Source organism: Terrapene carolina, unplaced genomic scaffold, assembly GCF_002925995.2.
Source record: "Terrapene carolina triunguis isolate 2854851 unplaced genomic scaffold, T_m_triunguis-2.0 Scaffold88, whole genome shotgun sequence".
Lineage (NCBI taxonomy): Eukaryota > Metazoa > Chordata > Testudines > Emydidae > Terrapene > Terrapene triunguis.
Window position 1 is genome coordinate 12,330,584 of NW_020664439.1, and position 72,089 is coordinate 12,402,672.

Here is a 72,089-nt window from a genome sequence, read left to right on the forward strand (position 1 = left end):
ACAATGTTGAACTGAAAGTCAAGTTTCTCAGCTCTGACACTGATTCTTTACATGACCTTGGACAAGTCAGTTAAACTGAGACACAGAGTCTATCTGTAAAATGATTTGGATAATAAACGTATTCATATGAGTGTTGTCAGAGGCAAACCCACACTCAGAATCCACAGGCAGAGGGAATCCCCGGGATGTGGGGTGAGAGGCAGGAAGGGCAGAATCAGGATGGTTCTACTGTGCAAGGGAGACCATGGATTTGGGAGGCCACACAAGGGAGGTGCACCCACTGGACAATGTAAAATCCAGCATTCCGGGTCTCCGTATGCAATAGTGCTTGGGGATTTGGTGGGACCATAGTAAGGGAATGCCAGGACTACAGGGTCCATAACTGAATGGATTCCACCCCCAACCCCCAGATGAGATATGCTGGGGCTGTTAGACTGATGTAGTCTCTGTGGAAGGAATCCACAGCCACAGCATGATTTGGAGGTAAGAGGACTGTTACCTTATGGCTTCATGCTGAGATACACATCATACAATTTGCTACTTGGGCTGGCTGCTGTGTCCTTGGACGAAGGGCATAATGTAAGAGCAAAGTTTTATTATCATCATCAATCAAAAAATCACTTACAGGGAATATTAAATAACTGGGTGTAATTAAATATTAAATATTCAAATTACTCCATTTCATTAGTGCACAGGAAGACTACATTACAGTAATTTGTTAATACAGTGTGTAAGTATAAAAAGAAAGAATACCTACACAAAGACATGGGGGTGAAGGGTGAATAGAAACCAGATACACAGATCTCTGAAGGTCTGAGTAGGGAGTTGATTTTTTGTCACCATACAGTTAGCCTGTGCAGTCTCAATTCTTTCTTACCTCACTTTGTGGCTCTACTACCATCGCACAGGCCCTCTCAGAGGTCCAGAGAGGCCCGGGCCACTTCCAGCTTTTGAGGCCCCTAGCCATAATAAAAATAAAAAATGATGACACATGGTCTAATCTTGTGCCATCAGAACCAATATATTTTTATTAACATTTATGAACATTTTTAACTCTTTTTTAATATGACAAAATCTATATCAGTTAACAAAAAAAATTACGTCTTTTACCAAATCACATCTCTTATTTGCTTAAATTTGAAGCTCTAAGCTGAGACAGTGTGTCACATTTTGGTCCAATAGGGATGCGCATAAAAACAAGTTGTGAAACTTATCAAATGCCAAAAAATTAACAAGTGTCTAAATTTGAGGCCCCCTTTGAGCTTGAGGCCCGGCCAAATGGCCCTCCTGGCCTCCCCTCTGATTGGCCCTACCATCACATGCTATTAAAAAGGAACACTCACGGTGTTCTTGATTTTAACAAAGCACATATGGGTAATGGCTCTTTGCAATTGAAATAGCCGTAACCATTGCTTACCAGAAGAAATAGACTCCTCCCACACATATTGTCATTCCCTGCCACATTATAATTTAAAATAGTTATGCAGGGGCAGGGGATTGCATTTTTTAATTGTTTGTTGGGCATATCTGACACTGTATAACTAATAACATCTTAAGGGACCACATTAACCTTTGCACAGCTGGGTCAGAGACAAAACAGGGTTCAAAGAATCTTCCACGCCCTTCTCCCTATTCCTATGCATCCCACAAGAGGGCTAGATATACATGCAGTCTCTGCACATTGCCCCAGTGTAGACTAGTGGCAGCATGCCACACTCCAGCCCAGTGACAGCAAGGTTTTGGTTTGGAAACACAATTTCTACATACACTTTTAGAAGTATTGCTCATATTCATTTAATGTTACGTTAACAAAAATGTCTCCAATTATTCTCATGCATTCAAACCGTCAATGACACTTCCGTTGTCACACACACACACAAACACACACAGAGCAACACAAGACTATAAGGGGGTGGTGGGCGGCAGCACATTGTCACCTGCTTTTAGCATTGGGTGGAAGAAGGAAAGCCTGAGACCTCTGTGAAATTATTTTTGGCAATTTTAGCAGAACTCTTCACACAAGATCAGTGACTGAAGGAGTCTTGAGGAGATATCCATTAATCATTGCTGCATGAAGCCCTCTACAAAGGGCAGGACCACCAAAGCATTACCCAGTGAGGGAAATGAGCCAGGGAGTTGGTCTGGTGTCTCAGACTCAGCAAACAATTAACCAGCAGGTTGAGAAAGGTGACATCTCTGTTCAAATGAGTACTATTTCTATCTGCCCTGCCAGTTACACCTTCCAGAAGGTAGGCACAGATCTTTTCCAGCCACTTACAGCCTACCTGCTAGCAACTGACTTCTCAAGACTAATTGTAGCAGCTAGTGTGGTATTGGAGAGGAAATAGCACTACATTTAGTTTGGTATTGGAGAATATGCAATCCACATTCTCTCTCTGATGAGTCCCAGGGCAAGTCTTTGATTATCATGGCCCTCTCTTTTCATAAGAAACTATTAAGAAGTGTGGCACATCCTGATATCATTTGACCTCCGAGGGTAACAGTAATATAGAAAACAAGCCACTAAAATGGTGAAACTTTTCATGAATCCCCAAATCATCAACTGGTGGTCTTAGCATACTAGTTAACTATTGAGTCTAGCTGAACTGTTAATGTTATCCAGCATCCCAGCAATGGTAGAACCCTGATGGTCTGAATTCCCCATCATCTACAGGAATTAAGGTAAATCCAAACTTTGATATGAGAGACTAGAACAGGTAATGCAGGCTCGAACCTATTAGGAAGTGTGCACCCCAGTGAAAGACACTCAGAAAATGGATACAGTAGGCATTTTAAGGCTTTCAGGATAAAGTCCATTGCGTCTAGGGACATATAGAGAATTGCATGGCCCCTGTAAGCTTCAACAACCTTTGAAATATTTATGCATATTGCATCTGCCAACAGCAAGTTATGGAACACCATTATCCTCTCCATCCACTGTTTGTTGTACCTTAATTTATTTCTGCAGGACAGCATAAGTATTTAGGATTGGTCTTGATGCCTTCTATTCCACATTCACTCATTTTCGTGTGGAAGGTTGGTATAACAGCATAGAAAATTTTACAAAGGAATTGCCAGACTGGATCAGACTCATGGTCTATCTAGTGCAGTCTCCTGAGAGTGGCCAGCCCAAACATTTCAGAGAAAGGTACAAGAAGCCCCACAGTAGGCAGATCTAGTATAATCCATTCCCAAGGAAAATCTCCTTCTAGCCCCTAATAGTTAGGCTTTGGCTTAGATCTTGATACATATGCTTTTATATCCATTCAAGTTATTATATTTCAGATATTCCATATTCTTATGTAGATGAATGTAAAATCCCTCTTTGAATCTTACTAAATTCTTGGCCTCATTGACATGCTGTGGCTACAAGTTAGCTAGTCTAATTACATGTGTGAAATTATTATTATTTTGAATTCATCACCTTTCAGTTACAGTGACTGTTCTCTTGTTCTCTTGCATTATGAGACAGGGAAAATAGAAGTTCCCAATCTATCATCCCAGCCTACACCATTAAATTATTTTCCATACTTTAATCATGTACTGTCTTATTTCTCTACTCAGGAAAGTAAACAATTCCAATATTTTCTCTCTCTTCCTGAGTTTCTGCAGGCTGAGTGTCAATCCCTGAACCTATCTTGATAGGTCCCTCTATAATTCTTGACATTCTTGTCTGGATTTGACTAATTTACGTAATATAATATAATCTGCAAATTTTGCCAGCTCTTTGCTTACCTCCTTTGCCACATCTTGCAAAATATATTAAACTCCAGTCCTAGCACAGAACCTTCTGGCACCCTGCTGTTAACATTATGCCATGATGAAAATTAAGCATTCATTCCTTCTCTTTCCTCCCTGCCCCCAACTCTTTGTGACGTTTTGATTCAGGACAATACATTGCCTCTCATTTTATGACTACTTACTTTCTTCAGTAGCCTCTTTTGAGGCCCCTTGTCAAAATCCTTTTGAAAGTCTATATAAATTATATCAGCCAATTCTCCTTTATCCACTACTTTATAAACTCATTCAAAATATACTAATGTATATTCATAGAATCATAGAATACTAGGGTTGGAAGAGACCTCAGGAGGTCATCTAGTCCAATCCCCTGCTCAAAGCAGGACCAATACCAACTAAATCATCCCAGCCAAGGCTTTGTCAAGCCAGGCCTTAAAAACCTCTAAGGATGGAGATTCCACCACCTCCCTAGGTAACCCATTCCAGTGCTTCACCACCCTCCTAGTGAAATAGTGTTTCCTAATATCCAACCTTGTCTCTTAATATCCCACTGCACCTTGAGACCATTGCTTCTTGTTCTGTCATCTGCCACCACTGAGAACAGCCTAGCTCCATCCTCTTTGGAACCCCCCTTCGGGTCGTTGGAGGCTGCTATCAAATCCCCCCTCACTCTTCTCTTCTGCAGAATAAATAACCCCAGTTCCCTCAGCCTCTCCTTGTAAGTCATGTGCCCCAGCCCCCTATTCATTTTCATTGCCCTCCGCTGGACTCTCTCCAATTTGTCCACATCCCTTCTGTAGTGGGGGGACCAAAACTGGATGCAATACTCCAGGTGTGGCCTCACCAGTACCCAATAGAGGGGATTAATGACTTCCCTCGATCTTCTGGCAATGCTCCTACTAATACAGCCCAATACACCATTGGCCTTCTTGGCAACAAGGGCACACTGCTGACTCATATCCAGCTTCTCATCCACTGTAATCCCCAGGTCCTTTTCTGCAGAACTGCTGCTTAGCCAGTCGGTCCCCAGTCTGTAGCGGTGCATGGGATTTTTCCTTCCTAAGTGCAGAACTCTGTACTTGTCCTTGTTGAACCACGTCAGATTTCTTTTGACCCAATCCTCCAATTTGTCTAGGTCACTCTGGACCCTATCCCTACCCTCCATCTTATCTACCTCTCCCCCCAGCTTAGTGTCATCTGCGAACTTGCTGTGGGTGCAATTAATCCCATCACCCAGATCATTAATAAAGATGTTGAACAAAACCGGCCCCAGGACCAACCCCTGGGGCACTCCGCTTGATACCGGCTGCCAACTAGACATTAAGCTGTTGATCACTACCCGCTGAACCCAACGATCTAGCCAGCTTTCTATCCACCTTATAGTCCATTCATCCAATCCATACTTTTTAACTTGCTGGCAAGAATACTGTGGGAGACTGTATCGAAAGCTTTGCTAAAGTCAAGATATATCACATCCACTGCTTTCCCCATATCCACAGAGCCAGTTATCTCTTCAAAGAAGGCAATCAGGTTGTCAGGCATGACTTGCCCTTGCTGAATCCATGTTGACTGTTCCTGATCACTTTCCTCTCCTCCAAGTGCTTCAAAATGGATTCCTTGAGGACCTGCTCCATGATTTTGCTGGGGACTGAAGTGAGGCTGACCAGTCTGTAGTTCCCCGGGTTCTCTTTTTCCCCTTTTTATAATATGGGCATTATATTTACCTTTTTCCAATTGTCCGGGACCTCCCCTGATCGCCACAAATTTTCAAAGATAATGGCCAATGGGTCTGCAATCACATCAGCCAACTCGCTCAGCACCCTTGGATGCATTAGATCTGGACCCAGGGACTTATGCATGTCCAGCTTTTCTAAATAGTCATTAACCTGTTCTTTAACCACTGAGGCCTGCTCATCTCCTCCCCATACTATGCTGTCCAGTGCAGCAGTCTGGGAGCTGACCTTGTCTGTGAAGGCCGAGGCTAAAAAAGCATTGAGTACTTCAGCTTTTTCCGCATCATCTGTCACTATGTTGCCTCCCCCATTCATTAAGGGTCCCACACTTTCCCCAACCTTCTTCTTGTTGCTAACATACCTGTAGAAACCCTTTTTGTTACCCTTCACATCCCTTGCTAGCTGCAACTCCAATTGTGCCTTGTCCTTCCTGATTACACCCCTGCATGCTCTAGCAATATTTTTATACTCCTCCCTAGTCATCTGTCCAAATTTCCACTTCTTGTAAGCTTCTTTTTTGAGTTTAAGCTCACCGAAGATTTCACTGTTAAGCCAGGCTGGTCGCCTGCCATATTTGCTCTTCTTTCTGCACTTCGGGATGGTTTGTTCCTGCACCCTCAATAAGGCTTCTTTAAAATGCAGCCAGCTCTCCTGGACTCCTTTCCCCCTCATATTAGCCTCCCAGGGGATCCTGCCCATCAGTTCCCTTAGGGAGTCTAAGTCTGCTTTTCTGAAGTCCAGGATCCGTATTTTGCTGCTCTCCTTTCTTCCTTTTTTCAGGATCCTGAATTCAACCATCTCATGGTCACTGCTTCCTAGGTTGCCCCCCACTTCTATTTCCCATACCAATTCTTCCCTGTTTCTAAGCAGCAGGTCGAGAGGAGCATGGCCCCTAGTCGGTTCCTCCAGCACTTGTACCAGGAAGTTGTCCCCAACACTCTCCAAAAACTTCCTAGTTTGTTTGTGCACTGCTGTATTGCTCTCCCAGAAGATGTCATGGTGATTGAAGTCCCCCATTAGAACCAGGGCCTGTGATCTGGAGATTTCAGTTAGTTGTCCAAAGAAAGTCTCGTCTACCTCCTCCTTTTGATCCGGTGGTCTATAGCACACGCCCACCACGACATCACCCTTGTTGCTCTCGCCTCTAAACTTAACCCAAAGACTCTCGACAGGCTTTTCTCCAGTTTCAAACTGGAGCTTTGAGCAATACCGCTCTCTTACATACAATGCAACTCCTCCACCTTCCCTCCTATACCTGTCCTTCCTGAACAGTTTATACCCATCCATGACAGTGTTCCAGTCATGTGAACTGCCCCACCAAGTTTCTGTTATTCCAATCACATCATAGTTCCTTGATTGTGCCAGGACTTCCAATTCTTCTTGCTTGTTTCCCAGGCTTCTTGTGTTTGTGTACGTGCACCTAAGATAACTAGCCCATTGCCCTACTTTCTCAGTATGAATCAGGAGGCTTCCTGTCTTGTACCCTCCTCCTTGTGTTTCTTCCCAGTATCCCATTCCCCCACTTACCTCTGGGCTTAGGTCACTATCCCCCGGTGAACCTAGTTTAAAGCCCTCCTCACTAGGTTAGCAAGCCTGCCTGCGAAGATGCTCTTCCTTCTCTTCCTTAGGTGGATCCCATTTCTTCCTAGCAATCCTTCTTCCTGGAATAACATCCCATGGTCGAAAAATCCAAAGCCCTCTCTCTGACACCACCTGCGTAACCACACATTCACCTCCACAATTCGATGGTCCCTACCTGGGCCTTTTCCTTCAATAGGGAGGATGGACGAGAACATGACCTGTGCCTCAAACTCCTTTATCCTTCTTCCCAGAGCCATGTAGTCTGCAGTGATCCGCTCAAGGTCATTCTTGGCAGTATCATTGGTGCCCACATGCAGAAGTAGGAAGCAGTAGCAGTCTGAGGTCTTGATCAATCTTGGCAAACACTCCGTTACATCCTGGATTCTAGCTCCAGGCAAGCAGCACACTTCTCGAGTCTCCCGGTCTGGTCAGCAGATGGATGACTCCATTTCCCTTAGGAGGGAGTCCCTGACCACCACCACCCGTCTCCTCCTCTTAGGAGTGGTGGTTATGGAACCCCCATCCCTAGGACAATGCATCCCATGCCTTCCGGCCGATGGGTCTCCTTCTAATCTCTTCACTCAGAGGGCTCTTCCAAATCCTTCTCCGCAGTAGTACCTGTGGAGACAGCCTCAAAACGGTTTCTCACCTCTATCTGCATTGGGGGTACATAGGTTCTCCTCTTTCTTCTTCTGGAGGTCACCTGCTGATAATACTCTTCCCCATTCTGCACCACACTCTCTGATTCCGCAGCATGTTTTGCTTCCAGAACCAAACACTGACTTCTGTCCAGAAAATCTTCATTTTCTCTGATGCAATGCAGGGTTGATACCTGGGGTTCTCCAGTCCTCTAACCTTCTCTTCCAATATGCAGACCAGCATGCACTTCATACAGACGAAGTTGCTTCTGTCCTCTGGGAGAAAGACAAACATGGCACATTGCGAGCAGGTCACAACAGCTGATTGCTCACTATCTATGTCTTCCTTCTAAGAGGCATGATTTTCCTTTGTAGAAACTGTGCTGATTAGACTCCTATGGTGATCTTTTATGGTGTTTGAGTATCTATTTTTAATTATTGTTTTGACCACACACAGTGCTACAAGTTGATATGTTTTCACATTCACAAGCATGGAAGTGCCTGGCTATATGTTAGTAGACAGGCTCCCTGGATGATTGCTATTTTGGATTGTTCTTAATTATAAATTTTTCACTAAAAATGTAATGCTGGGTGAAGTGATTATGAATATCCTTAAAACAATTTATAACGTTCCTTTATGTATATATGTTCTGCCAGGATTCCTCTTGGAATATAAGATATGATTAAAGGCAAAGATGTACTGGCAGACTGGGCATGAATTGGTCAAATTTTTTAAACTAATATCATAAACTACTGTTTATTTTCTGCCAGAAGAAAGGCAAGCTAGAGTTGGCAGTTGTTCCTAATGCTTATTACATGGAGGCCCAATGTCCTAGGATGCAAAGACTTTCCCCCGTCCTTTGTTGTACAACAAACTATGCTACTTTCAAATTTGCATACTTTTCCCTGTGTTACGTATTAGAATTGAAGTATGTACCCCGTGACAGAGAGCTGGACTCCATAGTAAAAAAAAAAAAAAAAGTGCATTATTAATCAAATTATTATTTGTGGAAGAATAAGCATTTTGCTGTTTGACATCTGGTAGTCATTTATAATATCAAGGACTCCTCCTTTACAGGAATACACGTCTGATTTGATTTCACTATTTTTTGGTTTAAATGTTACCCCATTGCTTTTGTTGGCAAAAAAAAAAAAAAAAATGTCATCGGGGTGGGGTTAGATCTCAATTGGTAGATTTACACTGCACCGTGTGCTAAATGAGCTCCATAAGAACGATCTAATGTGTAAAATCTGTTGTTTATATAGATCTGTGGCTGGCTGGGCCCCAGTTGCTAGAGAGTGATAGCTAAACATAAAATAATCTCTGCATAAACTGTGGGTTTGTAAAAACGTAAGCGCTGCACGTTTGTGCAGTCTGAAGGAAAGTAGTCCCTCCAAATTGGTTGTTGAAATTGGAGACAGGCCTGGGCTACAGAGATCCGATGTCTGTCCAAATCTGTATCCAAAGTTTAGGGGTATTCAAATGAAGGGCACCAATGTGCACAAATCTGTGTATAACATAATAGGCCTTTCCCCATTTACTCCAACTTGACTTTGTTTTCACAGAACACGACTTTTAAATTACCATAATCATTATAAGATTCAAAACCACAAGATTGCACCCATAGTCATTAGAGCTGCAATCAATAACAATGCTTCTGGACTTGTTGCCTTATAAACAACACTGATGCGGAAATGATTAACCTCAGTTGAAGGGTAAGACAACAGAAGGTTACAAGACTGTTTCCAAAAGCACAAGCAATAACCATTAGTGACTGTCTGAGCATCATAACTTATCATAGCAAGGGCCTTGTTTTCACTGCAAAAGAGACGTGTGCTTTTGTTTGCCCCCTCCCCATTTTTTTAACACTTTGGAGTAACTAATGCACATGAGCTAACCTGAAGTAAAACAAAAACACATCTAGACTTTGGGGCTCAGGATACAGGCCCGCTGAAGCCTTTGGGCTTCGACTTTGGTCCCCGCATCCAGAGCGGTGGCGCTCAGACTTCAGTCCCTCTCTTTTGGGGTCATGTAGTAATTTTTGGTTGTCAGAAGGGAGTCGCAGTTCAATGAAGTTTGAGAACCCCTGCTACACAGCAACTATCTAAGCCATATAGGGCTCTCGTCTCATGGATTGCTCTTGCAGCTGACGTCTCCTCAGGCTGCTAAAATACAGCCTTTCCTGTCCCTCTGAAAGCATTGCCAGCTGGGAGCTATTGATTCCAGAATGCACTTCACAAACTGGCCCACCAGAGTCAAGATGTGTTCTGGGCATGATAAAGGTACACGTTGTTTTCTGTGATTCCCCCTTAGTGAGGCAGAATCAGGTGGCTTAGTGATTACTTTACTCTTGGAAGGGGTGGGAAGTTTTGCATTTAAGAGGTCGTGAATTATGTCCAATATTATATGTGTGCTCTGCAGTGTTCCATTAGCCACATTTTAGAGTGAAAATATATAGCAGGGGTGGCCAAACTGTGGCTCGTGAGCTACACGTGGCTCTTTTACAGTCAAAGGGCAGGTCTACACTTACTTCCTGGTCTGGCCATAAGCAATCAATCTTCTGGGATCGATTTATCGCGTCTTGTCTAGACGCGATAAATCGATCCCGGAAGTGCTCGCCGTCGACGCCGGTACTCCAGCTCGGCGAGAGGAGTACGTGGCATCGATGGGGGAGCCTGCCTGCCGCGTCTGGACCCGCGGTAAGTTCGAACTAAGGTACTTAGAATTCAGCTACGTTATTAACGTAGCTGAATTTGCGTACCTTAGTTCGAAGTGGGGGGTTAGTGTGGACCAGGCCAAAGTGTTGCTCACAGAGCCCCACATATGCCCCCCCCCCATTCTCTGCCTACCAGACTAGGATGGGAGGAGGCTCGGGACTTCTCCCTTGCAGCAGGATGGTGGGGCTAGGGGCTTCTGCCAGAGACAACTGGTGCCTGTGAACAGTGGGGGGCACAATTTAAAGGTTTGGCCCCCGAACAGCTTGAGTCATGCCCCCTACAGGCACGCTCTTACCCTCAGCAGCCACCTCCCTGCAACTCCCAGATGTTAGCTCCTTGTGGAGAGGCAGCAGCAAAGAGCTGGGAGCTACAGGGAGGGGCGGCTGCTTTAGCTCTGTGGGGAGAAGCAGCAGCAGCAAAAGCAGTGGCTCTCCCTGCAGCTCCCAGCTATTTGCCACTGGCTCCCACCACCTGGCTTCCGCAGCTCCCAGTTTGCCGGCTCCAGCAGCTTCCATTTAGAGAGGGGGCCTGGTGGCACCATATGACCAAGTGGGTCCAGCAAACCCTGGCAAAAATGTAGGGGGAACATGCATCCACGTGGCCCCCCATGTGTCGCCTCTGGCTTCTGCCCAGTGGGGGGCGGGGGCAAGGTCTTGCTGCAGGGTGTGCCTGCTGAAGTCCTGAGCCCCGCCACATGCACCCTGGCTCTCAAACTTCTGAAGATTGTTGTATTCGGCTCAGACAGTCAGTATGTTTGGCCACCACTGGTATATAGTAATGTATATACAAATGTATCCTTCATTAGGTTTAATTACAATTAGGAGTAAGGCATCCACATTTTTCTGGTCACTCCTGGAGATGGATACTGACAATACTGCTGGTTTTTTTCACAGTTGCATTTTGGGGTCACAGTTAAGGTTGTTTGGGTGACCTTGGCTGTGCATTTATAGCGTGTGTAGTATTTGTTTTGTTTAGAAAAACCACAGCAATCACTGAAGGGATTTTTGGCTGAAGTAAGCAATATATTCTTTCACCCTTAACTCTAGGTTAGCAAAGCTTTTTGCCTGGGGATAATAGATGAAATCATGCTTCCAGGTTCAAGGTTTTGGTTGAATAATCTTTATTCAGGATCATATACAATCAGGTGAAGGCTGTTAATTCTTCCTAGCTGTTCTTTTTCCCTGCTCATCAGTCAATGACTGGAACTATTTCAAATATGAGCAACACTCTGCCTGTCAAAAAATAAAGTTTGAGCAGGATTAGAACACAGCCTATTGTCTTCTCGAGTTTGCAGTGCATCTAGAAGACATAGATGCAAGAACTGCGCCCTGGACAGAGGAAAATTCTGGACATAGCAGAAAACCCCTGTGAAGTCTGCTGCTGCACCCAGGGCCGGCTCCAGGCACCAGTGAAGGAAGCAGGTGCCTGGGACAGCCAATAGAATGGGGCGGCAGTCCGTCCATTATTGGGGCGGCACGTCCAGGTCTTTGGCGGCACTTTGGCGGTAGGTAGCTCAAGTGCTCCGCTTTAGTATTCGGCGGCAATTCGACAGCGGGTCCTTCACTCCGTCTCTTCCTCTTCAGCGGCACTTCGGCGGCAGCTCAATTGTTTTTTTCTTTGTTTTTTTCTTCGCCGCTTGGGGTGGCAAAAACCTGGAGCCGGCCCTGGCTGCACCATAGACCAGGGTCTATGTCACCCTCCCCCAGCTCTGCCAACCACCCTCAGCCCTCCACCACCAGCCTGCTTCCTTCTCTCATCCCTAAACCCTATCGGCCTCTCTCAATAGACAGCACTCACAACAACTCTAAGGGACTCGCTTCCAGAAGTGCTCAGCACCCTTCCTTGAGGGCAGATTTTTCCAAAGAGTGGTCTCCCATTTAGGCACCTAACTGTAGTGGTGCCCAATTTTCAGAAATCCTCGGCCCCAAGCAATTTCCACTGAGACCCATTGTGCACCTGTATGTATCCACAGCTGCTTCCTCTTTTGAAGTGGAGTGACAAGCAGAGTTGTAAATGGGCTGACTGGACACTACCTTCCCCTGCACTTCTTGGTGTGTCCCTGCCTAATCCATGACTAGCTTTCTATAGGGCAGGATAAATGGGAAGTTGTGAAAATGAGTAATATCCCTGGGACCCAGCTCAACAAATAGCCCATTTCTGTGCACATATCACCCCTTTGAAAGTCCCATGCAAGTTTGTCTCTGGCTTACAACACAGGTTAGGCATATATGGAGATTTGAGGCTGCACCAGCAAATTGTTTTGGTTCCCTATTGGAATGGAAGGCTGTATAAACTGTTCAGAGTTTATTCATGTGTGTAAAGTTAATTGCACTTGTTCCAATGTACTTTCATTGCCACCTTTTCTATGTCTGTTATGGGCAAGATTGTCACTTGCCCTATATACGTTTGCACACAGAAGTGAAGGGGCAATCAAGTACTCACTTGCTCCCTTGTAAGACAGGATACCCACATCATTAGTCCAAGCACATGGAGAAGGGAGATGACAGGCCTTCTGGAGCTGCTACACCCCATCCACCTTGTAAACAGATGGGAAGTGGGGAAGAGGGACAAGGAATGGGTGAAGACTTTACTTCATCCCCACAGTGTGAGCTGTGATGATGAGCTAGAGCCAAGATGAGCAGAACCAGCTCGGAAGGGACAAGCAGTCAAGGGCAGTAGGCCATCATACATAAGCAACCCTACATTAACAAATCAGTGGGCACACTTTAAAACAATCTTGTTAAAAAAGACCCCACAGATACCACTTTTCCTTTTCAATGGTTATATTTTAAAAGATTTTATGCAGAATAAGTAAAAGCCATCTTTAAAAGAGTAACAGTTGTTTGACTGCCATTTTAAGCTTGATGGCATCCCATGCTGTTATGTCAAATAATACATGGTTCTACATAAAGGAATGCCTGAATCAAAGTAATCCATGCATACAAGTAGTGCCGAGACCAGCATGGGATGGATAAAGTCCTAAACTACAGTATATTTATTTTAATTCTTTCAACATAAACAGCAGTCAGGTTCAGCCAACTGTGATGCAAACCTTTTCTAATGCATAAATTATACTGATATATATTTTCTTGTTTACTAAGCACATCACATAGCAACATAGAGGGGTTTTGTTTGTTTAAGATTTTCCCTTTCGATACCATGAGACGCTCGTCCACACAAGCCCTTTAGTTGCAATGTGCACCTGCTGAAGATTTTCAGAGAGACAGTTAATCAATGGGTGCAGACTGAAGAGTCAATTACTGCGGATGGTCTGGGGGGCACAGGGGTCGGGGAAGAGCTGACAATGGCCACTTAGTTGTTCTATCTTAGTTGTTGTAGGTTTCTACCAGTGCTGATGACACAGAGAAAGGAGTAGCAGGAGTAGGGATCATTGGTTTATTCATATCAAGAAATGCTAGTGGAGATTTCCCTCTTTCCATTTGCAGTGCTAGCTCCCCCATTATTTTAACTGCTCCTTGTCCTACTGAAGTCAGGGACAGAACTCCCACCGATTTGAATGAGATCAAGAGCTAGTCCGGTTTTTAAAATTTCAAACTATCCTCGAAGGTGTATCTGTATATAAGGGCTGGCGTAATCAATAGTAGGTGAAATGCAAATTGTACACACACCTGCTGGACCAGATTGGCTGCTATAACTGCTATTTAGGTAGCAAGCAGAAGTTAGCATTACTGATGGGCTATGAGTTATGAACACAGCTGCTATACCCTAAAACAGCCCATGATTTTTTTGTTACCGATCCTTCCTCCCTCCACATCCACACATTGTTTCCCTTGATACATTCTGTTTGAATAAGACCCTAATTAAATGGCTTGATTAAAGTATGTGGCCCCAATTCTACGAACACTTCCATGTGTGAGTAAATCATCTGAGTAGTTCCATTGAACTCACTAGGATTGTGCATGTGCTGGAAGTTACTCGAGTGCTTAAGTGTTTGCAGAATTTGGGTTTTTGTAAGCACAAAGGGACTCTGACATGATTGGAGGCACCTAGATCTTTCTGTGATATACAATAAAAGTGCCAGGTGGCTGAATTCTAGGACTGGGTGAAGCCTAGCGCTACCTGAAATTACACTTGACAAATTTTCTCTGGTATTCAAATATATTAAATACTTGATTGAATATTCAACCATCTCCACATCTGGTTGAATAGTATTTGGCAAATATATTAGTCAGTGGATACAGGTAAAATAATCAACTCTGTTCAGTAAATATTTTTATTGTAATCTTTGATCAGCTCTACTGTCATTTCAACCTGTATTTTCATGCCCACAATCATGTTTGTGGGCTTAAAATAATAGTCCATTTTTTAAAAATAACATTGCAAATTCAAACTTCAATCAAGAGTTTTGAAATTTAAACTTAAGGGGCCTGATCTAGTCTCATTAAAATCAGTGAGTCAGAAGTCCATGTAGTTACACCACTGCAAAATATGTGTAAAGGGAGGAGAATCAGGTCTTACTCTTTTAACTTATCCATAACTGAAGCACATTTCTTCCTCAGTAAGGATCAGTGGCATAAACCAAAAGAAAAGAGCAGAAAATAATCAGATTGCTGCAAATGTCATGCTAATCGAATAGAGTAGGAGTCCTAAGAAAATGGACTTTGGTGGAATTTATGAAGTCCTAAAGCACTCTATTTTAGTCCATTGTGAATTACATTTACCTTTCATGCATGTTTTCATATCCGGTACTACAAAAATAGAAGCAGAAAAGGAAGTTGCAGATCCCCCTAAGGAGAAAAAAGAAGAGAAAATGAAACTTCAGGACTAATAACGGATTTCTTCCCCCCCCCCCCCCTGAACTGTCTTTACATTGAAGATCATTCCAAACCAGGGCAAAGAAAAGAGGTAAATTAGAGTAGCAGATTACTGCATAATTACATGCAAGGGGAAACAGCAGCTTCAAAGTATGCCTTGCTAATATGATACTCACAGAAACAGAACATGCATTTCTGTAATAACCCTAATTAAAGTAACAGGAAAAGTCAGTTTTCTCTCAGCCCTGATGTTCAGATACAATATGATCCATCAAGAGAACAAATTGACTTTTAAAAAAGCTATCCTGGACAATATGAATACAAGTGGTGAACGCAGAACTGTCGCTCTAGGAGGTGGGACATAATGGTGCAGCTAGCATACTTCCTTGTCCAGAGAGGTGACAATTTTGAATGTAAGAGTATTTACTTGAGAGAGTAATGATTAAACCCAAATGTAGAAAGAATGTACCACTTGTTCTCACAAATGGCATCAGGTGAGGGACTAAAGATCTCATTCCAAAAGATTTGATTCAAACACTGTAAATAGGGCATATATTCTAGTCATAGGTGGTGGGTGGGTTACAGAAGCCGCAGATTTGATCTGGACCCATTTGCTAGACTCTGTAAAAAACACATCACGAGAGACAGCCCCTGCCGCAAAAGAGTTTATAATCAAAATAAACAAGACCATGAAAGGATGGGGATAAAGTTGCATCAGCACAGAGAAGGTATGAGATAGTAAGTCATTTATGCAAAGTAATGCAGGTTGTACATGGGAGAGCTCTGAACTTAATCCAGAATCCCAGTCCGATGACAACCAAAAGAAAAAATCCTCTACAGTTTTCAGTCAGTCACAAGGGGGAAAATAAAATCAGCTGGAAGTTACCAATTTGTAACCTTCCTGATGGGAGGGGAAAAAAATTGAGAAATGCGAGTGTCTAACTATAACTCTGAATAGTAGTGGTAATAGAAATGGGAAATCTCTTTTCCAAGTCCTGGTCTACACTACGAGTTTAGGTCGACTTTAGCAGCATTAAATCGAATTAAGCCTGGACACGTTCACACGACGAAGCCCTTTCTTTCGACTTAAAGGGCCCTTTAAACCGGTTTCTTTACTCCACCTCCGACGAGGGGATTAGCGATAAAATCGGCCTTAGCGGGTCGGAATTGGGGTAGTGTGGACGGAATTAGACGTTATTGGCCTCCGGGAGCTATCCCACAGTGCTTCATTGTGACCGCTCTGGACAGCACTCTCAACTCAGATGCACTGACCAGGTAGACAGGAAAAGCCCCGCGAACGTTTGAATTTCATTTCCTGTTTGCTCAGCATGGAGAGCACGGGTGACCACGCAGAGCTCATCAGCACAGGTAACCGTGATGGAGTCCCAGGATTGCAAAAGAGCTCCATCATGGACCGAACGGGAGGTACGGGATCTGCTCGCCATATGGGGAGATGAATCAGTGCTAGCTGAACTCTGTAGCAGTAAACGAAATGGCAAAATATTAGAAAAGGTCTCCAAGGCCATGAAGGACAGAGGCCATAACAGGGACGCACAGCAGTGCCGCGTGAAAATTAAGGAGCTACGGCAAGCCTACCACAAAGCCAGAGAAGCAAATGGAAGGTCTGGGGCAGAGCTGCAAACATGCCGCTTCTACGCGGAGCTGCATGCCATTCTAGGGGGTGCAGACACCACTACCCCAACCGTGTGCTATGACTCCCTCACTGGAGAAACACACAGGGAAGCGGGTTCGGGGGACGAGGAAGATGAGGATGGAGATAATGTAGATAGCTCACAGCAGCAAGGAAGCGGAGAAACCGGTTTCCCCAACAGCCAGGATATGTTTATCACCCAGGACCTGGAACCAGTAACCCCCGAACTCACCCAAGACCCTGAGGGCACACAGGGGACCTCTGGTGAGTGTACCTTTGTAAATATTACACATGGTTTAAAAACAAGCGTGTTTAATGATTAATGATTAATTTGCCCTGGCAATCGCGGCCAGTACAGCTACTGGAAAAGTCTGTTAACGTGTATGGGGATGGAGCGGAAATCCTCCAGGGACATCTCCAGAAAGCTCTCCTTCATGTACTCCCAAAGCCTTTGCAAAAGGTTTCTGGGGAGGGCTGCCTTATCCCGTCCGCCATAGTAGGACACTTTACCACGCCAGGCCAGTAGCACGTAGTCTGGAATCATTGCATAACAAAGCATGGCAGCGTATGGTCCCGGTGTTTGCTGGCATGCAGACAACATCCATTCCTTATCACTCTTTGTTATCCTCAGGAGAGTGATATCATTCACGGTCACTTGGTTGAAATGGGGCGATTTTATTAAGGGGACATTCAGAGGTGCCCCTTCCTGCTCTGCTGAACAGAAATATTCCCCGCTGTTAGCCACGCGGTGGGGGGGAGGGGTGAAGTGATCATCCCAGAGAATTGGGTGGGGGGGGAGGGGAGTTAGTTGGGTTTGTTCTGCATGTTAACCCGGAAACCGGAGCCCCTCCTTTTACATTGCAAACCCATTTTAAATGGCCAACCCAACGGGTGCTTGGTATGGAAAATGAGAGCGCTACTGTTTGAAACCATTTCCACATGTTAAGAAGGTTAAAAAAGACAAAAGACTGTGTCTTACCATGGCTGCCTGCAAGCCGAAATCTGTTGCCTGGCACTGCGTGAGTGATCTCTCACAGCAAACCGGCAGGCCCTCAATATAAGAGGAAAAATGTGACCTTGTAACGAAAGCACATGTGCTGTGTAATGTGAACAGCAAAATTTAACATGAAAGAGTGTACCCATTGTTCTCTAAAATGTGTCTTTTTTAACCACCTCTCCCTTCTCCTCCACCAGCTGCAAATGTTTCTCCTTCACAGAGGCTAGTGAAGATTAGAAGGAGAAAATGGAGGACGCAGGATGATATGTTCACGGAGCTCCAGATGTCCTCCCACGCTGAGAAAGCACAGCAGAATGCGTGGAGGCAGTCAATGTCAGACTACAGAAAAGCATAGTATGAATGAGAGGAGAGGTGGCAGGCTGAATCGCGGGATGAACAGAGCAAGTGGCGGGCTGAACATGATAGGTGGCGTCAGCTTGCAGACAGAAGGCAAGAGTCGATGCTCCGGCTGCTGGAGCATCAAACTGATATGCTCCAGCGTATGGTTGAGCTGCAGGAAAGGCAGCAGGAGCAGAGACCGCCGCTACAGCCCCTGTGTAACCAACAGCCCTCCTCCCCAAGTTCCATAGTCTCCTCACCCAGACGCCCAAGAACACAGTGGGGGGGGCCTCCGGCCACCCTGTCACTCCACCCCAGATGATTGCCCGAGCATCAGAAGGCTGGCCTTCAATAAGAGTTAAAGTTTTAAACTGCAGTGTGTCCTTTTCCTTCCCTCCTCCCCCACCCATCCCGGGCTACCTTGGCAATTATCCCCCTAGTTGTGTGATGAATTAATAAAGAATGCATGAATGTGAAGTAACAATGACTTTATTGCCTCTGCAAGCGGTGCTCGAAGGGGGGAGGGGAGGGGAGGGTGGGGTAGTTGGTTTACAGGGAAGTAGAGTGAACCGGGTGGGGTGGGGCGGGGGGTTCATCAAGGAGAAACAAACAGAAGTTTCACACCATAGCCTGGCCAGTCTCAAAACTCGTTTTCAAAGCTTCTCTGATGCGCACCGCGCCCTGCTGTGCTCTTCTAACCGCCCTGGTGTCTGGCTGCGCGTAATCAGCGGCCAGGCGATTTGCCTCAACCTCCCACCCTGCCATAAATGTCTCCCCTTTACTCTCACAGATATTGTGGAGCGCACAGCAAGCGGCAATAACAATGGGGATATTCTTTTCGCTGAGGTCTGAGCGAGTCAGTAAGCTGTGCCAGTGCACTTTTAAACGTCCAAATGCACATTCCACCACCATTCGGCACTTGCTCAGCCTGTAGTTGAACAGGTCCTGACTACTGTCCAGGCTGCCTGTGTACAGCTTCATGAGCCATGGCATTAAGGGGCAGGCTGGGTCCCCAAGGATCACGATAGGCATTTCAACATCCCCAACGATTATTTTCTGGTCCTGGAAGAAAGTCCCTTCCTCCAGCTTTCGAAACAGAGCAGAGTGCCTGAAGACGCGAGCATCATGTACCTTTCCCGGCCATCCCACGTTGATGTTGGTGAAACGTCCCTTGTGATCCACCAGGGCTTGCAGCAGCATTGAAAAGTACCCCTTGTGGTTTATGTACTCGGTGGCTTGGTGCTCCGGTGACAAGATAGGGATATGGGTTCCGTCTATGGCCCCACCAGTTTGGGAATCCCATTGCAGCAAAGCCATCCACTATGGCCTGCACGTTTCCCAGAGTCACTACCCTTGATATCACCAGGTCTTTCATTGTTCTGGCAACTTGGATCACAGCAGCCCCCACAGTAGATTTGCCCACTCCAAATTGATTCCCGACTGACCGGTAGCTGTCTGGCGTTGCAAGCTTCCACAGGGCTATCGCCACTCGCTTCTCAACTGTGAGGGCTGCTCTCATCCTGGTATTCTGGCACTTCAGGGCAGGGGAAAGCAAGTCACAAAGTTCCATGAAAGTGCCCTTACGCATGCGAAAGTTTCGCAGCCACTGGGAATCGTCCCACACCTGCAGCACGATGCGGTCCCACCACTCTGTGCTTGTTTCCCGGGCCCAGAATCGGCGTTCCACGGCATGAACCTGCCCAAGTAACACCATGATTTCCACATTGCTGGGGCCTGTGCCTTGTGAGAGGTCTATATCCATGTCAATTTCCTCATCACTCTCGTCACCGCACTGCAATCGCCTCCTCGGCTGGTCCTGGTTTTGCTTTGGCATGTCCTGGCTCTGCATATACTCCAGGACAATGCGCGTGGTGTTCATAGTGCTCATAATTGCCGCGGTGATCTGAGCGGGCTCCATGATCCCAGTGCAAGCTATGGCGTCTGGTCTGAAAAAAGGCGCGAAACTAGTATCTGACGGACCGGGGGAGGGAGGGAGGGAGGGTCGAGTGACGACATGGCGTACAGGTACAGGGAATTAAAATCAACAAAGGTGGCTGTGCATCAGGGAGAAACACAAACAACTGTCACACAGAATGGCCCCCCCCAAAGATTGAACTCAAAACTCTGGGTTTAGCAGGCCGTTGATTTCACGGAGGGAGGGGGAAGCAAATGAATACAGAACAAATCTATTTTTTACATCTTAAGCTGGCAGACGACGGTGCAGCATGACTGATAGCCCTCGGCATCTTCTGGGTGCTTGGCAGAAAATACTGGGCACTTGGCAGAAAATAGCATACTACGACTGATAGCCATCATCATCAAGACAGTTTGATAGGACTGAGCATGTCTGCCCAGGTGCCCATGATTGACAGCCACTGCAGTACGATGACGACGGATACCAGTCGTAATATACCATCTTATACCAAAAGGCAAGGGGCTGCTGCTGTGTGCAATGCAGCCCCACGTCTGCCAGCCCCACGTCTGCCAGCACCCAGATCGCCCTCGGCCTCTTCTGGGTGCTTAGCAGAAAATACTGGGCGCTTGGCAGAAAATGGCATACTACGACTGATAGCCATCATCGTCATTGTGAAGGCAGCAGAATATGACTGGGGGGGATGGGGGACTGGGGGACATATGGAGTTCCAGCCACTGCTGTACAATGATGACGGTTACCAATCGTAATACACCATCTACTGCCAAAAGGCAAGGGGCTGGTGCAATGCAGCCCTACGGCTGCCAGCCCCACGGCTGCCAGCACCCAGATCGCCGATGAAGGCTACCAGTCATGCTACACCGTCTACCGCCAAAAGGCATTTAGCTGCTGCTGCTGTGTAGCAATGCAGTACCACGTCTGCCGGCACCCAGATGACATATGGTGACGGTGAGCTGAGCTGAGCGGGCTCCATGCTTGCCGTGGTATGATGTCTGCAGAGGTAACCCAGGTAAAAAGGCGCGAATCTATTGTCTGCCGTTGCTCTGACGGAGGGGGAGGGGCCTGACGACATGTACCCAGAACCCCCCACGACACTGTTTTGCATCATTCGGGCATTGGGATCTCAACCCAGAATTCCAATGGGCGGCGGAGACTGCGGGAACTGTGGGATAGCTACCCATAGTGCAATGCTCCAGAAGTCGACGCTAGCCTCGGTACTGTGGATGCGGTCCGCCGACTAGAGCACTTAGAGCATTTTATGTGGGGACACACACAATCGGCTGTATACAACCGATTTCTATAAAACCGGCTTCTATAAATTCGACCTAATTTCGTAATGTAGACATACCCCAAGTGTTTAAGAAAATGTATACGGTCAGAAAGGGATCCAGTTTTTTCAAAGGCAGCTTTCTTAGCTCCTGTGCAGCAGAGTGCAACTGCATACTATCACCTGCATGGGCAGGAATGGCGACATTTCAGATAAAATGAATAGACCCAGGGCTTTCTATTGCTGTGCGGGGGGGCGGGAAGGCAGCTCAGCCACTGAGAGGCAGTGCCTGGAGATTTGTCTTTCAAGGACTTAATGCCTCTACAAGTTGCTGGGCTGGAGGTTGAGGAGAGGAACTTCTTGTTACCCCTTTTCAAAAGACAAAGCTAGTGCAACAATGCAAATAGATAGGGGAGCCCTTCACCCCTCCCAAAAACTTCCTCTATGGGGCCATGAACATGGTCAGAAGCCCTCACTGCAAGTCTTCCACATCCCTCATGCTCTCCAGTGTTGGGAAGCTGATTATGCCTGGCCCATGTATAGCTATGCCACGGATGTTCGTGTTCTCTCACATCTAGTGCAGCTTTTGACAGGAAGACATAACACTTGTAGAACTGAAAAACAGGTCACACAAGATGACATCTGCTGATGCTAATCCAATTATGAAGGAACTCCCTCTTATTTGGACCATCTGAGCCAATCACTAGATTTTTTTGAAGTCATCTTCTTACTGCATGGGTAGACAACAGAATGTTTCAGCCCTAAACCAAGGAAGTTTTATGTGGTTATCGCTTTGAATTTAGCAATTTGCTAAAAACACTTCTTAGATGAATGTGTGTGAAGGACCAGTTGAGAAAGATAGTAGTCTTGGCAGAGATGGATATGAAGGCAGAGGCAAGGTGAGAAGATCAAATATGCACACAGAGAGCCTGAGTTTGCGGCGGTTATATGAAGTCAGTGCCCACACTTTTATGGAGCAGCTTGTAGGACCACGGCCATAATGCAGTTTGGTTCACGGGTTTTACATTTAGTCCATGTTTAGATTAATATTTGCACCAATAGATTTTTGAGGTATTTTAAAGTTACATTGGATTAAATATTTATGAAATCATGTGAAACACTCTTTGGGTTAAACATTTGTTATTCTTTGCCAGTTTGGTATTGAGCTTATTATATGGAGCAAATGCAAAGCTGCACATCTAGGTTGCAATATACTTCCTTGGGCTCACATTATATACAAAACTGACTTCATTCTGGATATATATTTGCCATTAATTCACTACAGTTTTGTCCTATTATGAAAAAAGGGCCTATCCCAAACTAAAAATGGAAGTAATTGGAAAGGCAAGTTTTCACTGCACTAAGCATTCTCACTATAATCATGTCTTTCCCCACTGTAGTTAGTGTATTAAATATTGATATTGATGTGTATTTTGTAAATAAGGGAACCAAATTAGGATAACGTGTTAAGTTTATGACCAGTTTTAATATCTGAGTTTGTTTGTTTTTTGGTACTGACTTTTTTTATTCATTCAAGGGAAAATGTTAAATAATATATAACGTCTTTAAAAATGCATTTAAATATTTGTTTGCTGGAGGAGATGCATTTTTAAATAAAAATACCCATGCCAGTACTTTTAAGTACATACTAGAGAGAATATCCATTCCTTTACAGATTTATATGTAGCGAGATATCAAATACACCAAATAAATCCATGGCTTCCCTGATACCACCGTGATTGTCACCATGCCTTTTGGAACTTCACGATGGGGACTTCATGCAAGAGGACTCGAACCCTTCTGCTTCAAGGTGGGACTTGAATTAAGAAGATTTGCCATTAGCAATATAGGGGCTCTGATGCATAGTGAGCATCATTAATAAATTATCAGTAGAAGACAATGATGCACACTAACAAGTTCACGACAGTATAGGCATTATATTATGGTTCAAGCTGTCTTTCAAATAGGATGCATTTTCAATGGTATAGCTCTAATACTTCCTTCATAAGGACTCCATTTGTTTTTGGACAAGGTGCCATCTTCCAGCCAGCAGCCCTCGGGCTTTATGCAGGAGACACTAGTCTAATGAAACCTTATTCTCCTACAGAGTCCAGGTTAAAGAGTATGCAGTTCTGACACTTAGGGAAAGCTGCAAGCACACGGTCTCCGCCAGACAGCTTTACAGGGAAGATAGAGTAACCCACATACAAACATTGTTCCCAGTAGTGTAATCTATGGCTGGAATTATACTTTAGTGAATTCTATTACAATTCCAGAACAGATCTTCAGAGCAACAAGCCAATTTCTAAATAAATTCATTGGTGGTGTAGGGAATATTATACAAACAGAATTTATTTTGGAGTCTGTTAAATGAACATTTAAAAACTGGCCTCTTAGATGGCACAAAAACCGTACTCTCTAGGTCTTACTGCAAGCTTTGGGCCTGTAGCTCTGTGGTGCTCAGCTCGCCCTGCATCAGAGGATGCTCAGCACCTTTCAAATGCGGTCTTTACCATTGCATTGCTTAGTGCAAATTACTTTTCTTGTTTTTAAAATTAACCTATTGGGTCAAATCCTGAGGTGCTTCCAGAAACTCTTACTGGGCCAAATCTTTGCAGGGTTGGAGTCCTGATCCAATCACTGGTTTAAGCCCTATGTGTGGGTGCGGAGAGGGAGCAGGGATTTAGAGCCCCTGAAAATGAGTTAGCATTTCCAATAAGCATAATGTGCACAGGTGTGCTAGATTCTTCAGAGCTTTGAGACCACATTGAAGCATGTAGTGCCACAAACAAGACTAAGTTACCATGATGAGCCAGTTTGGGGCACAGTGGGGAAAGCTTTTAGCAGGTCCATAGTGTTGTCTTTCTGGTTAAAGTGACGTTGTCATAGCTCAGGATTCCTATTGATTTTTAATATGAGAACAGAAAGGCATGAAGTGGCATGCACAGCAGCACAGCATGGGATACATACATTGCCTACTCTCTGGGCTGCACATGAAAGTGTTACTGGTATAGCTGTGTCAGTTAGCATTGTGATTTTTTTGGTGAAATAGTTATACCAGTAAAAGCCAGTCTGGATGCAGTTATACTGATAATAAAGGCACCTGATACCAGTACAATTATTTCCTGTCTGATATGGGCATAGCTATATATAGTATAACACACCTTTATACCAGAGTAACTGCTTCTACATTTAGCCAGTGTAGTTAAAGCAGCACAACTTTCTCATGTGGTCAAGGCCTTACAAGTTGTGTCTGCTTCTTAATATATGGCTCTCAAGATGAATCACATCAGAAAGGCAACATGCAAGGTTGCAGGAGTTGACATCTTGGCACAGCTTGCATAGTAGCCTTTTTCTTAATTGAGGTGTTAGTCAAAAGACAAATAAAACAAAATAATAGTAAGAACAAAATGAGGAATTGAAGCCTTTATTATTCTTCGGATAAGGTCAGTAAAGATAATCCAGGCACCCACTGCTATCACAAAAAAGGTGCTTGTGTTTTCCTGTCTAGTTAAAGCTGTCAGTGTCTATGACATAATGCACATTCCATAAGGTCAGTTATCAACACAGCTCAGAAAGACTTGTATATTTTTATGTCCTGCTTCAGCCTGATAATGGTCTCTTGTTACACATTCTTTAGATTTTACACACTTACATTTGAAATGTCAAATGTTCGTTTGCTGTTCCTAGATTTTTAATCTAGGACTTTAAGCAACTGCAGTGATTTACACTCTGCAAGTTCCTCCAAAGTTGGTTTCAAAGAGAAAATTAAAGTTCACGATGCATCCTGGCTTCTAAACTAAATTCACTGACAATGGAATTATCATGGTCATATTTTTCAAGGGCCAAGCAAATGAAGAATTGTGCAAAATCACCTGTCAGGGATAGTATAGATAATACTTAGCCCTGCCATGAATGCAGGGGACTGGACTAGATGCTCTCTTGAAGTCCCTTCCTATCCTATGATTCTATGAAAATGCATGTGCACCTATTATAAACACAATTGCATGTGGAAAGTGGGATGGATAATTTTTGTATGCACTTGGCTGACGGGAGGTCTTGAAAGGGGGGTTTTGTGAATACAAATACAGATAATTTTTCAAAGACCTGTTCAATGGGTTAGCCATGCAATTTCTAACTGCTCTATCAGTACAGAATTTGAGTAATGGGTAATTGACAAAGGGGGCTGTTCCCGGGAAGGACAAGCTTCAGTCAAATATAAACTGACATCTGCATTATTAGCAGTGATATGATACATTCACATTTCACCTGCTGTTTGGTTTTAACAAAGTCATTATAACCAATTCTCTCCAACTGTAAGAGATTATTCTGTTTCGATTCCCCCAACTGCTAGATGATGACAGTTGGTTCATCTTGTTCCATGTTCTTAGTTCATTGATACACTTTGCTGGCTTCCAAAGTAAAATCCCAATTGTACAATCACAGGATATAAACACATCCCAGTTCTTTCACTGGGATTGATTTGTAGCCTGCAGTGAGAAAAAAAAGAGGGAGGGGGGCGTTAATCATAATCCAAATTAAATGTAACATTGTTTCTCTCTCTCTAGAAAGGTGACGGATTGTGTTTCATGGTATTCTGACCAACTGAGATGTAATCTTATAGAAGCTATATTATATCCACCAGTGAATTCTACATTTGAGGGCTATGAGAATAGTTAATTTCAAGATAATGGGCCAAATCCTCAGGATGCTGAGCTGTTCAAACAGCATTTTAAGACTGCTGGTGGGTGTGTGGGTGGAGATCTGCATGCAAGGCGATGGGAGAGGCCATGGCTGGAATATGCTGCCCTCCAGCATCCAGGAAAGGGCAATCCAGCTAGCTTAAATTTGAACAGTGGTGGAACCGGCCCCTGGCTGCTCCCCCAAAATCAGGGAGGCAGAAAGTGACTAATGTCCTTCTTTCTCCAGCAGAAGATCTGCCCCACTGTGTTTAAACTTTTTGGAATAGGCTCTTTTAAAAAAACCAAATGCTAAGTGTTTACAGGAATTTTTTTCCCAGCAGAATTAGTCACAACAATCTGATTGAGATCTTTCATTTCAGCTTGTTATTCTTAAAGTAGGTGTGGCCATTCTCACTTGAAGAGAAGTTGCTGCTAAGTGCTCCAAACTAGTCCATCCCGTCAGAGAAGCGTGATCCTAGGCACGCCTGTATTCACACCCTATACCCTACTGCAAAGATATTTGTACAAAATATGCCTTGTGATGTATCATATGAAAGCTAACAGCACAGTGGCTATTAATATCACAGTGAAACAAATGTGTTAATGTTACATGTGAAATTGTGAATTCCCTCTGTATGATGTTATTAGAACATGTTTAAAACCAGACAGCCTAGCCAAGGTAAAGTTGACAAACAAGTCTGCCCTAGACAAAGGAACATGGTTTTATCTCAATGTACATATTAGCAGTAAATAAAGCTGTCCAGCTACATCAGTGAGGTGATCCTGAACTTGAGACAGAGGGGGAATTAACATGGATCTTGTAAGCCAAAGAGACACAGAAGACTAAATCCCCAGAAGGCCTTCCTGACTTGCAAAACAAAGCAATTCCTTGGGAATATAAGGCACAGAGAGAGATTCCATCTTGATTTGTCACCTTATGGAGACAAAGAAACCAAGTAATTTGATCTCTGTGATAGGTTCTGGCCAGGCTGGCCTGTAAAAAGCTGAGAAGGAGACTGTGGGTGGGAGGGACCATCTTGAAAAACTATCTTGCTAGATTAAGTTTTAGACTGTTACATGTATATTTTCACTTTTATTTGCTTGTAACCATTTCTACTTCTATCACTCTTAATTGGTATCACTTAATCCGTGTACTTTTGTTAAGAAACTTGTTGGGCTTTTATTATAAATAGGTGCTGTGTATGTTCAGTGAAGTGTAGTGCTTCTAGAAAGCTAACAGGTTGGAGTGTTTTACTGTCTCTGTAAAGGCAGTGAACTGAACACTTTCTCTGTGAGGGTTCAGTGAGAGGGACTGGTGCCTCCAGTGGGATGATTTTAGGGCAAATTCAGGGCTGGCTGGGTACTAAGTTCAGACTGCAAAGAGTAACCGGGTCGGGCAAAGCGAGGGTGAAGCTTGTGTGCTACTGGGGTTAGAGCTCTGAACCAAAGCTGCACAGCCAAAACACACCCAGGGTTATAAGTCAGACCGTGTCCCAAAGGCCCAAAATGTTGCGGGAAGGAAAGAAATTGTTCAGTTTCCCCAAAGAGAACAAGAGATAGATTGACCACAGCACTGTCAGTTATTTCTTTCAACAACTCCTTTTAGTTGGATTTTTCTTCCTCTCTGAAAGTTTTTAATTACTTATCTAAGACTAACACCAAAATTTATGTAGTAATATAAAATACCTTAAATGCAGTCAGCTACTCTAGGCAGTCTTGGAATATGTTCTTATCAGTTCATGAGGCAGTCTCAGGAGATTTCTGTACTCTGTGTCCTCTTGCACAAAGAGTTCTCCATTGTCTCATCTTATGATTTGTTTGTACACAGTTCACAATAAGATTCTGCTTTGTAATAAGAAGCTTCTATGCCAAGTTCCTTGAGAAGAGTGGATACTTTTCCCCATCAAAGAAATGCTAGGAAGCAAACTTGTCTCAAGCTATTTGTCTGGAAAGGTTTGCACAGGAGCTCATTAAAAAGCGAATGGGGAAGAACTGACAATTTTCCCCACAGTTAGAGATGATTATGCTACCCTTAGTCAGGTTAAGTAGTACCTCACTCCACAGCTAGTCCCATTGAAATGAGAGGCTTCATAGAATTAAGGTACTGCTGAGCATGAGTTAATATGACAACCTGACCCAGACAGAGGTGAAAGTAAGCACCGGGCCCTTTAAATCCCTGCCCGAGCCCGGCTGCCGGAGCCCCGGGGCTCTGGCAGCGATTTAAAGGGCCTGGAGTCCGGCCCCTGTGGGGAGCCCCGGGCCCTTTAAAGCACCACCCGAGCACCGCTGCCGTAGCTCTGGCGGTGCTTTAAAGGGCCCAGGGCTCCCCGCAGCGGCCAGAGCCTCTGGCCCTTTAAATCGCTGCCAGAGCCCTGGGGCTCCAGCAGCCGGGCTCAGGTGGGGATTTAAAGGGTCCGGTGCTCCTGCCACTTCGGGGAGCCCTGGGCCCTTTAAATCACTGCCGGAGCCCTGCCACTGCTACCTCTGCAGCTGGTAGCTCCGGGGTGATTTAAAGGCCCTAGGGCTCCCAGCCACAGCCGGAGCCCCAGGGCCTTTAAATCTTGAAATGCCCCACCTCTTCTGGTTGAGGCCACGCCCCCGCTCAGGACTCTGTCATACCGGTAAGTCCTTTAAGTTACTTTTACCCCTGGACCCAGAGAAAGTAGCAGGACAAAGCATTTCTGCAGCCGAATAAGAGGCATTAAAAATCAAAGGTCCTGGACAATTTAACTTATCAATTTGGACTGTGAAAAGTTGAAACAAAACAAGCCTAAAGAGAGTATGCCCAAACAGTAGCCCTTTGTGCTGACTATACACTGAGGCTTACACTTTTCAAAATGAGATGTGTTTGTCTGGCATGATCTGCAGTGGTCTGAGACATAAGGTCACAGATATTGGTTGCACATGTAAACTAACATTCATCAAAAACCAAGGAGTTCATCTAGTTCCAGACTGGACTTCCATGTTGGACTCCAGTGCTTGTATTCTATGATCTTTGTTTAACTAAGATAACTAGAAGTATTCCTCTGATCCCATGTGCTTCATCCAACCAGAATGACTGGAAGGAACTCAGCAGTATTCACGCCTTATAGGATTTAGAGACAGCATGAAAGAATGGTGTGACTCATCAGAAATCTGCTGACAAGGCAGACATGGCTCTGAGCTACAAATTCCAGATCCTGATCCAAGTTTAAAGAGATCCACATCAAGGATTTTGGTTCAACTTGGGAAAAGCCAGGAAGTTTTCCAAAGTTTGGATCAGGCTAATATCTACCAAACAGTAGATATCCTATGTCAGTAAGTGGTATGGTACAGGCTGCAAAAGTACTACTTCTTGTAATGGCAAAGTAGCAGAGAATAGCCAGTGACTGGTCAAAGTCCTTTTATGCTGAAATATGAACTCATCTAATTTGGATCCTAATCTCCATGTATAAATTCCATCACAAACAGGATTTTGTAATGTTTGCCATCTGTGTAAAAAAGCGGATTCCTACAATGGCCTTTCTATCCACCTTTTGGAATATTTACATAGGTTTGGAATAGGAATTTCATGCTGTACATTTCAATCAAAATATGTCTCAAGAATCAGCAGAAGAATCTACAATGTGTTCATGGTGTTCCTATTACACAATACAGTATCTAAACTTCAGATCTTTGTCAGTGTCAGATAAACATGCAGCCAGCTAGATAACCAAAGGGCACATGGAGCAGCTCACATCTATCTTGTACATCAGAGATAAAGCTTGGAAGGAAGTAAAGCTGGTGATGTGCGGGGCCTGAAATCAAATGACCCAGAGAACAGCAGTGAGGTACAGCCATTTCAAAAACAATCCAACTTGTCCATATGATGGTAACTAAAAAACTGTGACTTTTGATTGCAAGACTTCAAAGCCATAGCTCTAATCACAGCAATACACAGCGTTCGTAATAAGTAACTCTGCTTTTTCACTCTACCTCCGAGTGTAAATACTTAAAATGCTGCAATGTCTCATCTGGAAACTTTTCTTGAATTCATAAATAATCTTTTACTACTGTAGCACCTCAAGGTCCCAGGCAGGGATCTCATTGTCCTAGACACTGCACAAATGAGCACAAACAGGACCTACCTCAGAGAGATCATCTAGGTTTATGATTAAATGCAACAGGTGGATAAGCCAGACAAATGGTAATGAAGTATAGTGACAGGTAACTGCATAATTTTGTCTCAGTATCTTAATTGGACACAGGTGGCCACCAAGCCTATGATGATGCATGCATTCTTGAGAGAGAACTTATACATGTCAGTTATGGTAATTCTCACACTAATGGAAGTGAAGACACTGTACTTGATTAAAGTTTAGTATTTTGATTTATTTTCAGGTCATTATAACTTAAGGACTATAGATAGGACTTAGATTTCAGCTTGCTTATTATAGTCCTCCAAACGTGTTATTGTTTTTTAACAGAAGACCTACACAATCTTTGACTCAAACAGCCTACAAACTAGGCCATGCTAGCAGGACCCCCAACCAAACTTGGGACCAGTTTAATTTGGAGGAAACTGGCATTTGCCCATATGGCACTCTGATTCATGACTGAATAATTTAAAGACGCCAGAGGTCAGACTTATACTTACTCAATTCAAAGGAGTGACATCAGTAATGAATGTGGCACCAGGATATGTATAAATTAGATTCTCTTTTCATTGGATCACACTACAATGAATTGCAGAGGTTCAAGTCAGCCACCATGATATTTCATTGTATGTTATGCATGCAGTGAAGGGTATTCATTACAGAATTGTTATTCTGACAGCCATCCTGTATCATACACTAGCCTAACACCTCCTAAGAAAACTCATTACTCCAACATTAAATACTGTGCATCTCAAACTGAGCAGGTGCATCAAAATGAATGGTAGTCAGGCAGCTCCAACAATGTTGGAAGTCTGCTGATATATAGACCCCTTCTATTTGGTCTTCTGGCCAGGTCATGGTGCCAAAAATAGCATTGTTGGCAATAATGGATAGTCTCATGACAATGGAGGTTAAACAGTGTTAATCTACTCCATCTCCTGCTTTTGACACCACTGATAAACATTCCTTTCTCACCTGCATGTACTGGAGGAAACAGGCAGAATTATGCTAGACAGCCTGTTAATCCCTTCCCAACAAATCCCAAATAATCATGGCAGGCAACTGCAGTCTTTGTCTTGAGCTTGGACATATGAAGTCCCATGAGAATCAGACTTGTTTCTGCTCTCTGTACAAACATGAGGGGGCATTGGACTGCAAGGTATCATGATTGCAATGCTAGCAGTATGGCAGTGATAAATCTTGCTCATCCACTACAGTGTGCTCTCCCAGATATCTTAGTGCATGGATGAAGAACCACCTCAAACTAATCTAGGAAAAGATAAAGTGATGTTAGTTGGGAAAAAAGAAAGTGCTTTTAAGAATTAACCCTCCAAAAGTTAATTAGTTTCAAGCCTTGGGGTCACACGAGATGTAGTACTTATAGCTAAAGTCAAATTTATCTTTCCCCCAAACATTTTCTAGCAAGATGACTCCATCTATCCCTCCCAGATAAAACAGGCCCAAAGTAGTACATGCATTCATAACCTTGAGGCTGATCTATTGGAATTTTCCCTTTTTGGATCTACATAAAGTATTAAAGAAACTAGAGCTGTTGCATAACAGAGCTGCCCATCTTCTTGAGATGGGCACACTGAACAGATCACATAATCTGCTGGTATATAATTCATTATTATATGTACATCATTCACTATTGTACCTAATTCACAGTCCTGCTACTGGTCTACAAAGCCTTCAGTGGAATGGGACCAAGGGGTCAACAACTTCCTTGGCTTTCAGGACTGGCACAGCAACTACAATTACCCAGTACAGACTAATCAAATTTAATAAATGAGGGAAATACACAGATAGACTTGGCAGAAGTAGGCCCAAGGACATCCTCTCAAAGGAATTAGGAAGAGCCCTGTTGTCAGATCAAGCTGAAAAGTCTCACCTGTTCAATAAATCATTCCCTTAAACAATCAAAACAGAGGAAGACATAGTAGCGGGCTTCAAATAACAAGCTGAAAAATAATCCAGAAATCGGGATGGAGAATTTCCTGTTTCTAGAGTTTTCACACAATACCTAGGTGCCAGGAAAATAGGCAGTTTAGAAAAGTATATCCAAAGATCTTAAGTTTTCAATTAAGGTCATATTGTCCTTATACACAAGATACAAAAACTAGTTTTTCAGCCTCCACCACATACTAAAATATCTGAAAAAAGTGTCTGATTATACTGCTCTACAGCCAAAATGCTTCTGAAATAAATGTAGTCAAACTTTACTAATTCTGGGTCACTGAGAATGAAAATGATGCTTAAAATTGTTGATTGGCTCTAGTTTTCAAGATATGCTATTGGGTCAGTATATACAACCCTTGACTTGGGAATGGCAGAGGATAAGTGAGTTATAAAGGGAAGGGATTTCAATTTAAACCAGAAATGACTAAAATACATCTTTGACTGGATCTATGAATAAATCTATGACTGGGTTTGGACAGTACTTGCTTTTTAGGCAAAACAATGAATGATGCAATCTGAAGCTGGTATTGCGTCATACATGATATGAATTACATCATGTTATTCCTAGAAGTCATGGATGATGCGATCATAACGAAGCTTACATCACTCTGCTGAACAAATTGCCCTATATCAGCTCTAGAAATCAGACAGTGTCGTGCTCTCTTATTTGTCAGTGTTTGATTTTGCAAAGGGACACATTTCTGTTTAGCCAAAGTGAGCAGAGATGCCTCGTACTTGTGTGAACAGTGCAGACAACTTCTGCTATGTTTGTGGTGAAGTGACTTTTGCATCACAAAAGCGCAGTATAACCACTATGGTTAAGAAAGCCTATCACCTTTATTTTGGCTGCAAAATTGGAGATCAGGACAAGAGGTGGGCCCCACACATATGCTGCAACACTTGTGCAACAAATCTTCGCCAGTGGTTGAACAGGAAAAGGAAATCTATGCCTTTTGCAGTGCCAATGATTTGGAGAGAGCCAACAGATCATACCAGCAATTGTTACTTCTGCATGGTGCCTCCAGTTGGGAAAGGTGTGTCAAAGAAGAAAAAGTGGACTGTGCATTATCCAAACATTCCATCAGCTATACGCCCAGTACCCCACGGAGAAGGACTGCCGGTTTCTGATGCACCAGATTCATTCTCACTTGAGTCAGACGAGGAAGAGGAAGAGGATGAAACTTCTGGTTCTGAACCATCAATGTCACAGGACCCACATTTTATCCCATCCTCCTCCTCTGAACCACACCTCATAACAAAGGTGAACTGAATGACCTTGTCAGGGATTTGGAACTACTCAAGAGTAAGGCAGACCTGTTGGGCTCCAGACTACAGCAGTGGAATCTCCTGGCAGGTGATGTTAGGGTTTCCATGTTCCGTGACCGTCCAAAGGATCTTGTCCCATTCTTCTTCATGGAAGGTGATCTTGTAGCCTGCAACAACATTGATGGTGTGATGGCAGCCCTCAACATCGTTCACGATCCAGATGAGTGGAGACTGTTCACTGATTCATCGAAGACGAGTCTTAAAGCTGTTTTACTGCATAATGGCAATGTTTTGCCATCAATTCCAGTTGGTCATGCAGTCCATATGAAGGAAACCTATGACAACATGAAACAACTTTTGAGGTGCATAAACTATGACCAACATCAGTGGCAGCTTTGTGGTGATTTGAAGGTTGTTGCTCTCTTGCTTGGTCTGCAGATTGGATATACAAAGTACTGCTGTTTTCTCTGCGAATGGGATAGTCGTTCAAGAGATTCCCACTACATCAAGAAAGATTGGCCACTCCGACAGTCATTGGAGCCTGGGAGGAAAAGTGTTCAGCATCCACCACTTGTTGAATCAAGGAAGATTTTGTTACCACCCTTACACATCAAGCTGGGTCTGATGAAGAACTTTGTCAAGGCCATTGACAAAACACAAGCAGCTTTCAAGTACCTCCGTGGAAAATTTCCAAGGTTAGGTGAAGCTAAGATAAAGGAAGGTGTCTTTGTTGGTCCTCAGATTCGTGAACTTCTTCGAGATGATGCATTTGACCATGCACTGCGTGGCAAGGAAAAGATGGCATGGAAAGCCTTCCAGTTAGTGGCAGTAAATTTTCTCGGAAACAACAAGGCAGACAACTACAGATTGTTGGTGGAAAACCTCCTCAAGGCATACAAAAGCCTTGGTTGCAACATGTCACTAAAGATACCTTTTTTGCACTCTCATCTACATTTTTTTCCACTGAACTGCGGAGCAGTGAGCGACGAGCACGGCGAGCGATTTCACCAGGACATTGCAACAATGGAGAAACGCTATCAGGGCAAATGGAGCCCATCAACGCTTGCAGACTATTGCTGGACAGTGACAAGAGATGCTCCATTTAATGAATACAAGAGACAAGCCAAGAAGTGCTGAGTAGACACTGAATAGGACTAAACTATGTACATAATAGTTTTTTGCCTTTTGTTTCATAATAAATTTTATTAATACAACCCTTTTGCTGATTTTTAAAGTGTTACATAAACAGGACAGGTGAAATATTATCATGTAAAGCAACCATAAACACATGAAAAGACCTAGGTTTACAATTTATGATTAAAACTCTACTATCTACATAATATACATAGACATAAAATGTAAAAACTTAAATATCTTAGAAACAGTAGCCAATCAGTTGTTTTAATTGTGATATTTGAATTCAGCACATCAAAATACATAATAAATAGCACATTTTATCTCTGAAGCAGACGACTTCTCAAAAATTGTAGACCAGTGTTATATGGCAACCCCACCGAAGAGCTGCGTTTTTTTTTTTAAATACAGCTCCAAAAAGATAAATGCATTTACCTGCCTGAGCATTTAATATCAGGAATGTTTTAAAGTTTTCCTTTGCAGAAAAGAGGATTGCTCAAAAAGCTCCATCACTGTAAAGATGCATAACTACATGAATTACTCTGTCTGCAATAAAAATGTGGGAAAGAGTGGGTGAAACTGAAGGGGATAAAGCAATGAGGGAAAGCATACAAATGGGAAAGACGGAAAGTGCTGAAAGATGATGTAATGCTAGAAAGGTCTACATGCCGTCTAAAGATAGGGTGCAGCACAGGGGATTGCATGGCCAACTCTCGCAATAATGGCAATCGCATATCTAAATTGTGTGTGCCAGTAGGATTGTAGAGAAAAGCTTGCACAGTGCCTGTCTGTGGGATGGTAAGCTTCCGACAATGCTATCAGGTTTATACTTACTCAAAAACTAAGAACCAAGTCGGATATTAAAGACATGGGCCTCAATTCTCAGCTAAAGCCATACGCTCATAGATTAAGGCCAAAAGGGACTATCTTGATCATCTAGTCTGACTCCTGTACATTTCCAGCCACAGAACTTCACCCCCATACTCCTGTAGTAGACCCATAACCTCTGGCTGAGTTACTGAAGTCCTCAAATCATGATTTAAAGACCAAGTTATAAATAATCCACGAATTACACTAGTTTAAACCTGCAGGTGACCCATGTCCTATGCTGCAGAGGAAGGCAAAAATAAAATCCAGGATCTCTGCCAATCTGACTCAGGGGAAATTTTTTCCTGACCCCAAATATGGCAATCAATTAGACTCTGAGCATATAGGCAAGAGTCAGCAGCCAGACACCTGGGAAAAAATTCTCTGTAGTCACTCAGAGCCCTCCCCAGCTAGTGTCCCATCACCAGCCACTGGGGCCTGGTCTACACTAACACCCCAATTCGATCTAAGGTACGCAACTTCAGCTACGTGAATAACGTAGCTGAAGTCGACATACCTTAGTTCGAATTTACCGCGGTTCAGACGCGGTCCACACGCGGCAGGCAGGCTCCCCCGTCGACTCCGCGGTACTCCTCTCGCTGAGGTGGAGTACCGCAGTCGACGGCGAGCACTTCCTGGTTCGAATTATCGCGTCCAGACCAGACGCGATAAATCGAACCCGGAAGTTCGATTGCCAGCCGTCGAACTACCGCGGTAGTGTAGACAAGCCCTGGGAAATATTTGCTACTAGAAGTCACAGATTGGCCACATGCCATGAGAGTCCAGTGGAGGGCAACAAAAATGATTAGGGGGCTGGGGCACAGGACTTATGAGGAGAGGTGCAGGGAACTGGGCTTATTTAGTCTGCAGAAGATAAGAGTGAGGAGGGATTTGACAGCAGCCTTCAACCACCTGAAGGGGGGGGGTTCCAAAGAGGGTGGAGCTCGGCTGTTCTCAGTGGTGGCAGATGACAGAACAAGGAGCAATGTTCTCAAGTTGCAGTGGGGGAGGTTGGATATTAGGAAACACTATTTCACTAGGAGGGTGGTGAAGCACTGGAATGGGTTACCTAGGGAGGTGGTGGAATCTCCATCCTTAGAGGTTTTTAAGGCCCGGCTTGACAAAGCCTTGGCTGGAATGATTTAGTTGGGGCTGATCCTGCTTTGAGCAGCGGGTGGGACTAGATGACTTCCTGAGGTCTCTTCCAACCCTAATCTTCTATGATTCTAGGCAGTTTCATCATACCATCCCCTCCACAAACTTATCAAGCTCAATCTTGAAACCAGGTAGGTTTTTTGCCCCCACTGCTCCCCTTAGAAGGCTGTTCCAGAACTTCACTCCTCTGATAGTTTGAAACCTTCATCTAATTTCAAGTCTAAACTCGTTGATGGCCAGTTTACATCCATTTGTTCCTGTGTGCACATTGGTGCTTAATTTAAATAACACCTCTCCCTCCCCAGTATTTATCCCTCTGATGTATTTATAGAGAGCAATCAGATCTCCCCTCAGCCTTCTTTTGGTTAGGCTAAACAAGCCAAGCTCTCCACTCATAAAATAGATTTTCCATTCCTCTGATCATCCTGCTAGCCCTTCTCTGCACCTGTTCCAGTTTGAATTCATCTTTTTTAAACATGGGAGACCAAAACTGCACACAGTATTCCCGATGAGATCTCACCAGTGCCTTGTATAACAGTACTAACACTTCCCTGTCTCTGCTGGAAATACCTCACCTGATGCATCCTAGGATCCCATTAGCCTTTTTCAGGGCCGCAACACATTGACAGCTCATAGTCATCTTGTGATTAACCAGTACACCCGGTCTTTCTCCTCCTCTATCCCTTCCCACTGATATGTCCCCAGCTTGAAGCAAAAATTCTTGTTGTTAGTCCCTAAGTGCATGACCTTGCACTATTTAATTCTATCCCATTTCTATTATTTCAGTTTATAAGGTCATCCAGTCCTCCTCTATATTGACTATACCTCCCGAATTGGTGTCATCCGCTAATTTTATTAGCACGCTCCCACTATGTGCGCCAAGGTCATTAAAAATATATATTTAAAAAGATTGGCCCCAGGACCAATCCCTGAGGAACTCCAATAATAACCTCACTCCAGCCTGACAGTTCAACTTTCAGTATGACCTGTTGCAGTCTCCCCTTAACCAATTTCTTATCTACCTTTCAAGTCTCATATTAATCCCCATCTTCTCCAATTTAACTAATAGTTTCCCATGTATCAGATGCCTTCCTGAAATCCATGTAGATTAGATCTACTGCATTTCCTTTGTCTAAACAAAAAAACAATTATCTTTTCAAAGAAGGAGTTCAGATTGGTCTGACGTGATCTACCTTTTGTAAAACTATGTTGTATTTTATCCCAATTACCATTTGCCTCTATGTCCTTGACTACTTTCTCTTTCAAAATGTGTTCCAAGACCTTGCATACAATTAAGATCAAACTATCCCTTTTTTCCCTTTCTTAAAAATAGCTACTATATTAGCAATTCTCCATTCATAGGGTACGACCCCTGAGTTAACGGATTCATTACTTTACTATCGGGCTTGCAATTTCTTGTGCCAGTTCCTTTAATATTCTTGGATGGAGATTATCCGGGCCCCCCAATTTACTCCCATTAAGCTGTTTGAGTTTCCTTCCATCTCTGATGTAGTAATTTCTACTTCCATATCCTCATTTCCATTAGCCACCCTGGTACTACCCTGAATCTCCTCATTACCCTTATTAAGGACTAAGGCAAAGTATTCATAAGTAGTGGTATTCACAACAGCTGGTGATTGGAGGAGCCATAAAGAATTTTGATGTCAGTATAGATTTAGGGCAGCCTCAGGACTGCTCGACGCTACACCCAGATGGTGGCTGTCCCAGAGGATTTGTGCTGCCGCTGTGGATTGCTGAGTTAGAAGACCTTCTATGACTCCTCATTTTGCCTGCAATTCTCTCACAGTGCAGGACAGGAGCTAGACAGCCAATTTAGCAGATTCTATACTTCCTGCGATTTCCCATGTGGGTAATACAGATACCTGGAGACTTCTGTCAGCTTTCCAGACTCCTTCATGCTGCCAAAGTGGTGCTTAGTACTGAGAGTGCTCAGTTCAGGCTGCATTGAGGGAGAACAGTTTTCACAAAAATCAGGATAAGCGCATTGTTGCTTCAGGGTCATTATGAAAATCAAAGAATTGATGCCAATACAGAATGTCGGGGGAAGAAAGTCAATAAAAATAGTGGCAATAAAATTCAACAAAAATTTTGATAGGTTAAGAGCATAGGCAGATAAGTAATATTGCAATTTAAGACGGAAAATATAAAGGTAATGAATCCTGAAGAAAAAATAAGTTCTTTGCTAGAAGATACTAAGCATGAGAAAATCTTGGCATAAATAAAACTAGTCTTCAGCATGGTACTTAGTGGCAAAAAAAAAAAAAAAGTCACCCTAGAACACATCTAGACACACAGTGTAATATGGGGAAATGATTATGGCACCCTAAAATAGGCTAAGGAGGGCACAATTGGAATAAAGCGATAGTCCCCATTTACCAAAAATATGTAACATTTTGCCATGGCCAGCAATATGAACTTGTATAAGTTTCAAAGGAGTCAGGTGTGTATCTGGGGGAAAATACTACACAATACAAATGATAACTTGTGGGGGAAGTAGACAAACCTATATTAGCTTTGTGATCTATCCATGTGTGATATGAAATAGCACAGGACCAAATCCTGCAGATTTTAGTCAATACCCCCATTGATATTATGGCTAAGTAAAGCATGCTGGCTTTCACCAATAGAATTAAAAAGCATAAGACGATGTTGTCAGTTTGTCACAATATTCACTGAAATATGTCTGCCACTGGTTTCCTTGGGATTGACAGAGGCACAAAAGTGTCCATTAAAGCAGTTCAGAATTAGAGCTATTAAAAAAAAAAAAACAAAAAAAAAAACAAAAAAACCCATAACCTACCAAGAAACAATCATTCATGGAAATTTCACTGGGTGAAAATTTTGTTTTTAGAAGTAAAGATGTTTTCCAACCAGAACTTATTTTTATGGAAAATTTCACACTTTTTAAATTTATTAAGAAAATTTCACATTTTTGAGCAGTTCTATTCAAAATTTGTACTAATACTTGAAGATCAGGAAGTGGCGGGTTTGGGGGAACCAAATAAACATATCAAAAAGATGGACTCAGATGAAAACCTTTCATTACAAGAACAACCACCCCCATTCAAACTTTGGGGAAGTTCAAAACTGTTTTGTTTGACCCACCATATCCCTATAACAAGGCAAACCAAAACCCTGGATCCAAAATTTTGAGTAAATTTAATTCTGGATCCAAATTTAGAGTTTGTAGCTTGGCCCTATCATTAAATACCCCGTCCCTATTCCATTGTGATGCTTTCAACAGCTTCCCATGCAGGGCAATGTATTTACAAACATAGTAGTATTCCAAAAAACAAAGAACAGAATAAAAGGTAGCCTTACATAACATATATTGGACTCTGGAAGGATTAAGAGTCTTGTTTTGATAGATTATTAGTAATCACTTTTCTAAGGTTCTCCTCCTCCACCGTCCCATTAGACTGGACATTTGACCTTGTCCTCCTGCTGTTATATTAGTATTCATTTTGTTCACACTTGTTTGTTTGTTTTTTTGTGATTAGTGGGTATAATAGGAGATTCAGCTATCTCAGTTCTCCCTCCCTGAAAATAATGGGCCATGATTAATTTGCCCCTTGCTGTAAATAAGAACTGGAAACTTGAACACTATTGACTTCAGTAGGGTTACTCGTGGTTTACAGCAATGTGATATCAAAGTGGACTCCAAGGCTCTATGTAAGCTATTGCCAAGCTATTGTTGCCATGTTTGCAAATAAGCCTTCAGTCACTGCAGTACAATAACAAACTAAGAAGCTCTGCATTGCTGGCTCATGCACACCTTAAAAATAAAGACTATCTTAGCCTATTTACTTTTTAGCAAAACTGTGATCACAGCTTTATTCTTTGTCTGAATGCTTGACGTGATCTTGACAATGCTGAAGATCAGCAATTTAGGCGGTGAAGTGCGGAGGCCCTGCCTAACCACCTATACACCACTTAAATACCAGACTTTATTCTTTATCCCTAGGTGCCACTTTAAAATTGTAAGTACCTGGACTATGGGATAGTAAGCAGTAAAATTCACTTGTTTTTGCTGTCAGAAGCTGGCATAGTTGTCAATTCTTCGGCACTTACTGTAAAACACAAGTTAACTGCTTGAGTGTTGTCATTAAATTAATTTACTACTTAACATTATGTTGCATAAGATTATTTACTGTGTCTATCATCTCATGTTATAGAATGGTAGGACAGGGCATATGCTGTATTTAAAGAGCTGACTCAATACCAGCTCAGAGGGTATGATTAGAACCAAGAATTGCAAGGAAAAGTCAGGGCTGTGGCTGACAGACCTGACCTCACTCAATCATGTTCTTTTCTGAGACTCATGCTCACTCCCACCCCCAAGAATATGTTGTGACATGTCATGCTTGCTGCAACATCAAAAAGGTACACAACAGTGACTAAGATACAAGGAGCTGCCCTATTTTTGAAATATGGGCCTTTCAGCAGCTTAAAGAGATTATACACACATTGCATATACAGATGTAGGATATTAAATGTATTGGTAGACTTTAAAATTTTAGTTTACAGTTAAAAGAATATTTAAACATCTGTTCTTTCTTTTGGGTTGGAAATTCCACATTTCCCTTGTAATGGTTTCAGACACCTGGCACAGACCAGGAAGCTTACAGCTCAAATTCTTAGTTGCCTGCCCAACCTAAACTGGGCTGCTTGGGCGGTGATCCTGCAGGGGTAATAGGTGAAAGGATTCTTTACCCACTAGACTGCAGAGGTGCCAGACAGCCACAAGGCTGTCATAGCCCTAACTGTTGTATCCCAGGTTGCCATCAAAGAATGACCAGGGGGTCTATATAGTCATGAAGTACTATCCCTGCTACACCCCTCCTCCCCCCAGCCTATTTGCACATTCATGGCCAGAGAACACCTGTTGATTGTATTGCCCTATAAAGAGTCTGGCTTGCTAAGCTCCTCATCTGGAATACTACCAACAGAAAGTCTCCTTTATTTCAAAGCATTTTTGGTGGAGCAGAGTGTCATGAAAGCTATGTGGCCAGGTGAGGTCAATAGAACCTCATCTGGAGTACCTGTGAGTTAGTGTTCTTTCACTCATGTGTACAAGCAAGTGATGTAAAGCATAAGCAAAAATGTGTTTGTGTAATCCACATGCTCACGTGGGGTATTGTGCACCTACATTGCTACCATTTGTGAGCATGATTGCTAGTGCATTGATCTTGTGCATTCACATCTGGAAAAATATAGCCTAGGAGGCCAGAATCCTTACAAGGTCCTTCTTAGTCTTCTCCCTGCCCTCCCCCCAAAAATGCAGAGTATGTTCATCACAATGGATGTCTGTGTCACAGGAACAGACTCGGAACACCTACATGGGGCTACAAAATAACTAAGCTAACATTACAGCAATAAATTCACTAGTGGCCATGTTCACAACTGGAGCTGGGCCATGATATTTTAGTCAGGTTCATGCAGTTTAGTGTCGTTAGTCATTCAAAGTTTCCACTGGAAGATTGAGTGATTCTTTCTTACCCGTGAATCATCATCATCTTCATCTTCCCATAATCTTCAGAAATATGACCCCTAATATTGATATTTCCAAAGAATTAAAAACAACAAGCAACCCTGACTGGCTGATGATTTATGTCACCTTCCAGGAGGGAGGGCACATTGAACAGTGACTTTAAAAAAAAAAAAAAAAAAAAAAAAAAAAAAAACCCCCCCTACATATTGTGAGAGGCCATGCTGTTTAGATAAGCAAGGACTGAAATACTGATTTTCTATGCTGTACAAGACAAATGTTCAAATTATTTCTTTGTTGCATCCTTTTTCTACACCAGGCACTCTAATTAATATACACATTGCTATAAACTTAGGTCACTTAGCATTATAACTACTTTCTTCAAAACATGTCCTGTCACATCATCCAAAAGCACTATATGGTGATATCAAACATTCAAAAAGCAATTCTCTTCCAAGTTGTGAGGGCCAAACTACAGGGTTACTAGTGGATGCACCTGAAGCTTCCCTTCTCCTCCCCATGCCCAGATTCTAGTTTCCATGATATTGTGTAAATCAGTAATGACTCAAATAAAATAAAGTTACACAGGCTTTACCAGTGAGAGATCAGAATCAGGCCCATTTTGTCTAAAACTGTTGCTGCAACACATTTGGCTCGGTTTGACCGCTGTTTAGAATCCGACGCATATAGACCAAAGATGAGCTATCCCTGTCAAGTCAGGTCTGACTGTTCCTGGGAGGCAGGGAGATGAGAGACAGATGGGATAGGTATCATAGCTTGAAGGTTGACTGTGCCTATATACCCCAGCTAAGAATTTGGCAGGAGATAGATAGGTAGATTAATTCTTCCTTCTCCTATAGACACAGTCTACCTACAGTATTTGAAGAGGATAATCCCAAACCTTCAGTAAAGTTGATTTATAAGGATTTACAATCTTGTTGCAAACTTCATTACAATAGTGGATCTATGCTGTAAATTACAGTCTTAATCTGATCATTCTTGTATTAACATTTGGCATCTTTATTAGAAAGACTAACATCATAGGTCTGCTGTGACAGCACTGCACACAGGGTAGATGCTATGGTGTCTGTTTCAATACTTGATGCCTGATCCCAGAGAGTGTATTAATACTGACATTCCTGGATCCCCGATGTGTTAATTTTATATTTTCAATATTGACTAGTGATGTTGAGTAGAGCAGAGTAGATGCAGGTCAGAAATTCTCTGACAGAATGCTTTTCCATCACAGAATTCTGGTGTATCAAAATCTAAATGCTTCACACAGATAATTTATTTAATTTTGAGTAAGTTGCAACAAAACGCAAGCAAGTAGGGTACCATTGGAAACCCTCCTGGTTTCCTGCCATCTTGCCCACCCAGGTCCTCAGCAGCCTCTGCAACACATCTTTCAGACTGCTGGAGAACAGAGCTCCCAGGGTTTTGGATCAGTCATGCATCTAGGCTCACAGCTCCCCAGCAACCTGGGCTTTCAGGGTCTGTGACAGCCTGCCAGATGAACAGCCCCAGAGTTGGGGACCCCAGGGCTTCCAGGGTCTGACTCCAGGTCAACCTGCCACATGAACAGCCCTTGAGCCTGGGCACCATCCCCTTTTGAAGGATTTTGAAATGTGGGGGTTTGTTCCAAACCAGAATAAAACCAAATTTTGAAATCCTCTATGAAATGGAATTCTCTTTCTCTGCACAACTCTAATATGGGCCCCAAGAGTTGAGGTACTCAAACTTCAAACATCTTAAGTAGGCCCTTAAATGAACCTGCCCAGAGAGGGCCCTCCTCACACACACACCCCTCCCCCCCCCAGTGCAGGGATGCTCTCAAGGGTGGTGTTTCAGAGGGGAACTTCTTTGCACCCCCCCATATATGTCCCTACAACCAGTTAAGCTTGGTACAGCAGATGCTCTAAATTTAAAAGCATCATCAGATTGTTCCTTTTATGTTCTAATCCCACCTCTACCTGCAACTCAACCCAACAGATTTGGCGTGTCACTTAATCCCTCTGACTGGGTTTCCTCATTTGCAAAATGAGGAAATTACTACTCCTGTGAAGATCCTCACTCTTGGAAGCACTAATTAATATCTGCTTATGTGGATCTACACAAGAAATCTACTCAGACAACTAGTTACTTGTAAGAAGCCTCCTTTGGCCTTCTTTAAGAGATGGAGGGAATAATTTGTTGAGATCAGATTCTGCCATCTTTACTCACTTTGCAGAGAACCTTGCTTCTCAAATGGTCTCATTGATTCATTGACATAGAGTGCTACATAAATGTTAACTAATATTGTAAGTGAGCCATTAACGTTCAATTTTGCCTTCTTTTCAAAGCAAAAATTGTAATAGGAAATAAAATGGCTTAAATTTGAGAGATTTTAATTAGAGGATAGTTAGACTGGGCTTCCTTGGATTTTATCCTTAGCCACACATTATCAGTTCTCTATATCAGATATCTATATGCTTAATCTGCAAAGAATAACAAATGTGACTGTCAGCTGTGGGCAACACTTAGACCTGTTGCCTGTTATCAGGGATATTTGCTGCTATAGGAACTCTAGTATTCTAGTAAAAACTGATCCTGACCAATTCATCTTAAAACAGTCTCTCCAAAATTGGGTTTGCTAAACCCAAACTGGTTCTTGAATGAACAGCAACTCATCTTATTGCCCAGACCTCTCATTAGCCTGATTCCATATTAACAGAATGCTTCAGTGTCAAAATGTTTCTTCCCAACATCAAACCCCTCCCCCCACCCCTGCTCCCAGTCTTAGAAACAAGAGAGTCAGTTCTGGATAGAGAATAAGGAACTGTATATTTCCATTCTACTAGAGATTCCAGAGTTCAATCACAACGTGGTATTTTAGTCACACTAACATGCACAAACTTTTCTTTTTAAAGATAAAAATACTTTACAGCAACCAAGTCAAAGCGATAAACATGCTTTGAATCTAATTCAATATATTCCTTATTTGTTTCTAATTTTCCTCTTTTTTATTATTATTATTAGAAGGCATAAATTTCCAGCAGGGCTTATGCTTGACAAGGCTCCATTATTTGCACATGACAAGGTTTATCAAAAACAGTTGGATTTTTATGAGGAGTCTTTTATGTTTCCTCCATAAAATATAAATAAATGAAAAGGATTAGACTGAGGAAGTAGAGTATAATTCATCACCAATGTGAAGCAGAGGGAACAGATTGCAGATGGATGAACTGAAGAAGAACTTGGCGACTGGTCTGGGGGAGGAAACTACCTACTCACTCAAACACTATGTGGACTTAGAGCCGTATCATTGGAGATCTGTCTCTCCTTGCCCTTTCTGGGTACTATTATAACAACTCAGCATATTAACCCCACTAATACAAGGTTATGATAACTTACAGGGTCACTGAAATCACAAATTGCAGTGCCATAATAGATAAAATATGAAAACACATTCAAACCAAAAAAATTCAAGTGCGTTTTCTAGTTTTATTGGATTGGTTAATTGGGAAGGTGAGGGGATAAATGGCAAAACCAGAAACTTAAAACCAAATGAAATCACTTCTCTGTAAACAGTTAGGGAGCCTACAAGGGAAAACCGAGAGCAGAATTTGACACCATAAGCTCCAATTACAAACCAGTGTCATTATGGAGTAAATCTATTGAAGTCACTTGGCATTTACATTGATATAAGTGGTGGCAGAATTTCATCCATTGGAATGAGAGATTTTCCAAGTCAAACTGAGGGCCAATCTTGCAGTCCTGAGTGAAGTTAATGGGAATACTTGTCTGAAGCACATACACCAATGGAGGGCTTCAGGAATGAGCCTGCAACTGTGTACCTAGCTTGTGCATGCATTTACCCGATTTGTGTATGAATTTGTGGTAAGTGTTAATTATGGTCATTTGTGTAGCAGTTACCCAGTTAGCCACACGACTGTTGTGATTGCATGTGCAAAGTGGGCACACAGTTTTAGGCATTAAACGTATCCAGAATACATCTTCCTCTTTAGTGCTAGTCAGAAAACCAGATTTCCATTTTACAGAAAATTCTAACATTTCAAATGTTTGGTCCTGATTCAGAATGAAAACAAAGTTCAAAATTTCCTGCAGAACAAAAAGTCCAGAGAATTTTATTTTAATAATAGATTAATGTCAAAATAAAAAGATTCAACTTTACTGAGAAAGTTAAAGCTATTCATTTTGACATTTCCTCCATCTATTTTGACTAAATTTGACATGATCACATGAAATGTTTCAATCTCAGCAAAGCTGCATTTGCCAATGGAAAATGGTTTCATCAGATTTTTCAACCAGCTATTCTACTTTCCTTATGTGGAAAGCTCCAGGGAGTTACCTGCAAAGAAAGCAGATTGTCAAGGGAGAAATTCAGAATGTGAAGTTCTAAGATCGCTGTCATAAGTGCAATATAAATACCTAGATAGATAAAATATGAAAATAGAATCTTCCCTTAAGATGTTGCATAACTGTTTGCATTTTCAAATTAAGGAGGATCAGGTATCTCACACCACCACCCTTATTTGCTGAACTCTTACTATTTCATAGTGGCATGAATCAGTTCTGTATTTATATGAGGCATGTCTTCTTCCCACACCTACACAAGACTCTGCAAGTCAGTGCTGAAGCTGTTTTCAGCATTGACAACACACAAGAGTGTCCTTAAAAAAAAAAAAAAAAAGATTGATGGAGTTTCCCAAAATTCCTATGAAAGCTTAAGTTAAATAATAGCTTGTGGAATGACAAGTGTGAGGTGGAGATGCTTGGTTTGAAGGAGATAAATTCTGTTAGCAGTTTTCACAGTGAATGAGGCTTATGTTATATTCAGCTGATCCTTCTGACTGCAAGTGCGTGAGCCACAGGGACCCAGGAGAGTAAATTTCAGGCATCCTCCTCTGTGCATACTTCGTATCACCCCATAGTGCTTAATCCACAAATCCTAAATAGTAACGTAAGAAACTGAAATAGTCAATTAATATATTATAGATTTAGTTAGAATAAAAAAAATCTACATCGGGGTCGGCAAACTACGGCCTGGGGGCAGCATCCGGCCCTTCAGACATTTTAATCCGGCTCTCGAGCTCCCGCTGGGGAGCAGGGTCTGGGGCTTGCCCCGCTCTGGCTCTCCAGCCGGGGAGCAGTGTTGAGGGCTTGCCCCGCTCTGCGCGACTCCCGCAAGCAGCAGCATGTCCCCCCTCCAGCCCCTATCCATAGGGGCAGCCAGGGGGGTCCGCACGCTGCCCCTGCCCCAAGCACCGCCCCCGCAGCTCCCATTGGCCAGGAACTATGGCCAATGGGAGCTGCAGGGGCGGTGCCTGCAGATAGGGCAGCGCACAGAGCTGCCTGGCCACACCTCCATGTAGGAGCCAGAGGGGGGACATGCCACTGCTTCCGGGAGCTGCTTGAGGTAAGCACCACCCGGAGCCTGCATCCCTGACTGCCCCTACGCCCCAACCCACTGCCCCAGCCCTGATCTCCCTCCTGCCCTCTGAACCCCTCAGTCCCAGCCCGGAGCACCCTCCTGCATCCCCAGCCCCACCCCAGAGCCCACACCCCCAGCTGGAGCCCTCACCCCCTCCTGCACCACAATCCCCAATTTCGTGAGCATTCATGGCCCGCCATACAATTTCCATACACAGATGTGGCCCTCGGGCCAAAAAGTTTGCTCACCCCTGATCTACATCATCCCATTCTCCATTTGTAGGTTGCCTGCATAGGCCCCCCATGGGCTTTGCTTTACTCATGCAAGTACGAATAAGCACACACATAGGTGTTTGTAAGCTCTTCAGGGGAAGGACCTCATTTTTATACCTGTCTGTAAGATGCATAGTACACTGCTGGGGCTATACAAACAAACAATCAATAGAAAGCTAACTTTAGGGGCAGCAAGAGAAATTCAGATGCTACTCTCAGTAAAGTCATCCCCAGAAAGCTTTTTTGTGCAGGCTGTCTAACCATGGACTTGACTGACTGGTTCTTCCTGGGTTCCTCCTTAGCTAATGAACTCTATATTTCAGGGATCTCAACCCACATGTTCTCATTCATTAAGTGAATCATTAACTCAGTTTTTCTCCATCAGGTCAGGTGACATTTAAACAAGTTACGGTAAATATGCCCATTGTGTGAAATACTGTTGTGTGAAATCAGGTAGCATAAATCTGACTCCTATCTATCAGCTGATTGCATAAAACCAAATATTCTCATTGTGTGGGTGAGATAGCTGACTAAACATTTTTTGCACACCCTGTGTTAGTTACATGATGGGTCAAGATGGGGAAGACACACATGAATGATATGTCAGCCTATGGAAAAAAGTCCCTGACTCAGATTTGGAGGCTGTGATAGCAATAAAAACACAGCCAAAGAGACAAATCCAACTTTAGGAAGTCTGCTAAGCTTCCTGTACTTCTGTAAGAGGGATCAGTCACATTTTCTCTCTTTGCTGCTTCTGATTGTTCTGTAAGCAGAGTTGCTACAGGCTCTTTCCTGTGCATGGATATATACCAGTGATTTCTCCCAAATCAAAATTAATGAATGCACAGGAAAACACTAAAGCTGAGAGCACTGTGTAACAATGAGATCTGGAGTTGCTAACTGCTATGGCATGGGATTCTGTCTCCCAGCTCTGGTTCAAAAGAAACAAGTGATTGATTAAGAAGAGAGGTAAGCAAGCAGAGACAAGCAAGCAATAATTGTTGTTCTGCAGATCACCAGAACTGTCCTTGAGAATCTCTGATAAGAGAGGAAGCTCAATCTCAAATCAGCCTTTATCAGCAGCCTTAGTCCCTACTGACCCTTCTGGAAGTCAACCGAGTGCCAGGTGTGACATACGAGGGATGGATGGAATTTTTGGGGCAGAGTGTGAAGTGCAGATGAAGTGACATGTGAAAGTTGACTTAGGCACCCTCACTCTCTCCTCTGTGTTAGAGATCAGCAGAATATGCCAGCTCCTTTACTTTGCACCAAAGACAAATACCAGGCCACTGACCTGTCAGAGGGGGAAGAGGGTGTCATTAACAACCTTGTATGCTAAGCAGATGCCCCACTTTTCCTTTTGGAAATGACTGCTGATCAAATGTTTGCTACCCTATGAAACAGGTATGACCTCTCCATTTAGGTCCACTAGGCCTCCAAAGCCCTGGAGGATTGTGTATTGCAACCAGAAGAGGGACTAGCCGTGTATGTAAGTTGCCATGTGACTCCTGGGTTCATTGCTTAACTGAGATCAGATGTGCAAGAATGTCACAGCTGTTGTGCATATTCTTTCATATCCATATCATGTCCACGGTTCTTACAAATTTGGCATCCTGGATTGACCCAATATCTATACATCAATCAGTTTAGATTCTATGCCCCACTCTGTCCTCTTTGCAAGACTATGATAGCAAGAGAAGGATGGAAATCTGATTTAGCCAGTTTAGCCCGTTGGGTGGGAGAAATCTCAGAATCAAAGATGACATAACTGACTCTCTACACCTCTTCCTGTGGTTGGCCTTAGCTATTTTTGAGACGGTCTCTCATTTTTTAACTATGTCCTACCATAGCTATGTTTCTTGATAATTATTTCAACTACACTAGCACCAAGGTCTGAACATGCTAGACACAGTACAAGCACAGAAAGAGTCTCTGCTCTGAGGAGCTTACAGTCAGTTAAAGACAAGACAAAGGGTGAGAGGGGAAAGAGGCACAGAGGAGTGGAGTGACTTGCCAGAGATCACACAGCAAGTCAGTAACAGAACCAGGACTAGAGCTCAGTTCTCCTGATTCCCAGTCCCAAGCCCTATCCAATAGGCCAAGGTGCCTCCCTAATGAAATTTAACTAACTGGAATAGATTTCAATGTAGAAGACAGACCGTTACAGGCATATGACAGACTATGAAACCACAGCAGGGAGAGTAATGATTGTTAGCATCACCTGTTTAAGTGGAAGAATTTTGTAAGCTAGGTCTCCCATAACAACCACTTCAAAGTCTTAACTCTGTTCAAGATTTTACTCCTACTTGCCTGGGAGGAGAGCTCTAAGAAGAAATACTTGGAGGTGTTCAGATATTTCATTGATTGACTAGAGGAAACAAACAGGAAAAAGAGCTAAATTCATCCAATACCCTGCTCAATACAAGTGTTTTGCACACTCCTGTTATTGCCACTAGCATCTGTATGCATGAGGCCACTCAAGTTGCTGCTTTTAGTCCCGGAAGCAGCAAGCGGGGATGCTAACTCTGCCTAAAGAGCTGTGCCTGCATGGACTAGGGTTTCCCTGTGAACTGGGTAGCACTGGGAAATGAGCACAGAGGGAGAAGCCTCTATGCTATATCTTGTCTGCAGGTATATATGGCAAGTGGTTCTCCCAGCACCTGGGGAGTGCACTTGCTATAGACCTGTGCTTAGTTACACTCAAGTGAAGACTTCAGTAGATTTTAGCAAGAACGCAGGCACATAGGAACAACACTTTCCTTCACCACTCAGGCGAAGCTACTCCATACACCCTACACTCCACGGGGGCTCGGACATAATTTGGATTCTAGTTTTCAGTGTGCTACAGCAAACTGATAAAATGCTAATCAGCCCAACAGTTCCTGTGATTTGAAAATATGCTTTTAAATAGATCTGCTTGAAGACTTTTAAAGGACAGAGAGAAGATTCAGAGGCTCCTTAAACTATGCAGCCTGATTCACTAACTCATGGCCTAGGGCTGATCTGAATTCAAATACAGTGAGAGGAGAAAAGCCCAATAGCTACACAACTGAGAACTCCCTAATCAAAACAGCCTTTAATACAAAACCCTTGCCAAAATAACCTTTCAATGAGAGGCTAACGTCGTATTTTGTAGGCCAGATTTGTCCACCATACTCCTCAAGTAGTCTCACTCATTTCAGTGGGATTACTCACATTAAGGTACTACTAAGGCTGACAAAAGTCTGACCCAAAGTTTCAGTGCTTGTTACTGCACTCCAGTCTACAATATTTCTTATCATAGATCATCAGGGTTGGAAGGGACCTCGGAAGATCATCTAGTCCAACCCCCTGCTCAAAGCAGGGCCAATCCCCAGACAAATTTTTATCTCAGTTCCCTACATGGCCTCCTCAAGGACTGAACTCACAACCCTGGGTTTAGCAGACCAATGCTCAAACCACTGAGCTATCCCTGCCCCCCCCCCCAATAGGAGCTACATTTTAGTAACATTTCCCCCCCATAATGTTTTTTGCTGTTCACTGAATAATAAGAAAGATGCCATTATATTCCCATTACTTAGAAACACCAAAGCCACCAAACCAAGAAGAATGAGAAAGAGCTAGCAAGACTGATTAACAAAACCATTGCAAAGTTAACTGCCTAGAACATAGATATTTTCCTTGCAGACTGTGTAAATATAAACCAAAAACATTTGCATTTTAGATTGCTTGTCATCCTAAAGGATTCAACAGGCATTTTGCAAACTTTGCATACAGAGCTGTGCAAAGACTGAGAAACTATTTCCACAAGTTATTTTTTTTTTCAAATTCGAGTGGACTGATCATTTTTATTAGTAGCTTAGTAAAGTTACTTAACTAACAGAAACAGAGAAAACAAGTTTTCAGAGAATATTTGGTTAAAGCCAATGAGCAGTCACATTAAGAACATAAGAACGGCCATCCGGGGTCAGACCAACGGTCCATTTAGTCTTCCAACAGTGGCTAATGCCAGATGCTTCAGAAGGGATGAACAGAACAGGCAATCAAGTGATTCATCACGTCGTCTGCTTCCAGCTTCTGACTATCAGAGGCTAGGGACACCCAGAGCATGGGGTTGCATCCCTGACCATCTCAGCTAATAGGTTCACGGAGGATAGGTCCATCAATGGCTATTTCTTTTTTAAACTGCTTTTGGGGTTTTGGCCTTCACAACATCCCCAGCAATGAATTCCACAGGTTAACTGGGCATTGTGTGAAAAAAAAGTACTTCCTTTTTTCCTTTTTTTTTTTAAACTTGCTGCCTATTGATTTCATTGGGTAATCCCTTGTGTTATGTGAAGGAGTAAATAACGCTTCCTTATTCTCTTTCTCCACACCATTTGTGATTTTATAGACCCTCTTAGTCATCTCTTTTCCAAGCTGAAAAGTCCCAGTCTTCTTAATCTCTCCTCGTATAGAAGCTGTTTCATGCCCTTAATCATTTTTGTTGCCCTTGTCTGTACCTTTTCCAATTCTCATATCACTTTGAGATGGTGTGACCAGAACTGCAAGCAGAATTCAAGGTAAAGGTGTACCATGGATTGATATTTTCTGTCTTATCTTTCTCTTTCCTAATTAGAAACATGATTCTTAATAATTGCACTCATCCAACCATGGATGAAAAGCCAGGCGACCCAAGTGTCCAATCAAAATAGACAATATTCAAATCTTCAATTCAAACTACTTGCCATGAGCAGATTGTGAACAAGCCAACCTGTTATCTGAACAACCTCAAAGCTCTTAAGAATTATTTGGAGAAATTATTCTAACAGTTTCAAATAAGGGTCAATTTGAAAAGTTGTGATCCATAGGAAGACTGGAACTGGTCAAAAATGTTAGGCAGCTTTTTTGCAAAACAACTGCTTAACATTGGAAACTGAGTTATTCATATTTCTTTTTTCCTGGAAGATTACAAATCCAAAAAAAGGTTTTTAGAGACCAACAATATTTAGTTTTTTTGGTGTTTATTTTTTGACAAAAACAAAAAAAAATACTGTAATGAAAAATATTCAGTAGAAAGAAGCTGTGGCAAGCAGCTTGTGATCTCACTCCTGGCAGACTTCTTCTCACTGAGAGACTGCTGCGTGGGTTCAATGGGGGGAAGTAAGTCTGGCCCAATATCCATTATTGTTTGTCTTGCCGTTTAAAAATTAGAGATCTTGGTTTTAAGTTCAAGAAAATCTTGATGTAATGAAAGAAGCAATCTGTTCACTGGATATTGAATCACAGCAGCTATGAACTAAAGTAACCCACATTTAACCACGTTGGCCTAGTCAGGGTTTTCACAAGTTTGTATAATTTTAATGGAAAGTGCATGTTCCAGTTTCAAGCCTGGAGATTTGACTTAAGAAGACAGATATACTCAATGGCATGTGTCTCTCCTCCCCTTCCCCCGCCCGCCAAAACCTTTAGCGGCGAGAAGTCAAATGTGTCTGAAATTTCCTTATAAAACATAGAAGACAATACCTGATTCAACAGTGGGAATATGTAGATTTGAACTATTCAAGTAGTAAACTCCAGTGGCTCAGTTTATTTGAGCTTGAATTCTGTTTAGAGGGGCGGAAATTAAAATGAGTTATAGTAGAAGACTCTTTATGATACCAGTGGGAAAGCCATTCCAGATCCTTGTTTTTCTCTAATAAGGAATTCTTCTGGCATACTTTGGAAATGGTTCTTAAACATCTGCAAGTTTTAGGCTAATGTTGTCTATGAAGAATACTGTATTGTTTTAGTTTACAGGCATCTTAGTTACCTGCCATATTATTTTGTGTTTCACATGGGGAAGGTGCAACAATATTTCTCATCTTGCCTTTTGGTATAGTTATTTTATTCCAGTTTGCATCAATTAAGACATGTGAATGCATACTCAAGGCTCAGCTGGCTTAAGTTGGTACAGTTGAGTTGATTTCAATGGATCTATTGACCCACCGACACATAAGATTCCTTGTACTGCAATTAGCTTGCTTTGCTTCAGTTGTACAGTGTGTGTTCACGTTCACAGATATTTTCAGGTTAATACAATGAATTTGTATCACTAGACTACAGACATTTCTTCAAACTTGGATTCACAGCAACAGAATTTTGCTCAAGAAGTTTGGGTTTTTGTTCAAACAAAAAGTGAAACTCAATTAAAAGCCACCCAGTTTCACCTTGTTTTGCAGTCAAATCATGAACAGCAAGTTACATGGGGTTCTAACTAGCAATGCACCAGAGCAACAAGCTCAGATCTAAACACACCTGAATTCTGGGAAAGTTTGATTCTAGATGTAAAATTTTCTAGCTCAAACCAATTTTTAGTGAGAAATAAATCAGCCCAAATTTGTTCAAAACTGGGACCAGGTTTAAAAAAAAAATTGTGAACCACAGCAAATCATTTTGAGTTTTAATGAAACCCCAACCTAGATGATTTTGCATGGCTTCCAATTTCATCCCTAACTAGCTGCATGCAATTCTACTACAGAATTAGTCTCAAATTCACACAGTAGGGTCACATCAGCTGCCACTCTACTCTTGAGACCATTGCCTGTCATATTGCCCAATATTGTCTCACTATTTCCTTTTGCTCCCCTATCGGTCTATAGCTTCTTGTTTCTTGTCTTGACTATAAGCTGTTTGGGACCGGGACCATCTTTTTGTTCTGAATACGTACAGTGACTTGCACAATGGGGTCCAGGTTGATGACAGAGGCTCTCCAACGCTGCTACAGTCCGAATAAGTGATCAGCCGTACTTGAAGATTTCTCCATCTTTCATTCTTTGGTACAAGTGATAGCCTCAGTTTGAGAGAGGATTGGCACTGAAGTTGCATGTGGTAATGATAGATAGAATTGAGGGTGGCAGTATGCAGAGCAGCTGATAGCAATCCCTCACCAGATTGGTACATTAAAGAAACTGATCTGACAAATCAACTAAGACAGCTTTAAAGTATAGGTCCTAGAGAGGAACAGCTGCTCCTGTTATGCCAGAGGGATTGCTCAGAGAAACATTTTGTGAAAATGGTTACTTGGAAATAGTTCAGAGGTATCTTCCTCTTCAATAGGAACTTTATCTCAACGAGTATTGCTGCAGCATGAGACTGTGCCTGTGGTATAAGAATGTGAAAGCTCTTCCAGTGCTGTGCTGAGGACGGATGATGAAATTGCACACAGATGTGTTTTGAGTACTAGAAACACATCTGCCCTCTAATCAAGGCTCACCTTGGGCTTCACAAATAATGTTTTGTTACAACATGCGTGCGACTGTCGATAAGAAACAATCAACAGAACCCAAGTGTCACAACCCTAGTCTTGCACTTTTGCCACAAGATCTCTTCCCCCAGCCATCCAGAAAATACATAGATTAAATCATCATATACCCTGGTAATGACCTTAGTAATGATCAATTGGTAGACCTCTGATACTGCATTCATATCTGTGACGGTAAACCCTCGCACTTGTGCCAGCCCCATTGACTTCAGTTTATTGGGGGGCTTGATGGGACTGTGTATATCTGGCTGCGGGCTCAGAACTACAAAGGTTTGCATCAATAGCCAATGCCAAATAAATTTCCAAAATAATCACATTAAAACCATCTAGAAAAAACTGTGTGTTTAAGTCATATTTAATATTTGTAAGTCTCTAAGGCAAAATGCTAGAAGAATCAACCAGTGATTTTTCCAGAGTTTCTTGGTGTTGCTTCAATTTTTCTAGCCTTTATCTCCAGCTTATGAATATTAGACTATAAAAGACTGCAAACTGTGCAAAATATAAAATAAACATCAGGCCCCTGACTGCCAACGCGTTTTTTACAATGGAGAGCATAATAATAGAAAGGAGGTCAGTGGAGATTCTGGGTGAATTTGTTTATTCATGGAAGTGAGGCCAGACATAGTCTAGGTGCCAAAGATCCCTGCAATACGTGATCAAGCGGGATTTCACAGAGAGTTCAGCAGTCTCAGTGCTGGTGAGCAGATCTCTCAAAGCAAGAAATAAACAGAAGTATCAGCACTTCTGGATAAGAAATTCCATTAAAAGGAAGCAAATGGGGTGTCTAGGCATCTTCTATGGCTTTGAAGAGATAAACTCAGATGGACACATAAGAAACATTATTTTCAAAGATCTGTCTTTTTATTTGGTTCATAAATCCTTTGAAAAGAAGTGATAAAATGGACACACATAAAAGATACGTCTTCAGGCACTATCTTGGGATGCTCACTCCTTTTTTGATTTAGAGTAATGAACGTGAAAAGTTTTGGTTTTCTCATCTAATTTAAAAGTTCAAGTGCTTCTCTGAATTAGTCCACAACTCTTTAATCTAGAAATCTCCTGTGAGGGACTCCCTGGCTTCATCTGGGACAGATCCTCAATGGTCTATACCATTTGCACCAGATGAGGCTCTGATCCTTTGGGTACAGACTGTTGTGATAACTTGGAAGTAAGATTTCCATCCAATATTTTTTTGAACCTCAAAAGTTTCTAGTTTGGTTCAACTTTAGAGCCAAGACTGTGGTTCCTCTGTTAGATCAATCAATCAACTGGTTCTTCCAACTGAGAACAGAAGTGGGGGCTGGAGGATAGAGCTGTGTGACATTTTTTTGCAAATAATAAATCCTTTGAAAAATAGTTTCAACAACATGAAAAATGTATTTGTAAATTGGGTCCAGTTCAGAAAAAAATTTTCAGCTGGAAAAAAAACCAAAACCCAAAGCTGGATTTTTCCCCACAAAATGTCAGTGTCAAAAGTCAATTCAAATAAACATTCAAAATGTTTCATTCAACAAGAAAAAAAAAGATTTTTTAAAAATTTCTGTTCAGCCACCCAATGGAAAAAATAATTAGTTGCTCAACTCTACTGGAGAAACCCATCTCACAATTTAGGCAGCTCTATTGCTCTAGAGAGCCTGTGACCTTGTTCCTTCTCCTGTCTTCACAAGGTGGGGACAAGGCTATAGGTGTGCAGATTCGCTATACAGAGGTGCCGCCCATGGCAACAGTGCTGCCCCATCAGTGAGCTACTTTTGGCACTCCTGTCCAGTATTTGTATTGTAGGCGAGTGGACGTTTGCCACTCCTACAAGTATGAGAGTGACAATTCAGCCCTGGGTATTTCAAGGATAACTCAAGACTAAATAGTAAGTGTATAATCTGTCTGCCTTGTATAATCTGTCTTGCAGGTGCATCTCCACAGGAGCAAACCAGAGACCCAACAGATGCAGAGATGCAATTAACTCCTAACCTCTCCTTGGTCTGAGGAGGAAGTCAGTGACTTCACTCCTTTCCAGAGCAGCTTGCACCCCCTCACCTCTGTGCACTCAGCCAGCATGCCGGTTGGTCAGTGCACATTGTGCTCCCCAGTCCTCCCAAGTTCCTTGATCGCTGTGAGATATATACCCAAGTGGCCCTTGCTTTGCACTATGCTGCAGCTGTAAGCTGAGTAACCCTTACTCAGGTGAAAAGGGGAGTAAAGGGGGTAGTTGCTGCCCCTTACTCCCCCCCCACGTAGGGAAGCTTGAACTGTGATAGAGTAGCCCAACTGTTCTTCAAACTCTTCTCTAAGACAGACCATCATTTTTTGTCCTTATCCCCCCTGAAATGAGTTTTGGGTAGAATTTCCCAAACAGGAATCTAGCAAGTTTAGTGTCATTATAAAGCATGTAGTCTAGGGGGGAGATTATAGCATGTCTAAGAGGCCTCAGAGATAGTAATTACAGAAGAGTTAATGAAAACCCATTAATCACAGCCTTAAACACCACAAAGTTTTTTCAGCACAAGAGGTTGGGCACAACTCTCAGCAGCAAGACAGGTTAGATTAACAGGTCAAAAGAAGGTGCATGTATGACCTTTTCTGAGACTGAAGTGTCATTTGGCACATTTGCTTACTGCACGTAGGCTGGAGGTGACTGGAGATGGGAGAAATGAATATCCTAGAGAGAACATCTGCAAACTTGAAAAGGGCACAGTGAAGGGGGTCTCCATGAGTCCAAGCCTATCCCTCACCACCATCAAGTAATAAACAACTTGTTTGAAACAAGAGCAAAGTTGTTCTCCACCAGTTTTGAAGTAACTCATCTTGGGAATTCCATGCTAGTAACTTCTCTGTTACTAGTGCAGAACACCCCATGAAAACCCTCAGAACTGACTGGAAAACTTCTGCCCCTATGCTGACATACTCTCAACAAGCTATAAAAGTTACCATTTTTAAACCACTTTAGACAGGTGAAAAGGCAGTGGAATACTTCCTACACCTTTGTATATCAGAACTACAATCTCTACAGATTTCAGAGTGGTAGCCATGTTAGTCTGTATCAGCAAAAACAACGAGGAGTCCTTGTGGCACCTTAGAGACTAACAAATTAAAGCTTATGCCCAAACAAATTTGTTAGTCTTTAAGGTGCCACAAGGACTCCTCGCTGTAATCTCTACAGAGGATTTTTCTTCAAAAATTCTTAAGAACATTTATAGAACACATGAGTCAGGGGAACTGATATAACACTGAAAATCACTGTTGTAGACCTGAGCCTGTATAGTATCTTTTGATGTAAAGTTTCACCTTTAGGGTCTGATTACAAACAAGTTTGTGTGCAGAACTTTGTACATATGCACTTACTCAACTTGCCCATGTAATGTTATTTGTACTCGTTACCCATTTTGAAAGTACAGTTACAGTACTTGTATGCAGAGAACATGATAATTGTGTGTAAATAACACATGCAATTGTATATCTATTTTGCAAATGCAACTTGATTTAAGCTCAAGAACTATGACTATTTTGTAGTTTTCCTGGACTTTAATGCAGAAAGGAGAACAAATAGGAAACACAGTAATGTGAACAGAGAGCCTGATGCCAACAAACTAGGAAAATAGTTTTCTTTATTTGATATGCGGTCTTCCCTCTCTATTCCTGTCACATCTGTCCTGGACAATTAGTTATCCTAGACCATTCACTTGCCCCCATGAGATCTATCACCTGATAAGGTTACACCATTTACTCTGGGCCATGTTCTGCTCAGTGATCCCAGTGTTAATTTGTAGTAATGCTAGTGAAGTCAATGGAGATACTTCAGATCTACACCAGCATAGCTAACCAAGAGTACATCTTGGCCCTCGGTCACTGTTCTGCACATCTCGTTATCCTGGAGAAATCTGGTATCTTTGGAGTTGGTCTGACACCAGAAGGGAACATTTTTACTGTCCTCCTTTGTCAAGTAGAGTGCTTTGGAACCCACTCACATGTGTGGACTCAATCTAATAAAAGCTGCCCATTGGTCCCGGATTTTCCCCCATGAACACAAGCAGATGTACATGAACCACATTTAAATACAAAGCTTTCTAGCATTGCAAAGACATTGTCTGAAGGCCAATTTAGGAGCTGCAGACCATGCAGCTGGGATGTCACACCCCTGATTGCTCACAGCCATAAAGAGACTACATTTGTTTGATTCACGACGTAACCTTTTTATTTGTGTTACAACCTCAGCAAGTAAATCACATTTTTCTATCTAAATGTTTGACAGATTAGATAGGTTTTTTTTTGGCACTGCCCATACTTTTAGTCCGATAGAAACCATATTCTGTAATATATACAAAGTACTGTATAGTCAGGCACATTCTCTCGTGTATATTTATAAGGCCAAAAAAAAAAAAAAAAAAAAAAAGGAGTATAGTAACATGTTACTTGTAATATATTTCCCTTGCTGGGTAAGTTTCTGTAAACACTTTTCTAAATAATTTGGGGGATTTTGGTAAGGAGGGCCACTATTCAGTAATTGCTGAATTTATTTAGATTTATTGTGGCACAATTTAATTTTGTTGGCAGGGCTGAGATCAGAGCTGTGTTGTATATACTTTCAACTTATCCAAAAAAATACTTTGAAACAAAACCAAGACTCTTTTCATTGAACACACACATGAATTCAATATGTTATAAGATACAAAGTAACAGACAGGGATCTGTAAACAGTGAGATAAAAAACAACGGAAGAGGAATAGCTTTATACAACCAGATTTGATTGTAAATAAAGTGCCTGGGCAGGATGTTTGAGTAATAAATTAACTGTTTGGATCTTTGCTGACATCTTTTTAGCTTTATTGACTTTCCAGTTTTATGTAAGGAACTTTCTTGCATGGGGGGAGGGGGAGAAATCTTTCCCTACTCAAGACCAAAAAAAAAAAAAGCAAACTAGTCTTAGACTACAAATGTCTCTATTGCACAAGCCGTGTTGATGAACTGGGGCCAAGATGCTAAGTATAAAGCGATTTAACTTATGGCATATGGCAAAATCATGAGAGACAGGAGGTGAAATGTGCATTCATTTAACCACATTTTAACAGGATCAGCATTTTGTTATACTTATTTTACTAGTTGTTAGTAATGTAATAAGGAAAAAAAGAAGGATCTTGGTATTGTGTTATTGGAATCCAAATAGCCAGTGAAACCAGAGGATTAGACTTCAACGTCAGTTGGAGATGACATTCCTTTCATCCTACCCTAGCATTTACTGCTAAAACGAACAACAGTTCTGCTCTCAAGTTCTAAGACTGAAGCAATACTTCAGCCTGGGTTTGGAATGAGCCTAAATGTTACACAAAAAGATCAAATTTCTTTTCCAGTCGTACAATTCAAAACCCAGATTTTAAAAACCCATTTAGTGTTTTCACACTGTTGTCCTATTTTCCTTGTTCAGGTTGCTCAGACTATTGAATTTAACTTTTAGGTTTAATTTAGTGATGTTTGAGAACCTGCTCCAATGGTCACTGAAGTCAGGGAGATGGAGGTAGAGGTTTTTCCATTGACTTTAATGGTCATTGAGTGAGGCCCTAGATAGGTAAAGGTGCTTCAGGATTGACATATTTCATTTGACTTCAAATATACTGTTGTCTGAGTAAGGATTAAATAAGGACTGCAGAATTTGGCCATCAGATACAAGGCACATGAATATGTATTAAGTGCTCCATACCTTTCTCCAGCAGGTTTTGGCTGACTGCAAATCCCATTGAGATCTATTCATTTAGCAGAGAACAGAATTGCCACCCTGCCGCCCCCAAGATTTTAAATAATTACTTACATCAGACATGATGTTTTTTGAAGGCCATGACATTTTTGATGGCAAGCATAAAGAAAATGGAAAGAAAGTTACAACGTACCAGCCACATAAAAGAGGTTAGGTGTCTGACACAGGTCTCGTGAATAACTTTTTGTAATGCTTCAATGTGTCATGTCATGTCACTCAGTGTCTCAGCACCAGAATTAAAACAGTACTCCATTAAGAGCCTGAAACGTGAATAACATTTAAAGAGTATGTTGGTTACATTAGAAATATTTATCCAGAAAAAAAGGACAAAAAAAGTACAAGTCATCAATAGTACCTCCCACACACACGCCCCAAGTACCTACACACCATTTGCAAGAAGAACTGGAAATGTATCCCTTGCTTGCTATAAACTAATGAAATACACGTGCCTGTAATGTGCAAATTCTATACTACATAAAAGAACCACCAATGAGACAATAGTTTAATAAATCAAGCTGAAATGGCAGGATGACATACATTGCCTAGGAGAATGAATTCATAATTTTGTTATAGAAACAGCCCCTCCTGGTCACAGGGAGGGAGGACAATGTTGATTCCGGGCTTGATCCTCCACTCTTGGAAACAACTGGAGTTTTGCCATTATCCCTTGATAATTCCCCACTCCAGAAATGGACAAAGTTTGACCAGGAAAGGTAACATTTCAATGAACGCAAAAGAAAAACCACAACAGTTTTCAGCACAGAAGTGGAGGAGGAGGATAGTTGTTTCAGTTCTGAGAGCCTGGGTCAAAGCCCGCTGGAGTCAACAGACTTTTGGATCGAGCCCCAAGTCATCATCACCAAGATCTTTACTGTGTCTTTTAGACAATGCCCTGCAATAGAGGTGGAATGACCCTGTCACAGAAGGATCATTGTAGCCCAATGCCTTCTAGAGCTTCCCAATGTACATGAAGAGCTTGCAAACTGCTATAGTACTTCAGGGACACCAGCATGTGTTTCCTTGCATCGCTTACTGGCTGGCTAAGCTAGATCTCCCCTCCAGGCTGACTATGGCCCAACTTCCCCACCTCCCACCCCCACTTCTTCACTCCAGTTGTGGGGACTTGAAGAGTGCTAGCAGGGAGCAGTCCCTGCATTCAGCAGAGGGCAGGGAAATATGGTTATACTTGGTCTCTGCTTAAAGGGTGCAGAAAGAAAGGAGATTTTTTTAAACCAAAGCTAAGTTTTTGTACCACATTCATTATTAATATTTGATAGCCTTTTTGCCCCGTCCTCCTCCCAATCACAATCAGACTCACATGGGACTGTATTTGGATTCTCTCTTTCAACCATGTTACTATTAATATGGACTTTATACCCCCTTCATTGGTTTTAAATGATAGTTCATTCCTTTACTACTGTGTATACAATTTGCATAAGGCATTAGGAGTATTCAGCCAATTTCCTCTTAAAATATATAAACGTTGGTCCCTGCAGCATCAATCCCAGGCAGTAGACTGATTGGAAGGGAAGCTTAATTTAGTATTCTGCAGAAAACTTATAGCTGTAGCACTCGGCTCCTACTGGTGCTGATGTCTCAATATAAGTTGTTGACTAGGATGATAAATCCAAAGCCAGTTGAGAATCTCTTGATGTCAATGGGATTTGGATCAGACCTATATTGCATTTACTGTACAATTTCTCTTAATCCAAAACAGGCCACATGGTACAAAGTGGAATACCAGAACCATATTCCACACCAACTCCTAATCACATTAGGAATTGTATAGGGTGCCTAGAAAGTATTCTATAATTTACTCAAAATAGTTATTCAGTTGCTGCAGCCAACATTCCCTTTTACGGAGTCAACTGCTGCTGTTTAAGTCATATAAAATATCACCAAAATCCTTACTTGTTAGTAGACAGAGAAAGTGGGTGAGGTTATATATTTTATTGGGCCAACTTCAGTCGGTATGAGAGAGAAGTCTTTGAGCCACAGAGAGGTCTGGGAAAGGAACTCATAGTGTCACAGCAAAATTCCAGGTGGAACGGATTGTTCAGCATATGATATGACCTCACCCACCTTGACTCTCTAATACTTTGGGACCAACACAGCTAAAACTACACTGCATAGAACAATTGTTAGTAGGCAGACATCCCTCCTGAGATCTTAGTATTGTGTTCACAGGTAACAGTCAGCGGGTGAGAAAGATACGCTGGGATTATACTAACATGTTGCAAGAAGCTGTAGAAAGACCTTTGACCAACATTCTTGTGCTGGGAATTAAGGAGGTTTGAGTCTTCTGTTCACGAAATGCACCAGTTAAAAAGCAAGGAACTGCTGTATGTTCCATTGTTGGTGTTCCCTCTCAGATCATGGTAATGACTCTGCAATTGTATGCTGGAAGTATGTTTACATGCAACAGACCACAGGCTAGAAAGATGGGACATCCCTACCCCAGAAAAGGAATGAAGAAATGTTCTAGAATTGGGCAAGGAATTTAGTTAACACATTTTGTCTGCTCTGTTTATGAATAGATTGTGAAAGTCTCAGACGCACTCACTATTTCAAGTTATTTTCCGAAAATATTAGTGAATAAGAGACCTGGTCTGCAGATCATTCAAGTTATGAAAATTGGAAGTTTCACAATTTGCACTATTTTCGATAGAGAAATTATTTGTATAAGTTACATAACTTAGGGTGGGAAAATTGAGCCCTTAATCACAATGCAAGATTGGGCCCTTAATCACAATGCACTATACTCATGCAAGAAGTCCCACTGAAGTCAGTGAGTGCTAGTCGGCATAAGAAACGGAGACAGAATCTAGCCCTTAATTCACAGTTTGCACTTGGATGGTGTATGAAACCAACCAAACACAGAACAATCAGGGAGTAGCAATAACACACCAGATTGTTTAACAGCCAACTCAGCACCAGTTTCATAACTGCAGGTCCTGGAACTGTATATTCAATCAGAAGTTCACTTTAATTCAGTATGAGAGAAAACTGTGGGCTTCTCATGAATATTCATGCTCACAAAGCTCAAGCCCTCAGGTGTTTGTAGAAGACTAACAAAAGGGTCCACAAACAGTAGAATGCAAATTCACTTATGAATTCAAACAATTTTTAAGGGAAAAAACTACTATTTGTCCAGCTCTGAAACTTGGAACAGAAAATAGTGGAATGATCTCCATGCAATTTTCTTTGGTCTTACAAGACCCAGGTAGCTTCACTCCCAACTGAAGATTATTTCCCTGCTTGCCTGATTACAAATAAAGTGGGAGACAGACTTTATACCCAAACCAACCTAGCAATGGAGCCAAAGATCCAACAGATTTGCTGTTAGCACCACTCTACTGTTAAGTAGTCATTTAGGGGAGATCTACAGGAGATCTCATTAAATTACAGTGTGGAATGGTGGTAAAAGAAAATTGCAAATACTTTCTAATCTGTGCATCGACTATCTCCATAAGGAAGGCTGGAAGAGAGGATGAATTTAGCATGCAAGATTAACTATTTTATAAAGTTTACTAAGCAAACACTTCAGTTAATTTAATAACCACTCTGCTTGTCAGGTTTCACATAAATAGGGCCCTACCATATTCACAGTCCATTTTTGTAAATTTCATGGTCATAGGATTTTAAACATAATAAATTTCATGATTTCAGCTATTTAAATCTGAAATTTCAGATTTGTAATAATTGTGTTGTAATTGTAGAGGTCATGATCCAAAATGGAGTTAGGGGGATCGCAAGGTTATTGTAGGGGGGGTTGCGGTACTGCTACTCTTACTTCTGCACTGCTGCTGGCGGTGGCGCTGCCTTCAGAACTGAGCAGCTGGAGAGTGGCAGCTGCTGGGCGGGAACCCAGCTCTGAAGGTAGAGCTGCCGCCAGCAACAGTGCAGAAGCAACGATGGCACGGTATGGTATTGCCACCCTTACTTCTGCACTGCTGCTGGCAGGGCGCCACCTTCAGAGCTGGGCGCCTGGCCAACAGCCACCACTCTCCGGTCACCCAGCTTTGAAGGCAGCACAGAAGTGAGGGTGGCAATACCGTGACCATTCCTAAAATAACCCCCTCTTGCAACTCCCTTTTGGGTCAGGACCCCCAATTTGAGAAACACTGTTCTCACCTGTGGAATCTATATAGTATAGGTTAAAAGCACACAAAAGACCAGATTTCACTGGTGGAGACCAGATTTCATGGTCCGTGATGCATTTTTCATGGCCGTGAATTTGGTAGGGCCCTACACATAAAACTAGAAGCCTAAACTGAGAAGATGGATTGTCTGCAGTCTAACCCAAAGTTAGCCAGTGAAGAGACATGTCACTTTAAATATCCCCCTACTGCTTCCTCTCTCTGGCCAACACTGACTGAATGTTTGAAGCTCTACATACACCTGCCACTTCATTCAGGTTGGGGAGAGTGTCTCCCGTGGAAATCAACTCACTTCAGTGTATTTACTCCAGTTTATACCAGGGTCATAGCAGAATTTTGCCCAGGGTCTACAATGTAGTTTTTGGTATACCAGTGAGACAGGACCGCTTGCCTTCACCTCACTCCTTTTATCCTCATCCAAGCTGTTCATGCAACACTGCTATTATAAAAAGAGACATGGACACGTGTCTGTGTCCATGTCCATACATATTACACAGAAGGCACCTGCACGGTTATCCCATGCTCATTCTTTTTCAAAGAAAATCTTGAAAGGTTTAGAAGCTGAGACCAACACCTCGAAGTCTGGGTACCTAGCCAAGGCTCATACACACATATCCAATGTTTTACTCCCCCTTCCTCCTTCCCCTTTCTGATACTACAGTCTCTCAAACTTGGCAAGCATTGCTGGGCTCAGGCCAACTGCTACTTTAGATTGTGTTTTTAAGGCATTACCCTCAGGGAGAAGGTGTGGTGACGCATAAATTAAAGCATGAGTCTCTGCCAAAATTCCTCTGTGGGTTCCAGGGGTGCACACCCCGCAGGTGCTACTGTAGATGGGAAAGCAAAAATATTACCCCTGCTTTTCTTCTCCTTCCAGTGCCCACTGAGATCAATAGGAGCCTTTCCATCATCAGCTGCAATGGACATTGGATCAGGCTCTCAGCACAGTGACCAAAGCCACCAAGCCACACTCTGATGGGTTCTGAACTAGAACAATACTTCAGTAAGGTCTCCCAAGCACAATCTTTTCCAAGATCCCATGGGTCAGATGCCCCAAAACACCCTGTAATTCTGAACTCAGGAGGCCTAGAATGCATGAAATGGAAAAGCAGCACCACAGGGAGAGACTGCCAGACCCGCTGAGCCCCCACCATGGATTTTTCAGTACAGCATGAAACAAGAGGCTTATGGCAGAAACACCATGGATCAAGTGAAACACTCATCTGAACCGGTCTAGTGCTCAATTTTATAAAAAATGTGGGTTGAGATTCAGACTAGTCCCTTGTTTTTCCCAGTTCACACCTTAACCTTGATGAGCCTGATCCTACTCTCTTTGACTTCAGTGGAACAGGATCTGGCCAGTGGTGGATTTAGAGTTAGTGGGGCCCTGTGCTCAGCTTCATTTTGGGGGCCCCTCCTTGGGACCCAGCCAAGAAAAAGGAACATTCTCTCATCTCCCCCGCCCACGTTTTTCATTCTTTTTTTCTTCATCCTCCTCCTATAGGTAATAGGAAGTAAATACAAATCAAGTGAGGTACCTTGATGGTTTTTGTAGTCTAACTTATTTTTCTACAGACCACTTGAAAATCACTGGGGATCTCAGCGGACCACTTAATGATCTTTCCAAATATTGTTTGTACCATTAACTAACTATTGTAAAGCGCTTTGGATAAGAGTGCTTTATTAAAAAAATGTAAAAAAATGTTGGGGTGCGGGATCTGGCCAGGAGTTAGGGTGAGGGAGGGGGCTCAGGGCTGAGGCAGGGGGTTGGGGTGTGGAGCGCTTACCTGGGGCAGCCCCATTTGGTGCTAGGGGTGCAGGTGGGGATGTGTGGGGGGGTGCAGGAGTCATGGATGGCAGGGGGCTGGGAGTGTGTGAGGGGGTGCAGGACTCAGGGAGGGCAGGTGGCTGGAGCTGTGGGGGGGCAGGGGGTGTGGGGGGTTACACGAGTCAGGGAGGGCAGGGGGATGGGTGTGTGTGATAGGGGTGCAGGAGTCAGGGATGGGAGTGTGTGAGAGGGGTGCAGGAGTCAGGAAGCGTGGGAGGTTGGGAGTGTGGGGGGCTGGGGGTGTAGGAGTCAGGGAGGGTGGGGGGCTTGAGTGTGTGAGGCGGGTGCAGGAGTCAGGGCTGGAGTGTGTGAGGCGGGTGCAGGAGTCAGGCAGGGCAGGGGGCTGGGGGTCATGAGGGGTGCAGGAGTTAGGGCTGGGGGTGCAGGGTCTGGGGAGGAATTAGGGTGCAGGAGTGGGCTGGGTGCAGGGTCTGGCCAGGAGTTAGGATGCAGGAGGGGGCTCAGGGTTGGGGCAGGGGGTTGGGGTGTGGAGCACTTACCTGGGGCAGCTCCCATTTGGTGCAAGGGGTGCAGGTGGAAATGTGGGGTGTGCAGGAGTCGGGGCATGCGGTGGGGGGGCTGGGTATGTGAAGGGGGTGTAGGAGTCAGGGCAGGGGGCTGGGGGGTGGGCTGAGGTCTTGGGGGTGCTCCCAGCCCCCTGTCCTGAGCTGCTTCGCCTTTGCTCCGCCCTGCCCCAATTTCACCCCCTTCCCCAAGGCCCCGGCCCCGCCTCCTCCCCTTAGCGCGCTGCGACCCCGCTCCTCCCCCTCCCTCCTGGAGCCCTGGCAAACAGCTGTTCAGCAGCGGGGCCTGTGAGGGGGAGGGGCGGGAACACAGCATGCTTGGAGGAAGAGGCAGGGAAGGGGGGAGCCTGGCTGCTGGTGGGGGCGGGCAGAGCCTTCCCTGCAGCAGGAGCCCCTGGAGCCGGCAAGATCAAGCTTCTGCCCCCACAGCTGCACAGCCCTGGGGCCCCCTGTTGTTGGGGGGCCCCCATGCCAGGGCACTCTGTTTTACTGTAAATCCACCTCTGGATCTGGCCCTTCAATTCTGAGAGGAAAACCCAAATTTGCTAACTAGGAATCTTATCACTGCCAGCTATTTACTGTTGTAAATACATTTGTTTCAAGAGCACCATGCTTGCATACATTGAAAGAACATAAAGATTCCCATTGTTCTTAAAAATACTCACTTTGGAAGTTCCTCATTCCCAGCCATGTATCAAGCTCATTCATGCTGAAGTGATAAAATTGCTCATTATCAATTACTTTAGTCCTCCATAAAAGTATAGCATGTGTGTTTGCAGCCATACCACAAACAGTGGTGCTCTTAGTCACTCTAATCTGAAGTGACAAGACCCAGAGCTGCAGGAAATCTAAGAGCTGCCATGGGCAAATATTCCAAATGGAGCTGGGCAAAAATTAGAGCACAATGTTTTTTTGGTGAAAGAGTCAGATGTGGTGACATTGAAACATTTTGCAAATTCATGTCAATTTTGCTGACTTCTTTTGGAAAAAAATGAAGTGTTTTGTTTTGAGAATGTCAACTAAAGCTAGGTGAAGCTTTTTCAACAGTAGAGAGTTTGCTGGAAAAAGCATTTTTCAGAGCACTAAAACTATTTATGAATTTGGAGCACATTCAAATAGTTTTGGCCAAAAAAATGAAAACAAAGATTTCAAAAGTGTCAATATTCAAAATGGTTTATTTGAGCCAAATGAAATTGAGTTTTTCATTTTGTTGATGGGGGAAAAAATTCAATTTGGGTTTGAAACTAAATTTTCGCCCCCAGTTCAGCCACAGAACAAAAACACAAATTATTTGCTAGGCTCTAGTCAAAACCAAGGGGGTTGATTTTTTGGTTCATAACTTTTTTAAAATGTCCTTCCATTTCATTTTTAAAAAGTCACAAATATTTAAAAATAATTGAACTCTAAAAGAAATGTTTCATTCAACCCACATGAGTTTTTCCAACTTTTCAGTTGTTCCAAAATTGTGGGAGATTTCATTATAAGCTCAGATCAAATTCTAAGCCCTTTGCTGCTGGTTCCTGCTACAGCAAGGTGGTCTACTGGCATTTACAGAAGGCAGTCAGTTCCACTGGAACTTGGACATGTCATAAGTCAGGGTACTAGCTATGGGAAGGATCATAGAATATGCCCTTTTCAAAGCTGTACCAGCTGTGAGGGGGGTAATCATTACAAAAACCACAGATTTTTTTTATTCAAATCTTACACAAATGTATATGCCCAGAGGCAATGCATTTGGCCTCCTGAAAGGTATTAGAGTAGATTTCAGATAATTGATTGTCTTCCCATTGATTTCTGTGGACTTTGCTTCAATGCATGAAGCCTCTGATGCATAGACCACTAAGCTGTCCTTCCAGCATAACAGAAGAGCCTAAAAATCAAAACCCAGTGGTATGCATACGTGCGCACACAAACAAGTTTTCATGTACACCTCTACCGCGATATAACGCAACCCGATATAACACGAATTTGGATATAACATGGTAAAACAGCGCTCCGGGGGGGCGGGGCTGTGCACTCCGGCAGATCAAAGCAAGTTCGATATAACACGGTTTCACCTATAACGCAGTAAGATTTTTTGGCTCCCGAGGACAGCGTTATATCGGGGTACAGGTGTACCTTGTATTTTACCCTTTTCTTCACCTCTAGCTATTCCCTATTGTAGCCTTTTTGACTGGTGAGAACAAGATTCTTCATTCCTTCAAGGGGTTTTACCTCTTCCCTCTAACTCCCTTTTTACCCTTCTGTGTCTATTGTCTTCCTCCCACTTTGGATTCTTCCCTTTACCATTCCCCCCCCCCAGCCCATTCCCAGCACCATCTCATTGCAAAGTCTTTTTGTTCATATAAGCTAAATACCACTACCAAGGCAAGGACACTTCAGGTGTTGAATCCCAGAGAAGACACATTTTGAAAGTGGAAATATTAAAAAGCATTAGTGAGAGACAAAAACTAGTGAGTCTAACAGCATAGAGACCTAGCTAATAGAAAAGATCACCCCACCTGCAACCCCCTGAAAAAATCTTGAACATTGCCTGCAATTTGCAGTTCCTATTCTTCTCTTTCCTTAGTGTCTGTCTGCAGCTTGACCAGATGAGGCTCTGGATGTTTTGTGCCTACAAGCTTTGAGGCCTAGGTGCACAACTGAGCCTGAAAGGAAGAAAGGGATGCCCTCCAAAATGCCCTTGTACTTTAACTGTAAGTTCTGTACACAGTGCAGTAGGTTTGCAAACAAGATTGTTACACGGAAAAACCCATCCATTAACACTAGTCAAATATTAAACAATGTGATGGATTTTACTAGATTTATTGAATAATTTATTCAATAAGTACTTTTCCCCTCTATGCCTACATTACAAGGTTGGGGGGGGGGGATAGTTTGTGATTATGTACAGATAAAATATCATGAAATGTGTATTTGTGAATTTTTTTCCTGTTTGCAGAGCTGTACTGTCCCTCAATATCAAATTCAGAAGGATATTAAAATAGTTCAGACCATATTCCTCCCTCAGTATGGCAGCAGGTAGCTTTATGTACTTTGAATGAGGCAGTGACATAAAAAGGTTTTCATTTCAAGAGGCAAAAACTTAGTAGTCTCCTCTGAGCATTACCAGCGAATCTCAAGATATCTTACATCTTTCACATGGGATGGAACAGATCATTGAAAGGATGGAAATCGAGAGGAAAGGATGCGTGGCTGGCTCAAAGGGAAAAAAACGTCAGACTACTTGTGAACCTTTCCACATATATCCTCTTCAGTGCCAGGCAGCACACTATTGTGCTGCCCATATTTAAAACAAGAAATCCATTTATTTGTAGGTGTATGAAGTTCAACCAGAACAAATCTTTCAAACCGAAGTTAAAATATTTTTAGTATGATGAATGTTACATTACAGCCTGCTTGTAAATTAAAGAAATAGAATATGATGTACTGCAAGCAAGATGTATATTTTCCCCGCTAAGTTCTACCACCTATAAATCATTGCCATCGCACTTCATTTTTAATTTGAATTCATAAGAGGTTGTGCATTTCTTTGTGTTTTTAAATAAAAATGATTAAAGGATGTAAATGTTTATTCAGGAAGAGAGATGCTGGTCTGAGACGTCTTGAATAAAAATGGAAGAAAAAATATATTAAAAGAAAGGAGAACAAATTAGTTTAGATGTCTAGTTAACCCCAATATTAGTAGTGTCCAAATAGGGTGATCAGACGTCCCGATTTTATCGGGACTGTTCCGATATTTGCTTGTTTGTCCCATGGCCCGACCGAGGTTCGGTCGGGACACTGGACAAACAAGCAATTTTGCCCTCGCTCTGGCGCACAAGCGGAGCCCGGAGGGGCTCTCGCCCCCCCCCCCGCCCCGACTCCGTCCCCTCCTTCCCCCATTGGATCCCTCCCCAAATCCCCGCCCCTTCACTGCCCCATTGGATCCCGAGCCGGGCCTAGGGAGGAGACGCCCCTCTGTGTGCAGCAGCCTGGGCAGCCCTAAGTTGCACATGGGCCATGGCTGGGGCTGGGAGCGCAGTGTGAAGGCTGCTCCAGCCCTGCAGCCCGCGGTGCAGCACAGTGGGTCCAGGGGCAGCGCAGAGCGGGCAGGGCCTGGGTGGGCGGCGCGTGGGGCGGAGAGGGTGTGCGGGGGTGAGTGTCCCAGGTGAGGCGGAGCGGAGCAGCCCCTGCTGCGGGGCCGGGGCGATGGAGCCCGGGAGCGGCTGGGCCGGGAGCTGCAGAAGGGGCCCTGTCAAGCGCAGGCAGGAGGGCGGGGCAGTACCTGTAGGGGCAGTCCCGGGTCCAGACTGGGGAACCAGCTCCCTGTACGCGCCCATGGGTGGGGGGGCAGCAGCTGCCCGCACGGAGACTCCGCCGGGGCTTCACCTCCCACCACGTGCACACCGCCCCACAGGGCGGGCTGTAGGGAAACTCCGCCGCAGGGGCAGCGGCAGCCCCGTTCGTTCCCCTGCGGAACCAGAGCAGGACGGGGGGGCTGGGGCCTGCTGCCCCCATTCCGGGGCCGCCTGCAGGATTGCACCAGCTGGGCACCTTCCCCTACGGGGGGAGGTGGAGATGAGGTGAGCTGGTGCGGGGTGGGGGGCACTCCGGCGGCTTTTTTTCTTTTATTTCTCCGCCGGGAGAAGTTGTGTGTCCTCTCCCACCCTTTGTTTTGTCTGTTTAGACTGTAAATTCTTTGGGGTCCAAACTGTCTGACAATGTGTTTACAGAACCTAGCACAAAAGGGCTCTTAGCTCATTCGGGGCCGCTAGATGCAACCGCCACACAAATATAACTGTGCTTCCCACCTACTCCCCAGAAGAGG